A 72,089-nucleotide genomic window follows, 5' to 3' on the forward strand; every position below is an offset into this window, starting at 1 on the left:
CTATACACTAACAATTAGAAAAAAGAAAGAGAAAGTAAGGGATCAGAATCGATCCCCTTTACAATTGCACCAAAACCCATAAGATACCTAGGAATAAACTTAACCAAAGAGGTAAAGGATCTGTACTCTAATAATTACAGAACAGGGATACCTGGGTGGCTCAGTCCATTAAGCGTCTGCCTTCAGCTCAGGTCATGATCCCAGGGTCCTGGAATTGAGTCCTGCATTGGGCTCCTTGCTCACCGGGGAGCCTGCTTCTCTCTCTGCCTGCTGCTCCCCCACTTGTGTGTACACACTCTGTCTCTCTGACAAACAAATAAATTAAAAATAAATAAAAAATAAAATTACAGAAAACTTATGAAAGAAATTGAGGAAGACACAAAGACATGGAAAACATTTCACGCTCACAGACTGGAAGAAAAAATATTGTTAAAATGTCTATCCTACCTAGAGCAATCCACACATTTAAGGCAATCCCTATCAAAATACCATGAACATTCTTCACAGAGATGCAGTAAATAATCCTAAAATTTGTACAGAACCAGAACAGACCCCAAATAGCCAGAGTAATGTTGGAAAAGAAAACCAAAGGTGGTGGCATCACAATGTTGGACTTCAAGCTATATTACAAAGCTGTAATCATCAAGACATTATGGTACTGGCACAAAAGAGACAGTTCAATGGAACAAAATAGAAAACTCAGAAATGGATTTCAACTCTATGGTCAACTAATTTTTTACAAAGCAAGAAAGAATATCCAATGGAAAAAAGTTTCTCCAACAAATGGTATTGGAAAAAACGGGACAGCTACATGCAGAAGAATGAAACTGGATCATTTTCTTACACCATACACAAAGGTAAATTCAAAATGGATGAAATACCTAAATGTGAAACAGGAGTCCATCAAAATCCTACAGAACACAGACAATAACCTTTTCAATCTCAGCCACAGCAACTTCTTGCTAGACATATCTCCAAAGACAAGGAAAGCAAGGGGAAAAATGAACTTTTGGGACTTCATCAAGATAAAAAGCTTTTGCACAGCAAAAGAAACGGTCAACAAAACTAAATGGCAACCCATGGAATTGGAGAAGATATTTACAAATGACTTATCAGATAAAGGGCTAGTACCCAAAATCTATTAAAAAAAAAAACACTTCTCAACACCCCAAAACAAGTAATCTCATCAAGAAATGGGCAGAAGGCATGAACAGACATTTCTCTAAAGAAGACATACAAGTGGTCAACAGACACATGAAAAAATCCTCTACATCACTTGCTATCAGGGAAATACAAATCAAAACCACAGTAAGATACCACCTCACACCAGTCAGAATGGCTAAAATTAACAAGCCAGGACACCAGAAATACTGGTGTGGACACAGAGATAGGAGAATCCTCTTACACTATTGCAAGCTGGTACATCCACTTTGAAAAACATTATGGAGGTTCCTCAAGAAATTAAAAACAGTTACTCTACAACCCAGTAATTGCACTACTAGGTATTTACTCCAAAGATACAAATGTAGTGATCCGACTTGGCACCTGCACCCCCATGTTTTTAGCAGCAATGTCCACAATAGCCAAACTATGGAAAGAGCTGAGATGTCATTGACAGATGAATGCCTAAAGAAGATGTGGTATATCTATACAATGGAATATTACTGAGCCTTCAGAAAGGATGAATACTTACCATTACATTGAGGTGAATGGAACTGAGTGAAATATGTCAATCAGAGAAAGACAATTATCATATGGTTTCATTCATATGTGGAATATAAGAAACAGTGCAGAGGGTCATAGGGGAATGTACAGAAAACAGAATGGAAAGAAATCAGAGAGGGAGACAAACCATGAGAGACTCTTAACTATGGGAAACAAACTAAGGGTTGCTGGAGGGGAGGTGAGTGGGGGGATAGGGTAATTGGGTGATGGGCCTTAAGGAGGGCATGTGATGTGATGAGCACTAGGTTTTATATGCAACTGATAAATTACTGAACTCTACATTTGAAACTAAGGATGTACTATATGTTGGCGAATTAAGTTGAAAATAAAAATGCATCGGATTTTTTGTATATTAATTTTGTATCCTGAAACTTTGCTGAATGTATTTATTAGTTCTTTTTTTTTTTTTTTGGTACAGTCTTCAAGACTTCTTCTATGTAGCATCATATCATCTGCAAATAGTTATAGTTTTACTCTTTCGTTCTGTTTTGGATGTCTTTCATTTCTTTTTCTTGGCTAATTATTGTAACTAAGATCTATGTTGAATAAAAGCAGGGATAGTGAGTATTCTTCTCTCATTCTTTATCTGGCAAGAAAAGCTTTCAACTTTTCACCATTGAGTATAACATTAACTCTTTTTGTCAAATATGGCCTTTATTATGTTGAAGTAGAATCCCTCTACATCCACATTATTGAGTTTTTATAATAAAGAGATGTTGAATTTTGTCAAATACTTTATCTGCATCTACTGAAATGATTATGATTTTTATCTTTCATTTTTAAATGTAGTTTATCATGTTGATTGATTTGCAAGTATTGAACAATTTTTGCATCCCTGGAATAAGTCCTATTTGGACATACTATATGTTTCTTTTAATGTATTGCTGAATTTAGTTTGCTAATATATTGTTGAGGATTTTTATATCAACGTTCATCGGGGATATTGCTTTGTAATTGTGTGTGTGTGTGTGTGTGTGTGTGTGTGTGTGTGTGTGTATGTGTGTGTGTGTGTGTGTGTTGTGCCCTTGTCTAGTTTTGGTATTAGAGAAGTGCAGGGCTCACAAATGAGTTTGGAAACTTTATCTCCTTTCAGTGCTTTTGGAAAAGTTTGAGAACGGTAAGTATTAAATATTTAAAGAGTTTGTATAATTCACTATTGAAGATTTCTGCTCCTGGAGTATTGTTTATTGGGAGCTTTTTGATTATTGTTTCAATCTCCTTATAAGTAATTGGGCTATTAAATTTTTCAATTTGTTCTGAATCAGTCTGGGAAGACTGTAAATTTCATCCATTTCTTCAGAATTGTTCAATATTTTGTACTTCTCTTCATTCATGATTTCTGATTTTGAGTCCTTTCTATCACTTGCTGAAACTGGCTAAAATTTTGTCTATTTTGTTTATCTTTTTGAAGAACCAGCTCTGAGTTTCCTTGATCTTTTCTATTATCTTTTTATTCTCTATTTCATTCGTTTACAATATGATCTTAATTATTTCTTTCCTTCTATTAATTTTGTTCTTTGTTCTTTTTCTAGTTCCTTTAGAAGTGAAATTAAATTGTTTTATTAGAGATTTCTTTATTTCTTTTCATTCTTTGGGTAGGCCTGTATTTCTTAGAAATTCTATTTTTTAAACCATTTTTGCTGTATCCCATATATTTTGGTATGTTGTATTTTTATTTTCAACTGTCCTGAAATATTTAAAAAATTTTCTCCTTTGTTTTCTTCCATGACCCAGTACTTGTTCAATAACATGATGTTTACTCTCCATGTATTTGTAGTTTTTCCACTTTTTCATTATATAATTGATTTCTAGTTTCATGCCATTATTATCAGAAAAGATGCTCAATATGATTTCAATCTTCTTAACTTTATTGTTTGTGGTCTAACGTGATCCGTTTTAGAGAATATTTCTTCTGCACTTGGGAAGAATGTGTATTCTGCTGTTTATGGATGGAATGTTCTGTATATATCTATTAAGTCCAGTAGGTCTAGTGTATTGTCAAAGCTAATGTATCCTTATCGCTTTCCGTTTGGATGATCTATCTATAGATGCAAGTGGGGTGTGAAAACTCCCTACTATTATTGTATTGCTGTTTATTTCTCCCTTTAGGTCTTTATTATTTGCCTTATATATTAATGGTCCTATGTTGTATTGCATATAACATTTATAAATAATATATCTTCTTACTTGGTTGACACTTTTATCATTATTTAGTGCCCTTCCGTGTCTTTTATTACAACGTTTGTTTTAAAATCTATTTTCTCTGGAGGAGTAGGGGACCCCTTTTTCACCTGGTCCCCTGAGTCGAGCTGGATAAGTACCAGACCAGCCTGAACATCCACAGAAACAGCCTGAGACGCAGGAAGATACATCTGGATCTCTACAAATGAACATCTCCAGCACTGAGTATTGAGGTACGAAGCGGGGAGCTGTGAAACCACGCACAGATATCAGAAGATAAACAGAAGGGGGAGGGAGCCGCCACGTTTGGGCGCCGGGAAGTGGTAGCCACCTGCACGGGGGAGCGGGCAGACTCCTGGACCGGCACCCACGAGAAAACAGACTGGGACCGTGAGCGGGGAGCATACGCCACCAGACATCTAACAGAACTCCAGAACTCCAGTGTGCTCACTGGAAGCAGACTGAGACCGGGAGCTCTGGAGCCCGCGGGGGCAGCTGGCGGCTGGCGGCTGGAGGCTGGCGGTGTTAGAAACACAAAGAACAGAGACGCGCTGGCCCTGGAAGTGAGGGCTGGGATGCCGGAGGTGGGGCTCACATCCCAGGACACTGCAGGGTTGAGCAGCACCAACAGTAACCGAGTTAAAGTGGCCAGAACATCAGTGGAGAATGGTCCGCAATCCCTCTGTTCTGAGACAGAAGCTGAGGTTCGGCCGCTGCTGCTCTGACTCTCAGAAGAGGCACAGCAAGCTGCCAGGGAAAGCCGCCAGAGAACAAAAGCCTGGAAATACCAGCTCACAGAGTGCCCATCCCCATCCCCCCTCGCAGGGGACGCGGAGACTCTACCCAAACAGGGTTGCCTGAGTATCGGCGTGACAGCCCCCTCCCCCAGAAGGCATGCTGAAAAATCAAGAAGCCCGCATCCCGGGACACTGGGGTGGCGCAGTCATTGAGTGTGTGTCTTAGGCTCAGGGCGTGATCCCGGCATTCAGGAAAGGAGTCCCTTATTGGGCTACTCCGCTGGGAGCCTGCTTCTTCCTCTCCCACTCAGCTGCTTGTGTTCCATCTCTCGCTGATTGTCTCTCTGCCACATAAATAAATAAAATCTTTGAAGAAGAAGCCATCATCCCTAAGATCCCTATAAAACAAGGGCGCACAGCCTGGGTCCAGGTCAATAATTTGGGCTCTGGACAACCTCCCAACCTCTCCTCATCAGAATGACGAGAAGGAGAAGTCCTCCCCAGCAAAGAAAAGATAATGAGTCTGTGGCCTCTGCCATAGAACTAATGGATATGGATGTAACCAAATTATCAGAAATGGAATTCAGAGTAACAATGGTCAAGATGATGTGTAGACTTGAAAAAAGTATTAACGAACATGTTAATGAGAATATAGAATCTCTAAGGACGGAAATGAGAGTGAATTTGGCAGAAATTAAAAATTCTAGGAGCCAAATGCAGTCAAAACTACAGCTCTGCTGGCCAGGGTCACTGAGGCAGAGGAACGTATTAGCGAATTGGAGGATGGGTTAGTAGAAGAAAAAACGAAAATAGAAGCTGGACTTAAAAAACTCCACACCCACGAATGTAGGTTACGGGAAATTACTGACTCAATGAAACGATCCAATGTCAGAATCATCAGCATGCCCGAGGGGGTGGAGAAAAACAGAGGACTAGAAGAGATATTTGAACAAATTGTAGCTGAAAACGTCCCTAATCTAGCGAGGGAAACAAACATTCATGTCCAAGAGGCAGAGAGGACCCCTCCCAAGCTCAACCATGACAAATCTACGCCAATTCGCAAATATTAGATCCAAGGATACAGTATTGAAAGCGGCGAGGGCAAAGAAATTTCTCACGTACCAAGGCAAAGGTATCAGAATTATTTCAGACCTGTCTACACAGACCTGGAATGAGAGAAAGGGTGGGGGGGGGGGCATTTTTAAAGCCCTTTCAGAGAAAAACATGCAGCCAAGGATCCTTTATCCAGCAAGGCTGTCATTCAGAATTGATGGAGAAATAAAAACCTTCCCAAATCGCCAGTCATTAAACAATTTCATAACCACAAAACCAGCCCTACAGGAGATATTAAGGGGGGTTCTACAAAGGTAAAAAGGCCCCAAGAGTGATACAGAACAGAAAGTCACAACTGATACAAACAAAGACTTTACTGGCAACATGGGATCATTAAAAACATATCTCTCAATAATCACTCTCAATGCAAATGGCTTGAATGCTCCCATAAACGCCATGGGGTTGCAGATTGGATAAAAAGAAATGACCCATCCCTTTGCTGTCTAAAAGAGACTCATTTTGAACCCAAAGATACATTCATACTGACAGTAAAGGGATGGAGTACCATCTTTCACTCAAATGGACCTCAAAAGAAAGGTGGGGTAGCAATTCTCACATCACACAGATTGGATTTTAAACTAAAGACTATAGTTAGAGACCCAGAAGGGCACTATATTATTCTTAAAGGATGTATCCAACAATTGGAGATGACAATTATAAATATATATGCCCCCAACAGGGGAGCAGCAAGATACACAAGCCAATTCTTAACCAGAATAAAGAGACATATAAATAAAAATACATTAATAGTAGGGAACCTCAACACCCCACTATCAGAAATAGACAGAACACCCTGGCAAAAACTAAGCAAAGAATTAAAGGCTTTAAATGCCATACTCAATGAGTTGGACCTCATAGATATATATATATAGAACACCACACCCCAGAACCAAAAATATTCATTCTATTCTAATGCCCATGGAACATTCTCAAGAATAGACCATGTTCTGGGACACAAAACAGGTCTCAGCCAATACCAAAAGATTGAAATTATCCCCTGCATATTCTCAGACCAAAACGCTCTGAAATTGGAATTCAACCACAAGGAAAAATTTGGAAGAAACTCAAACACTTAGAGACTAAGAACCATCCTGCTCAGGAATGATTCGATAAACCAGGAAATAAAAAATCAAATTAAGCAATTTATGGAGACCAATGAGAATGAAAACACAACGTTCCAAAACCTATGGGATCCTGCAAAGGCAGTCCTAAGGGGGAAATACATAGCTATCCAAGACTCACTCAAAAGAATAGAAAAATCTAAAATGCAGTTTTTATATTCTCACCTCAAGAAGCTGGAACAGCAACAGAGGGACAGGCCTAATCCACCTACGAGGAAGCAGTTGACCAAGATTAGAGCAGAAATCAATGAATTAGAAACCAGAAGTACAGTAGAGTAGATCAGCAAGACTAGAAGCTGGTTCTTTGAGAGAATCAATGAAATTGACAGACCACTGGCAAGACTTATCCAAAAGAAAAGAGAAAGGACCCAAATTAATAAAATTATGAATGAAAAAGGGTAGGTCACAACCAACACCAAGGAAATTGGAAGGATTATTAGAAACTTTTATCAACAGCTATATGCCAATAAATTAAGCAATCTGGAGGAGGTGGAGGCCTTCCTGGAAACCTATACACTACCAAGACTGAAACAGGAAGAAATTGATTTCCTAAACAGGCCAATTAATTATGAAGAGACTGAGTCAGTGATAAACTACCTTCCAAATAACAAAACTCCAGGCCCGGACGGTTTTCCTGGGGAATTCTACCAAACATTCAAAGAAGAAATAATACCTATTCTCCTAAAGCTATTTCAAAAAACAGAAACAGAAGGAAAGCTACCAAACTCATTCTATGAGGTCAATATTACCTTGATCCCCAAATGAGGCAAGGACCCCATCAAAAGGGAGAATTACAGACCAGTTTCCCTAATGAATATGGATGCCAAAATCCTCAACAAGATCCTGGCTAATAGAATCCAACAGTATATTAAAAGGATTATCCATCATGACCAAGTGGGATTCATCCCTATGATGCAAGGGTGGTTCAACATTCGCAAATCAATCAGCGTGATACATCATATCAACAAGAAAAGTCTCAGGAACCATATGATCCTCTCAAATGATGCAGAAAAAGCATTTGACAAAATACAGCATCCTTTCCTGATTAAAACCCTTCAGAGTGTAGCAATAGCGGGTACATTTCTCAATCTCATAAAAGCCATCTATGAAAAGCCTACAGCAAATATTATTCTCAATGGGGAAAAGCTAGAAGCCTTTCCCTTAAGATCAGGAACGCACAAGTATGACCATCCCACCACTATTATTCAACATAGTACTAGAAGTCCTTGCAAGAGCAATCAGACAACAAAAAGGGATAAAAGGTATCCAAATCGGCAAGGAAGAAGTCAAAATGTCTCTCTTCGCAGATGACATAATACTCTATATGGAAAACCCAAAAGAATCCACTCCCAAACTATTAGACGTTATAGAGCAATTCAGTAATGTGCCGAGATACAAAATCAATGCTCAGAAATCAGTTGCATTTCTATACACGAATAATGAGACTGAAGAAAGAGAAATTAGGGAATCCATCCCATTTACAATAGCACCAAACCATATGTTACCTTGGAATTAACTTAACCAGAGACGTAAAGGATGTATATTCTAGAAACTAGAAATCACTCTTGAAAGACATTGAGGTAGACATAAAAAGATGGAAAAATATTCCATGCTAATGGATCGGAAGAATTAACATAGTTAAAATATCCATGCTACCCAGAGCAATCTACACTTTCAATGCTATCCTGATCAAAATACCAAGGACATTTTTCAAAGAACTGGAACAAATAGTCCTTAAATTTGTATGGAACCAGAAAAGGCCCCGAATCTCCAAGGAACTGTTGAAAAGGAAAAACAAAGCTGGGGGCATCACAATGCCGGATTTCGAGCTGTACTACAAATGTGATCACAAAGACAGCATGGTACTGGCACAAAAACAGACACACAGACCAATGGAACAGAATAGAGAACCCAGAAATGGACCCTCGGCTCTTTGGGCAACTAATATTTGATAAGGCAGGAAAAAACATACAGTGGAAAAAAAGACAGTCTCTTCAATAAATGGTGCTGGGAAAATTGGACAGGTACATGCAAAAGAATGAAACGTGACCAATCTCACACCATACACAAAAATAAACTCCAAATGGTTGAAAGACCTCGATGTGAGACAGGAATCCATCAAAATTCTAGAGGAGAACATAGGCAGCAACCTCTACGACATCGGCCAAAGCAACCTTTTTCATGACACATCTCCAAAGGCAAGAGAAACAAAAGATAAAATGAACTGATGGGACTTCATCAAGATAAAAAGCTTCTGCACAGTCAAGGAAACAGTCACAAAAACTAAGAGGCAGCCCACGGAATGGGAGAATATATTTGCAAATGACACTACAGATAAAATACTGGTATCCAAGATCTACAAAGAGCTTCTCAAACTCAATACACAAGAAACAAATAAACTAATCAAAAAATGGGCAAAAGATATGAACAGACACTTTTCCAATGAAGACATACAAATGGCTAACAGACACATGAAAAATGTTCAAAATCATTAGCCATCAGGGAAATTCAAATCAAAGCACACTGAGATACCACCTTATGCCAGTTAGAATGGCAAAAATAGACAAGGCTAGAAACAACAAATGTTGGAGAGGATGTGGAGAAAGGGGATCCCTCCTCCATTGTTGGTGGGAGTGCAAGTTGGTACAACCGGTCTGGAAAACAGTGTGGAGGTCCCTTAAAATTTAAAAATTGAGCTACCCTATGACCCAGCCATTGCACTACTGGGTATTTACCCCAAAGATACAGACGTAGTGAAGAGAAGGGCCATATGCACCCCAGTGTTCATAGCAGCATTGTCCACAATAGCTAAATTGTGGAAGGAGCCGAGATGCCTTTCAACAGATGACTGGATTAAGAAGTTGTTGTCCATATATACAATGGAATATTACTCAGCTACCAGTAAGAACGAATTCTCAACATTTGCAGCAACATGGATGGCACTGGAGGAGATAATGCTAAGTGAAATAAGGTAAGCAGAGAAAGACAAATATCATATGATTTCTCTCATCTATGGAACATAAGAAATAGGATGATCGGTAGGGGAAGAAAGGGATAAATAAAGGGGGGTAATCAGAAGGGGGAATGAAACATGAGAGACTATGGACTATGAGAAACAAACTGAGGGCCTCAGAGGGGAGGGGATGGGGGAATGGGATAGACTGGTGATGGGTAGTAAGGAGGGCACGTATTGCATAGTGCACTGGGTGTTATACGCAACTAATGAATCATTGAACTTTATATCGGAAACCGGGGATGTACTGTATGGTGACTAACATAATATAATAAAAAATCATTTAAAAAAATAAAATAAAATCTATTTTCTCTGCTATGAATTTAAGTACACTAAATTTATTTTGTTTCCATTTACATAAAATACATTTTCCCTCCCTTTACTTTCAGTCTGCATGTGCCTTTACTTCTGAAGTGAATGTCTTACAGGTAGTATTTAGATGTGTCTTATTCTTTTTACCCATTTATCCATTTTATATCTTTTTGTTAAAGAATTTATTTCACTTACATTTAAAGTAATTATTGAGAGGTGTGCACTTACTACCATTTTGTTGACTATTTACTGGCTGATTTTGTATTTCCATCCTGTTTCTTTATTCTTCTCTTTTGCTCTTCCCTTGTGGCTTGGTGTCTTTATTTAGTGTTATGTTTAGATTTCTTTCTCATCCTCTTTTGTGTATTTATTGTAAGTTTTTGCCTTGTGGTTACAGTGGGGTTCAATTATATCATCTTGTGTATATAACAGTACATTTTCAGTTGATAGCAACATAAGTTTGAACACATTCCTGATCTGTACATTTATACTTCTCACCTCCATGTTTTATATTTTTGATTGCTTTAATATCACTTTTCACATCTTTTCATTTTATGTACCCCTTAAATAATTACTGTAGATTTAGTTTTCATTTTATGCATCCTTTAAATAATTATTGTAGATTTAGTTAATTTTACTACTTTTGCCTTTTTACTTTCTCAGTAGTTTTATAAGTAATTAATCTATCATCTATCATCTATATATTTATCTATGCTGTCTCTCTCTATATATATACATTTCCTTGTGAGATTTTACTTCCATGTTTTCTTGATGTTAATTAGTGCCATTTATTTTCAGCTTAAAGATGTCCCTTTAATATTTCTTGTAAGGCTAGTTTAGTGGTGATAAACTCCTTTAGTTTTATTTGTCTGGAAAACTATTAATCTCTCTTTCAATTCTGAGTAGTAACTGCTGGGTACAGTATTCGTGATGGGAAGTTTTTTCCTTTCAGCATCTTGAATATATCATTCCACTCCCTTCTAGGCTGCAAAGTTTTTGCTGAGAAATCTGATAGCCTTATGGGGTTTCTCTTGCAAGGTACAATTGCAAGAAATCTCTGGATTTCTTGGACCTGGATGTCTGTTTCCTTCTGTAGGTTAGGAAAGTTTTTGACCATTATTTCTTTAAATGTTTTCTGTTCTTCTTTCTCTTTTCTTTTCCTGTGACCCTAATAATGCAAATAATGTCCCACAGGTCCCATAAATTATCATCATTTTTAAAAAGTTTTTTTTTTAATTTCTGCTGCTTTGTCTGGGTGAGTCCCATTGTTTTATCTTCCTGTTCACTGATCTGTTGTACTCCTTCCAGTCTGCTGTTGAATCCTATTAGTGTATTTTTCAGTTCAGTTATTGTATCCTTCAACTCTATGACTTCTGTTTGGTATTTTCTCATATTTGCTACTTCTTTATTGAATTTCTCATTGTGTTCATCCATTCTTCTCCCAAGTCTGGTGAACATCTGTAAGACCATTACTTTGAATTCTTTATCAGATAGATCACTTATCTCTATATTATTAAGGTTTTTTTCCCCTGAGGTTTAGTCTTATTCTTTTGTTTGGAACATGTATCTCTGTTTCCTAATTTTTCTTAACTCTCTGAATTTGTTTCTGTGTAATAGGCAAAACAGCTACTTCTCTCAGTCTTGAAGGTGTCATTTTGTGTAGGTGATACTTCTTGTTCAACCTTGTTCTAGCTCTCAGTTTTCTCATGAATCTTTGTGATTTAAAACCACTTGATTTATTCTTGATATGTCCCTGTTGTTAAGGGTATGCCAAAAACTGTCATTGATCCAAGGAGAGGATTTTTCACTTAGCACCTAGTTTTGGGCTGATTGGAAGCCAGATCAAGAGCAGCTTTTGAACCATGTAAATATGTAGAGTTCTGTGGTGCTGCAATCCTATTCACTGCTGGCCTGCAGACCAGATCTGTAGGTGTCCCTGGGTGATAGCTGCAAAAATTAGGGCTCCAGATGAATGTATAAGTTACTTTCTGGGAAGTCTTATCAAGCTATAGTGAGGCTAATGGTGAATAATGATGTTGTCTCCCTGTTATGTTCTTTGGGAGCACCTCCTTAGTCTCTAGATGTGTCTAGAAGCCTGTCCTTAGACTGAAGCTCCAGTCTAAGTAGATAAGTCTTTTTCACAGGAATACTGGTGTGTGTTTCAGTCTGCAATCTAGAGGTGACCACTGTGTGAATTGCATGTATCTATTGACTTTGGCACGACAGTTGGAGAATGGGAAGTGGGAGGGTACACTCACCAGCTTCAGAAAAAGAAAGTGTAAAAATGTCTTGATTACAATTGCAAGCTGGCTTACACAATGCAGAATAAGAGTGCCTTGTTTGTGCACATGCCAGCTTTATGCTGGTAGTGGGAGAAAGCTGTATCTTTCCTCAGCTGCCAGCTCCCCCCAGTAGGGTAAGTAGGTTACAACTGCCTGAGTTCACGGATTTTAGCTAGGGGGCAGAAGAACTTTGTCATTGTTTGCACGCACTCACTCCATATAGGGAGTAGGGGAGTGCTCAACTGCCTAGGCTCTCTAACCTCAGGAAGTTCCACAACTGTTTCCCCCTATCTATCCCAGCTATGGAGTTGGAGGGTACCATGTCTGAAATTGCTCACTTATGCTAGCAGGCTAGATGGAAGGTACAATGATGGCATTTGCCAGTGCTTCTCTTTCTGGAGGCATCTCAATCGCCCCTTGCCCCTCCAGCTGATGCCAACATATCAGCAAAAGTATCTCCCTCACATTTAGTTTAGGTGCTTTTCAAACTGCTTTTGTTTTTACTGGGCCTCAGAGTAAGCAAGACCAAAAGAAAGCCTCCAAGAGGGGTATTTCAGTTTCCTAAAGCCCTTTGGAACCCCCAGATGTGAGTCCTCTTGGTTTTCAAAGCCAGATGTCTTGGGAGCTCATCTCCCTGATACAGATCTCAGGGGCTGGGATACCTGATGTGGAGTATCAACCCTTTACTCCTCCAGGAGAAAGACATGTCTGGTGAGATCTTTCTGTATGATGTTTCACCATACTGAGGCTGTTTTGTTTTATTTTTGTGAGCTTGTGTCTGCTTCTCATACTCATCTGAATGTGGTTCTTTTATACATTGCTGTGAAGGGAAGGTCATATAATTTTTATATCTTTTTGATAGAGAAATGATCCTTATGTAGCAGTAGAGTTCGTGTGTCTATGAAAGAATGTAAGTTCAGGATATTCCTAGACCATCCCCTCCTATTATGTATTTATTTTTAAAGTAGATTTTTCAAATTATATTATGTTAGTCACCATACAGTACATCCCTAGTTTTTGATATAAAGTTCCATGATTCATTACTTGCATATAACACCCAGTGCACCATGCAATATGTGCCCTTCTTAATACCCATCACTGGCCTATCCCATTTCCCCACCCCCTGCCCTCTGAAGCCCTCAGTTTGTTTCTCAAAGTCCATAGTCTCTCATGGTTCATTCCCCCTTCTGTTTACCACCCCTTTCTTTTTCCCTTTCTTCTCCTACCAATCTTCCTACTTCTTATGTTCCATAAATGAGTGAAACCATATGATAATTGTCCTTCTCTGCTTGACTTATTTTGCTTAGCATTATATCCTTCAATCTCGTCCATGTTGCAGCAAATTTTGAGAAATCGTTCTTTTTGATGGCTGAGTAATATTCCATTGTATATATGGACCACAACTTCTTAATAGAGTCATCTGTTGAAGGGCATCTCAGCTCCTTCCAAAATTTACCTATTGTGGACAATCCTACTATGAATATTGGGGTGCATATGGCCCTTCTCTTCACTATGTCTGTATCTTTGGGGTAAATACCCAGTAGTGCAATGGCTGGGTCATAGGGTAGCTAAATTTTTAAATTTTAAGGGACATCCACACTGTTTTCCAGAGTGGCTGTACCAACTTGCATTCCCACCAACAGTGTAAGAGGGATCCCCTTTCTCCACATCCTCTCCAACAATTGTTGCTTCATGTCTTGTCAATTTTTGCCATTCTAATGTCATAAGGTGGTATCTCAATGTGGTTTTGATTTGAATTTCCCTGATGGCTAATGATATTGAACATTTTTTCATGTGTCTGTTAGCCATTTGTATGTCTTCATTGGAAAAGTGTTTGTTCATATCTTCTGCCCATTTTATGATTTGATTATTTGTTTCTTGTGTATTGAGTTTGAGAAGCTCTTTGTAGATCTTGGATACCAGTCTTTTATCTGTAGTATCATTCACAAATATCTTCTCCCATTCCGTGGGCTGCCTCTTAGTTTTTTGGACTGCTTCCTTGTCTGTGCAGAAGCTTTTTATCTTGATGAAGTCCAACAAGTTCATTTTTTCTTTTGTTTCTCTTGCCTTTGGAGATGTGTCATGAAAAAAGTTGATGTGGCCGATATCAAAGATTGCTGCCTATGTTCTCCTCTAGGATTTTCATGGATACCTGTCACATTGAGGTCTTTCATCCATTTGGAGTTTATTTTGTGTATGGTGTGAGAGAGTGGTCAAGTTTCATTCTTTTGCATGTAGCTGTCCAATTTTCCCAAAACCATTTATTGAAGAGACAGTCTTTTTTCCACTGGATATTTTTTCCTGTTTTGTCAAAGATTAGTTGCCCAAAGAGCCAAGGGTCCATTTCTGGGTTCTGTATTCTGTTCCATTGGTCTATGTGTCTGTTGTGCCAATACCATGCTGTCTTGGTGATCACAGCTTTGTAGTATAGCTCGAAATGTGGCATTGTGATGCCCCCAGCTTTGTTTTTCCTTTTCAACAATTCCTTGGTGATTAGGGGCCTTTTCACCTTCCACACAAATTTAAGGGCTGTTTGTTCCAGTTCTTTGAAAAATGTCATTGGTATTTTGATTGGGATGGCATTGAAAGTGTAGATTGCTCTGGGTAGCATAGACATTTTAACTATGTTAATTCTTCCAATCCATGAGCATGGAATATTTTTCCATCTGTTTGTGTCTTCTTCAATGTCTTTCAAGAGTGATTTGTAGTTTCTAGAATATAGGTCCTTTACGTCTCTGGTTAAGTTAATTCTAAGGTAACGTACGGTTTTTGGTGCTATTGTAAATGGGATGGATTCCCTAATTTCTCTTTCTTCAGTCTCATTGTTCGTGTATAGAAATGCAACCGATTTCTGAGCATTGATTTTGTATCCTGCCACATTACTTAATTGCTCTGTAACTTCTAATAGTTTGGGGGTGTATTCTTTTGGGTTTTCCATATAGAGTATCATGTCATCTGTGAAGAAAGAAAATTTAACTTCTTCTCTGCTGATTTGGAAACCTTTTATCCCTTTTTGTTGTCTGATTGCTGTTGCAAGAACTTCTAGTACTATGTTGAATAATAATGGAAAGAGCGGACATCCCCATCATGTTCCCGATCTTAAGGGAAAGGCTTCAGCTTTTCCTTGTTGAGTATGATATTTGCTGTAGGCTTTTCATAGATGGTTTTTATGAAATTGAGGAATGCACTCTCTATCCCTACATTCTGAAGGGTTTTAATCAGGAAAGGATGCTGTATTTTGTCAAATGCTTTTTCTGCATCTGTTGAGAGGATCAGATGTTTTTTGACTCTTTTCTTGTTGATATGATGTATCACAGTAATAGATTTGCAAATGTTGAACCACTCTTGCATCCAAGGGATGAATCCCACTTGGTCATGATGGATAATCCTTTTAATGTACTGTTGGATCCTATTAGCTAGGATCTTGTTGAGAAATCTTGGCGTCCATATTCATCACGGATATCAGTCTGTAATTCTCCTTTTTGTTGGAGTCTTTGCCTGGTTTGGGGATCAAGGTAATACCGGCCTCATAGAATGAGTTTGGTAGTTTTCCTTCTGTTTCTATTTGTTGAAACAGCTTCAAGAGAATAGGTATTATTTCTTCTTTGAATGTTTGGCAGAATACCCCAGGTAATCGTCAGGCCCTGGACTCTTGTTTTGGGGGAAGTTTCAATCTCTTCATAATTAATTGGTCTGTTTAAAAAATCAATTTCTTCCTGTTTCAGTCTTGGTAGTTTATACGTTTCCAGGAAGACATCCATTTCTTCCAGATTATTTAATTTATTGGCATAAAGCTTTTGATAGAAGTTTCTAATGACCCTTCCTATTTCATTGGTGTTGGTTGTGACCTCTACTTTTTCATTCATAATTTTATTAATTTGGGTCCTTTCTCTATTCTTTTGGATAAGTCTTGCCAGTGGCTTATTTATTTTATTGAATCTTTCAATGAACCAGCTTCTAGTTCTGTTGATCTGCTCTACTGTGCTCTTGGTTTCTAATTCATTGATCTCTGCTCTAATTTTGATCATCTGCTTTCTCGTGCATGGATTGGGTGTATTCATCTGTTCCTGTTCCAGCTTCTTCAGGTGAGAATATAAAACTGCTTTTTAGATTTTTCTATTCTTTTGCATGAGCCTAGGATTGCTATGTATTTTCCCCTTAGGACTGCCTTTGCAGTGTCCCATAGGTTTTGGACCATTGTGTTTTCATTCTTGTTGGTCTCCATAAATTGTTTAAATTGATTTTTGATTTCCTGGTTTATCCAATCATTCTTGAGCAGGATGGTTCTTAGTCTCCAGGTGTTTGAGTTTCTTCCAAATTTTTCCTTGTGATTGAGTTCCAATTTCAAAGCACTGTGGTCTCAGAATATGCAGGGAACCATCTCAGACTTTTGGTATCAGTTGAGATCTGTTTTGTGACCCAGCATATGGTCTATTCTGGAGAACGTTCCATGTGCATTCGAATAGAATGAGAATTCTTTTGTTCTGACGTGTAGTGTTCTATATATACCTATGAGGTCCATCTGGTCTAGTATGGCACTCAAAGCTCTTGTTTCTTTGTTGATTTTCTGCTTAGGTGATCTATTGCTGATAGTGGAGTGTTGAGGTCCCCTACTATTAATGTATTTTTATGTATATATATCTTTATTCTGTTAAAGAGTTGGCTTGTGTATCTTGCTGCTCCCCTGTTGGGGGCGTAGATATTTATAATTGTCATATCCACTTGTTGGATACATCCTTTAGGAATAATACAGTGTCCTTCTGTATCTCTAACTACAGTCTTTAGTTTAAAATTTAATCTGTCTGATATGAGAATTGCTACCCCAGCTTTCTTTTGAGGTCCACTGGCATGAAAAATGGTTTTCCATCCCTTCACTTTCAGTCTGGATGTATCTTTAGGTTCAAAATGAGTCTCTTATAGACAGCAAATGGATGAGTCATGTCTTTTTATCCATTCTGAAACCCTATGGCGTTTTATGGGAGCATTTAGGCCATTCACATTGAGACTGATTATTGAGAAATAAGATTTTAATGATGTCATGTTACCTGTAAAGTCTTTGTTTCTATAGATTGTAAATTTCTGTTCTGTATCACTCTTGGGACCTTTTTACTTTTATAGAATCCCCCTTAATATCTCCTGTAGGGCTGGTTTCGGTGTAATGAAATTGGTCAGTGACTGGCAATTCTGGAAGGTCCTTATCTCTCCATCAATTCTGAATGACAGCCTTGCTGGATGAAGGATCCTTGGCTGCATGTTTTTCTCCAATAGAGCTTTAAAAATGCCTTGCCAACCCTTTCTCTCATTCCAGGTCTGTGTAGACAGGTCTGACATAATCCTAATATTTTTGCCTTTATACATGAGAACTCTCTTTGCCTTGGCCTCTTTCACTACTGTATCTTTGGATCTAATATTTGTGAATTGCCTATGATGTGATGTGGCATAGGATTGTTGAGGCTGACCTTGGGAGGGGTCCTCTCTGCTTCTTGGACACGAATGCTTGTTTCCTTTGCTAGATTGGGGAAGTTTTCAGCTACAATTTGTTCAAATATCTCTTCTAAATCTCTCTCGTTCTCCACCCCCTCAGGGATGCCAATGATTCTGACACTGGAGCATTTCATTGAGTCAGTAATCTCCAGTAACCTACATTCTTGAGATTGGATTTTTTTGAGCCATGTTTCTGTTTTAGCTTTCTCTTCTACCATCCTATCCTCCAATTCACTAATTCGTTCTTCTGCCTCGTTTACCCTGGCCATCAGAGCATCTAGCTTTGACTGCATTTGATTCATAGCATTTTTAATTTCTGCCAGATTCACTCTCATTTCCGCCCTTAGAGATTCTATATTCTCATTAACATTTTCATTAATTTTTTTTCAAGTCTACACATCATCTTGACCATTGTTACTCCTAATTCCATTTCTGATAATTTGGTCATATCCATATCCATCAGTTCTGTGGCAGAGGTCACAGACTCATTGTCTTTTCTTTGCTGGGGGGGATTTCTCCTTCTCTTCATTCTGATGAGGAGAGGTTGCAGGGTTGCCCAGAGCCCAAATTATTGACCAGGACCCAGGCAGTGTGCTCTTGTTTTATAGGGACCTTAGGGATGTGGGCTTCTTGATTTTTCAGCCTGCCTTCTGGGGGAGGGGCCTGCCACATTGATATTCAGGCAACCCTGTTTGGGTGATGTTGCCTGTTCCATGCGAAGGGGGATGGAGTTGGGCACACTGTAAGCCAGTATTTCCAGGGTTTTGTTCTATGGCAGCTTTCCCTGGCAGTTTTCTGTGGCTCTTCTGAGAGTCAGAGCAGCAGTGGCCATATTCTAGCCTCTGTCTCAGAACAGAGAGATTGCAGTCCATTCTCCACTGAGCTCTTCTGGCCTCTTTAAGTCTGTTTGTGTTGGTGCTGCTAAAATCCTGCAGCATCCTCGGTTGTGCACCCCACAGCCGGCATCCCAGCCCTCAGTTCTAGGGCCGGCACATCTCTGTCCTTTGTGTTTCTAACACCGGCAGCCACCAGCCACCCCCACACACGCTCCCAAGCTCCCTGTTTCAGTGAGGTTTGCATGCACTCCAGAGCGCAGGTGTTCAGTTTGGTTGTGCGCACACTCCTGAGCTCTAGGTCTTAGTCCTGCTCAAGTGAGTGCACTGGAGCACCAGTTTTCAGTTTCCATGCACACACGTTCCCAGGCTCATGGTCTCAGTCTGTTCTCTTGCAGTTGCCCTTCTGTAAGTCTGGCCACTCCCCAGTGCAGGTGGCTACCGCTTCCTGGCACCCGAGCATGGAGGCTCCCTGCCCCTTCCGTTTCTCTTCCAATATCTGTGCAAGGATTCATGGCTCCCCATTTCATACCTCAATACTCAGTGCTGGAGATGTTCATTTGTAGAGATCCAGATGTATCTTCCTGCATCTCAGGCTGATTCCATGGGTGTTCAGGATGGTCTGTTACCTATCCATCTCGGCTTAGGGGACCAGCTCAAAAAGGGGACCCCTACTCCTCTGCCATCTTAACTCCTCCTTCCTTAAAGTAGATTTATTGTATACAGTGCATCTATGGGTCTTGTTTTTTCATCTATTATTGGCATATTTAAACCATTGATGTTTAAAGTAATTATTGATATAGTTATTTTCTATTCATTGCCCATCTATTTTTCGTCTTCTGTGGCTTTAATTTAGCATAATATATGGTTCCATTTTCTGTCCTTTCTTAGCATTTCAATTATGATCCTTATTTTGCCTATTTTAGTGATTGCCCTAGAGGTTGCAATATACATATACAACTGATCCAGTGCACTTTTATAATACACTATACCAATTTATGGCCAGTGTGAAAATCTTATAAGAAAGTATTCTAATTTATTTTTCCTGTCCCTTACATTCATATACTATCTTCATCAAGTACATTATTGTTATTTTTAACACATTCTTATGTTAAATCAATTAAGAATAAGAAAAGTAAAAAGTTTCACTTTATCTTGATGTATTTCTTCTCTAATATTCTTTCTTTCTTATGTGGTTTCAAATTTCTGATCTATATTCTATATGCCTTTGATCCAAAGAACTCCCTTTAACATCTCTTGCAAGGTGCATCTATTGGTGACAAGCTCCCTCAATTTTTTATTGAAAGTCATTTCACCAGATACATAATTCTAGATTCATGTTTTTTTTTCTTTCAAGACTTAAATATTCATTTCCACTCTCTTCTTTATATCACTTCCAAAGAGAGTTGAGTGTAATTCTTATCCATGCTCCTTTATAGCTAAGGTAATTTTCTTCTCTGCCTGAAAAATTTTCTGTATGTATTTGATTTTCTGCCGTATGATTATGATATGCTGAAGTGCGGAATTTGGGGCATTTATCATACATGGTATTCTTGGGGTTTCCTGAATCTTGGCTTGGGGTCTGACATTAATTTTGGGAAATTCACAGTCATTATTGCCTCAATATTTCTCCCATGTCTTTCTTTTCAATCTGGTATTCACCACAAGTGTATGGTGTACCTTGTGTAATTGCCCAATAGTCTTAGATACTTTGCTCTAGGCTCCCCTCCCCCAATTTTTGCCAACATGGTACTGGCACAAAAACAGACACATAGATCAATGGAACAGAACACAAACTCCAGAAATGGACCCTCAACTCTATGGTCAACTAATTTTTGACAAAGCAGGAAAAAACATCCAGTGGAAAAAAGACGGTCTCTTCAGTAAATGGTGTTGGGGATATTGGACAGCTATATACAGAAGAATGAAACTGGGGCTCCTGGGTGGCTTAGGTGTTAGGCGTTTGCCTTCAGCTCAGGGTGTGATCCCGGCATTGTGGGATCAAGCCCCGCATTGGGCTTCTCCACTGGGAGCCTGCTTCTTCCTCTCCCACTCCCCCTGCTTGTGTTCCCTGTCTCACTGACTGTCTCTCTGCCAAATAAGTAAATAAAATCTTAAAAAAAAAGAAGAAGAAGAAGAATGAAACTGACTATTCTCTCACACCATACACAAATATAAACTCAAAATGGTTGAAAGACCTCGATGTGAGACAGGAATCCATCAAAATCCTAGAGGAGAACATAAGCTGTAACCTCTTTGACATCAGCCACAGCAACTTTTTTCATGACATGTCTCCAAAGGCAAGGGAAACAAATCAAAAATGAACTTGTGGGACTTCATCAAGATAAAAGGTTCTGCACAGCAAAGGAAACAGTCAACAAAACACTGAGGCAACCTACGGAATGGGAGAAGATATTTGCAAATGACACTACAGTTAAAAGGCTGGTATCCAAGATCTATAAAGAACTTCTCAAACTCAAAACCCAAAAAAACAAACAATCAAGTCAAAAAATGGGCTGAAAACACTTTTCCAATACAAATGTCTAACAGACACATGAAAAAATGTTCAACATCATTAGCCATCAGGGAAATTCAAATCAAAACCACATTGAGATACCACCTTACACCAGTTAGAATGGCAAAAATTGACAGGGCAAGAAACAACAAATGTTAGAGAGGATGTGGAGAAAGGGGAACCCTCCTACACTGTTGGTGGCAATGCAAGTTCATATAGCCACTTTGGAAAATAGTGTGGAAGTTCCTCAAGAAAATTAAAAATAGAGCTACCCTATGACCCACCAATTGCACTACTGGGTATTTATCCCAAAGATATAGATGTAGTGAAAAGAAAGGCCATATGCACCCCAATTGTCATAGCAGCAATGTCCACAATAGCCAAACTGTGGAAGGGGCCAAGATATCCTTCAACAGATGAATGGAGAAAGAAGGTGTGGTCCATATATACAATGGAATATTACTCAGCCATCAGAAAGGATGATTACGCAACATGGACAGGACTGGAGGAGATTATGCTAAGTGAAATAAGTGAAGCAGAGAAAGACAATTATCATATGGTTTCACTTGTTTGTGGAACATAAGGAATATCAGGGAGGACATTAGGAGAAGGAAGGGAGAAATGAAGCAGGGGGAAACAGAAGGGAGATGAGCCACGAGAGACTCTGGGAAACAAACTGAGGCTTTTAGAGGGGAAGGTGGTGGGGGGATGGGCTAGCCCAGTGGTGGGTATTATGGAGAGCACATATTGCGTGGAGCCCTGGGTTTTATATGCAAATGATGAATCATGGAACACTACATCAAAAATAATGATGTACTGTATGGTGACTAATATAACATAATAAAAAATAAAAACTAAAATAAATTTAAAAAATAAAAAATAAATTAAGAAAAATAAAATAAATAAATAAATAAATAAAATAACAAGGAATGCAGTCAAAGAGATGAAAATTCTGAGTCAAAAGGCAGTGCTAAAAGGCAAAACACTTTCTGTAAAAAGAACTAATGGTGGCTCCAGTGGTGGTTTTTGGTCATTTCTGTTCCTAGTAAACTGTCTCTGTATCTGCCTGTATCTCTAATTTTCAGTGTGGTGACTTGTTCTATGATATCAATTCTTTAATGAATCTAAAGAAATGTTGAAGTTCAGTTTTTTAGTTTTTCTCTTATTGTGATCACTTTCAAGTTACATATAGAGCTAGAAACCAGAAAACTAGCAGTGTTTTTTATCTGTAGCACTTTTTAAGAATTGAAGCATAGTTGACAATGTTATATTAGTGTCAGATGTACAACGTAGTAATTTGACAACCCTATACGTCATGCTACACTCACCAAAGTGTAGTTACCATCTATCGTCATACAACACTATTACAGTACAATTGACTATATTTCCTATATAGTACCTTTCATTCCCATGACTTATCCATTTCATAACTGGAAGCCTGTACCTCTCATTCCCCTTTACCCATTTTGCCCATTCCCCCTCTGGCAAGCATAAGCTTACTTTCTACACTCATGGGTCTGTTTCTGCTTTTTGTTTATTATGTTTTGTTTTTAGATTACACATAGAAGTTAAATTATATGGTATTTGTCTTTTTCTGTTTAACTTATTTCACTTAGCATAATACTCTCTAGGTCCATCCAGCTTGTTGAAAATGGCAATATCTCACTCTTTTTTAGGGCTGAGTAATATTGCACAGCAAAGGAAACCATCTATAAAATAAAAAGGCAACATACTGAAGGGGAGAAGATATTTGCAAGGAGCATATCAAATAAGAGGTTAATATCCAAAAAATATAAAGAACTTATATGCACTGCTGGAGTGTAAGCTGGAACATCCACTAAAAAAAGTGGAAGTTCCTTAAAAAATTAAAAATAGAAATACCAGGAGCTTTGGTAGATGGCAGAGTAGGAGGACCATAAGCTTGCCCCATCCCATGTTTACAATTAGGTATTACTCGCATCTGAGTAACTAAACCAGTGAGTAATCTAAAGACTGGCAGAACAAATTCCACAGCTAGATGATGACAAGAAGCCACATTGAAGAGGTTAGGAAGGGCAGAAACAGTGGTCAGGAGATGCCTGCAGGAGAGAGGGAGCTGTGGGTTCAGAGAAAGGAAAGCACCAGGGAGTCCACATGGGGAAACAAATTCCCATAATATCTGACCTTGAAAACCAGAGAGGCTGAATTTCATGAGTTTGTATAACCAGTGGGACTTGGATCCTGTAGCTTTAAAAGTCAGCTGACTCAGCATTGGGAAAGCTGGGGGGTGTGGGGAGATTGATAGCTGGGTTCCCACCCTTAAAGAGATAGCAGACCCTGGGGAAGCAACATAGAAGGAACAGTTTGGAAAACTACTGGGGCAAATGTCAGGAAGATATGTCTATACTGATTTTGAAGTGTGTTAGCAGACTTCTCTGTGAACAAAGGACCTGGCAGGGGCCATTTTCCTCCCCCATCCCCCAGTATAAATACAGAACCACTTGTGGAAAGCAGCTCTGTACAGACACTTGCTACCTGAACTACTAGCAGTGTGCCCTGATCATGACTTCTCCTGAGGACTCACCCACTCCAAGTCTGTTGGCCTCTACTCTGGGATCAGCACAAATTTTAACTGCATATGCACCTACCCACATGCTGCATCCTTGCACAATGCCCCCAGTGGCCACCTTGCTTCAGGAGATCAGGCCTAGGACTAACAACTCAGCACAAATTTTGCTAACACCACACACATGACCTGTCCTGCCACCACACTCACAGATGCCACCCACCCTCTGCCACTGACAGCACCTTCACCCACCATGCCCCCAGCTGCCACTGCCACTTTTTTCCACACCCTGCAGCCACAACACTGTGGGGGATCTAGCCTAGTGCTTGAGGTTCAGAGCAAATTTTGCCAACACTGCCACCCCTCTCATGAGCCTTCCTGTGGTCATGCCCCCTCAGAGTCAGCCTGCCTGGGTCTCACTAACATCACAAAGAGCAAGCACAGCCCACAATAGCTAAAAGTCAGTGCAAACATCTGGGCTGAAAAGAAAAGTGACTTGGATGCAAGTAACACACATAGGAAACTCTGTTGAAATGCCAGGTTCTGGTGAAAAAAGGACACTACCCTGCAGGGCACTACAGGGCCTCTTCTTCATAAAGCCACTACTTTCAAGAGCACTATTTTCAAGCACAAAAACAAAGCTGGCTTTCTTAACACACAGGAACAGAAACAGAGAGATAGAAAAAATTAGGAGAAAGAGAAATGAGTCCCAAATGAAAGAACAGGACAAATTCACAGCAGGAGATCTAAGTGAAACAGAAATAAGTACTATGCCTGATAGAAAATTCAAAGTAATGATCATAAAGTTACCCACTGGACTTCAGAAAAGAATGGAAGACAGCAGTGAAGCCCTTGACAAAGACATTAAAAATACCTTATCAGAGATGAAGATCTCAATAAACAAAATTAAAAATACAATAGATGGAATACATAATAGGCTACAGGAAGCAGAGGAAGGTACCAGTGACCTGGAGGATAGTGTAATGGAAAGCAATCAATATGAAAGTTGAGAGGCAAAACAAAATAAAAACAAACAAAAAACAAAACAATAAAAGAAACCAAAACAAAACCAAAACTCCACATAATAAGAATAGACTCAGAGAACTCAATGACTCCATCAAGCATAAAAACAGTCACATTATAGGGATCTAGAAAGAGGAGAGAGAGAAGGGGGACACAGAAAATGTATTCGAAGAAATAACCGAAAACTTTCTGATTCTGGGGAGGGAAACAGAGATCCAGATTTAGAAGGAACAGAGGTATCCTAACAAATTCAACCTAAGGGATCCACACCAAGACACAATAATTAAAATGGCAAAAAAAAAAAAAGTGGTAAAAAAAAAAAGAAGAAAAGAAGACAATTAGATACAAAGGTAACACCATATCTCAATGGCAAAAAAATTGTGATTAAAAAAAAAGAAGAATTTTAAAGGTTGCAAGAGAAAAGAAGACAATTACATACAAAGGTAACAACATAAGGCTATCAGTAGATTTCTCAATGGCAAAAAAATTGTGATTAAAAAAAAAAGAAGAAGAATTTTAAAGGTTGCAAGAGAAAAGAAGACAATTACATACAAAGGTAACACCATAAGACTATCAGTAGATATCTCAGCAGAAACTTTGCAGGCCAGAAGTGAGTGGCATGATGTTATAAAAGTTTGGAAAAGGAAAAATCTGCAGCCAGGAATACTTTATCCGGCAAGGTTATCATTCAGAATAGAAGGAGAGATAAAGAGTTTCCCTGACAAACAAATATTAAAAGAATTCATGACCACTAAACCAGCCCTACAAGAAAATATGCAGGGAAACTCTGTGCATTGGAAACAAAAACCATAAGTAAGAATGAGAAAAATAAGAAGCACAAAAACAAAACATATATATATATGTGTATATGTATATATGTGTATATGTATATATGTGTATATATTTATATATATATACACAGTTGAGAGAAATACAAAATAAAATGATGCAAAATATGATCCCAAATATCTGAATTGTAGAGGGGAGAGGAGTAAAGAGTGACTTCAAATTAAGTGATCATCAGGTTAATATAGACTGCTTTATGCAGAATATGTTATATATAAACTGAGTGGTAATAACAAATCAAAAAACAGTAATAGATAAACAAAAGAGTAAGAAACCCAAGTATATCACTAAAGAAAACAAGCAAACCATGAAACAGAGAAAGATTAGAAAGGATCAGAGAAAAATAAAGCAAAGCAAAACAAAGCAAAACAAAACCACAAAAGAAGTAACTAAATGGCAATAAATACATATCTATCTTTACTTTGAATGGAAATGGACTAAGTGCTCTAATCCAAAGACATAGGGTGACAGAATGGATTTAAAAACAAGACCTGTCTATACTCTGACTATTAGATACTCATTTCAGAGCTGAAGACACCTGCAGATTGAAAGTGAGGGGTTGGAGAAATACTTATAATGCAAAGGAATTAAAAAGAAAACTAGAGTACAAATACTTACATTAGCCAAAATAGACTTTAAAACAAATTCTGTAACAGGAGACAAGGGCACTGATATCATAAAAAGGACAATCCAACAAACAGATCTAACAATTATAAATATTTATGCACCCAACATGTTATTGTTAATAACAAATGTAAAGGAATTAATCAATAGTAATACAATGATAGCAGGGTACTTTAATACCTCACTTATGATGGACAGATCATCTAAACAGAAAATCAATAAGGATAAAATGGCTTTGAGGGACCAAAACATGGACTTAAAACATATATTCAGAATATTCAATGCTAAAATAGCAGAATACACATTCTTTCAAATGCACATGAGACATTCTCCAGAGTAGATAACATATTTGGCCACAAAACCAGCCTCAAAAAATAAAAAAAAAAATTGAAGTTATACCGTGCATCTTTTCTGAACACAGTGCTATGAAACTAGAAGTAAATTTTTCCACAAGAAAATATCTGTAAAGACCAGAAATATGGAGGTTAAATAACATGCTACTAAACAATGAATGGATCAACTAGGAAATCAAGAAGGCAAAAAGTAAATGTAAAGAAATGGAAAATGAACACATGGTCCAAATCCTTCAGGATGCAGCAGAAGCAGTCCTTGTTCCTTGAAAAGATCAACAAAATTGATAAACCTTTAGCCAGACTAATTAAAACAAAGGGGGTATGGGCTAAAACAAACAAAATAACAAATGAAAGAGAAGAAATAGCAACTAATAACACAGAATTACAATTATAAGAGAATATAAGGGAAACAACATGCCAACAAAATAGACAACCTAGATGAAATGGATGAATTCCTAGAAATATATAACTTACCTACAATGAAGCAGAAATAAAAAATTTGAACAGACCAGTTACCAGCAAAGAGATTGAACCAGCAATCTAAAAACTTCCAACAAGCTAAAGTCCAGGACTAGATGGCTTCACAGGAGAGTTCTACCTAATACTTCAAGAGGAGATAATACTTATTATTGTCAAACTATTCCACAAAATGTAAGAGGAAGGGAAACTTCCAAATTCATTCTACAAGACCAACATTATGCTGATAACAAAACCAGATAAAGACGTCTCAAAAAAAGAGAACTACAGGTCAAAATTTCTGATGAATATTGATGCAAAAATCCTCAACAAACTACTGGCAATCCAAACCCAACAATACATTAAAAAATTCGCTACGATCAAGTGGGATTTATTCCTGAGCTGTAGAGTAGCTCAATATTTGCAAATCAATCAATGTGATACATCACATCAATAAGGAAAGGGATACAAAACATACGATCATTTCAATAGACACAGAAAAAGCATTTGACAAAGACACAACATCCATTCATGCTGAAAGCCCTCAACAAAGTACTTTCAGAGGAAACATACCTCAACATAATAATGGCCTTATATGAAAAACTCACAGCAAACATCATCCTCAATGGGGAAAAACTGAAAACTTTCCCCCTAAGGTCAGACATAAGACAAGGATGTCCACTCTCACACTTTTATTCAGTGTAGTACCAGAAGTCCTAACCACAGTAATTAGAAACAAAAATAAATAAAGGGTGTCCAAATTGGAAAGGAAGTAAAACTTTCACTATTTGCAGATGGCAGGATACTATACAGAAAATCCTGAAGACTCCACCAAAAAGCTATTTAAATTGATAAATTAATTCAGTAAAGTCACAGGATACAAAACCATTGGGCAGAAATCTGTTGCATTTCTATATGCTAATAATGAGGCAGAAGAAATAGAAATTAAGAAAAAAAATCCCATTTACAACTGCACAAAAAATAATAAGATCGCTAGGAATAAACATAACCAAAGAGCTGAAAGACCTATACTCTGAAAACTATAAAACACTGATGAAAGAAATTGAAGACGGCACAAAGAAATGGAAAGACATTCCATGCTCATGGATTGAGAGAACAAATTTTATTAAAAGGTCTATACTACCTAATGCAATCTACAGATTTAATGCAATCCCTATCAAAATACCAACAGTATTTTTCACAGAACTTGAAAAAAAACAAACCCTAAAATTTATATGGAAGCATTAAAGACCCCAAATAACCAAAACAATTTTGAAAAAGAAAAGCAAAGCTGAAGGTATTCCAGACCTCAAATTATATTAAAAGATATAGTAATCAAAGAAGTATGGAAGTGTCACAAAAATAAACACATAATTCAGTGGAACAGAACAGAAAATCCAGAAATAAACCCATAATTATGTGGTCAATTTTCAACAAAGCAGGAAAGAATATCCAGTGGGAAAAAGACAGTCTCTCCAACAAACTGTGTTGGAAAAACTGGACAGCCACATGCAAAAGCATGAAACTGGACCACTTTCTTACACCATACACAAAAATAAATTCAAAATGGGTTAAAGACCTAAATGTGAGACCTGAAACCATAAAAATCCTAAAGGAGAGCACAGGCATTAATTTCTCTGACATTGGCCATAGTAACGTGTTTCTAGATAAACTCCCTGAGGCAAGGGAAAGAAAAGCAAAAATCAACTATTGGGACTACATCAAAATTAAAAGTTTCTGTACAGTGAAGGAAACAATCAACAAAACTAAAAGGCAACCTACCGAATGGGAGAAATTATTTTCAAATGACATGTTCAATTAATGGCTAGTATCCAAAATATATAAGGAACTTCTACAACTCAACACCAAAAAACTAAATAATCCAATTTAAAAATGGGCAGAAAACATGAATAGACATTTTTCCAAAGACATACAGATGGCCAGTAGACCCACGAAAAGATGCGCAATATCACTCATCATCAGGGAAATGTAAATCAAAACTACAATGCAATATCACCTCACACCTATCAGAATGGCTAAAATCAACACAAGAAACAACAGGTGTTGGCAAGGATGTGGAGAAAAGGGACACCTTTGTAAATCCTTGGTAGGAATCCAAACCGGTATATCCACTGTGGAAAACAGTATGGGAGTCCCTCAGAACTACCCAATGATACATAATCATATTACTGGGTATTTGCCCCCAAAATATAAAAACACTAATTCAAAGGGATACATGCACCCCTATGTTCATTACATCATTATTTATAATAGCCTAATTATGGAAGTGGACCAAGTGTGTGTGTGTGTGTGTGTGTGTGTGTGTGTGTGTGTGTATGGGGTGTGTGTGCATGTGTGTGTGTGTAATATTATTCAACCATAAAGAAGAATGAAATCTTGCCATTTGCAATGACATGGATGGAACTAGAGAGTATAATGCTAAGTGAAATATATCAGCCAGAGAAAGACAAATACTGTATGATTTCACTCATATGTGGAATTTAGGAAACAAAACAAATGAACAAATGAGAAAAAGAGAGAGAGATAAACCAAGAAGCAGACTCTTATCTACAGAGAACAGGCTGATGGTTGCCAGGGGGAAGGTGAGTGGGGGGATGGGTGGAATAGGTGATGGGTATTAAGGTGTGTACGTGTGATGAGCACCGGGTGATGTATGGAATTATTGAATCACTGTATTGTACTCCTGATACTAATATAACACTGTATATAACTATATTGGAATTAAAATTAAATTAAGTTAAATAATTAAATTAAATAAAATTAAATAAATTAAAAATAAAGAAGTACCTTATGATCCAGTAATTCCACTACTATTTACCCAAAGAAAATGTAAACAGTAATTCAAAGAGACATATGTCTCATTATGTTTATTGCAACATTTTTGACAATAGCCAGGATATGGAGGCAACCTGAGTGCCCGATGGATAAAGATGTGATATATGTATACAATGATCCGTAGCACTAAAAAAAAAAAAAAAAAAAAAAAAAAAAAATCTTTCCAGAGCACCTGGGTGATTCAGTCAGTTAAGTGTCTGCCTTTAGCTGGGGTCATGATCCCAGGGTCCTGGGATAGAGTCCTGAATCAGGTTCCCTGCTCAGCATGCTGTCTGCTTCTCCCTCTCCCTTTGCCAGTCTCCTCCACTTGCGTTCTCTCTTGTGCACTCTTTCTCCCTCTCAAATAAATAAATAAAATCTTAAAAAAAAAATTTTCCTAATGTTTCAATATCTTTCCTTACATTACCCATATGTTATTGCATGTCATCTACCTTTTCCATTAAAGCCCTTAACATGTTTATCATAGTTATTTTAATTCTCTCTTAATTTCTGATACTTGCTTTATCTCTTAAGACTGCTTTTCCTTTCCTTTTAGCATGCCTTGAAATATTTCTCTTATGGAAATCCAGAAATGATTTATTGGGTAATAGGAACTGAGATAAATAGGTATTTAGTATTAGGTTTTATGTTAATCTGGTTAGGAGTTGCTTGCCAGTTTTTAATGTTTGCTATAGCTTTAAGTGCCAAAGACTTCAAATTTCTTTAATTTTCCTGTTTTTGTCTCCCCTATTGTCTTTGAGTTTCCCTAAGAGTTCATCCAGAGATAGAGCATAAATTTTACAGTGCTGTCATCTGTAATCCATTGTTTCTACACTATAGCCCTGTCAGTATGTGGTAAACATTATATAATATTGCAATTAAAATTCAATCACCTGGGGGCGCCTGGGTAGCGCAGTCATTAAGCGTCTGCCTTCGGCGCAGGGCGTGATCCCGGCATTGCGGGATCGAGTCCCACATCGGGCTCCTCAGCTGGGAGCCTGCTTCTTCCTCTCCCTCTCCCCTGCTGTGTTCCCTCTCTCACTGGCTGTCTCTCTCTGTCAAATAAATAAATGAAATCTTAAAAAAAAATTCAATAACCTGGTGGCATTTTTCTCAGGGCTGTGATCTCCAAAAGTGTTTCTTAATTCTCCTTTCAGCCCCCTAGGTAACCTAGGAAGCTTAAGTGGGCCTAGAGTCAGCAATGCCTTTCCCCCACGTCTGATGGAACTATGAAAAGTCTTCCCTGGAAAATGTTCTGGGAAATTTTCAAGAGGATTCCTCTCCCCTCTCTGTCAGAACCATGATGGCATTTTAGTTGGCTCTTTCCCATGACAGTCTGGTGAGGTTTCGGGAAACAAAACCTTTGAAGGTTGGAGAATTCCTTAGAATCTGTCCATCTTCCTTCAAGCTAGTCCACTCTCAACTTTCATTAATCCATAAAAGTTACCATTTAAGGTTTCCTATCACTTTCTGGCACCAACAACTTCTTCTTTAGGTAAGTATGTTTTGGTTGTAACTATGAATTCAACTGTCTTTCCAGATTTGGAGTTGGTAGTTCTCATCATGACCTCAATTCTCTGATGGGTAGTAGAAAATCCATTAATTCTGTTTGTTCAGTTTTGTGTGTGTGTCTGTGTGTGTGTGTGGTTAGGATGAGATTGATCAATTTCCAAGCTCTTTACATGTTGTGGCTCTAATGACATCTTTATATCAGAAAGTATAATCTTCAATAATTATGGGTATTTTAGGGGTGCACTTCTTTATAACTTTAAATATCACACTGGCAATGGAATCAATTGAACCTTCACACTGGGCAGGCTCTATCAAGCATTATTTAAAAACGCCCTTTTTATAGTAAGGAGGGCACATATTGCATGGTGCACTGGGTGTTATACACAACTAATGAATCATCGAGCCTTACATCGAAAACCGGGGATGTACTGTATGGTGACTAACATAATATAATAAAAAATCGTTATTAAAAAAAAAATGCCCTTTTTATAACATTTCAATAAATAGCACCTAATTTTACTTACTCATATTTTTGAAGCTAGTTATAAATTTTGGGATGCTTAACTGGTTTGTCAGGACTGCTCTTCTGTGGGAATGACAAAATGAGCTCTCAGTGAGCATGGCTCTCATTGGTAATTCCCCTTCCCAGGTATGGCTGCTCAATCCCAAAGGAGATATTTTATTTAAACTGGGCCAATCAGGGTGGATGTTTTTTTAAAGATTTTATTTATTTATTCGACAGAGAGAGACAGCCAGCGAGAGAGGGAACACAAGCAGGGGGAGTGGGAGAGGAAGAAGCAGGCTCATAGCGGAAGAGCCTGATGTGGGGCTCGATCCCGCAATGCCAGGATCACGCCCTGAGCCGAAGGCAGACGCCCAACCGCTGTGCCACCCAGGCGCCCCCAGGGTGGATTTTTAATTTAGAATAGGATAGTCCATATTTCTTATTGACAGACACTTCAATTGACATTTGTCCTGCCTGAGACTTACTTATCTGTTCTTTGAATTATATGAAACTCCATCAACTTTTAAATGTATTTCTTTTTGGGTGAACAGTAATAATAACCCTTTCCATGTGGCAGTCACTCAGTTTTTGATGTCTTCTAACATATCGAGTCATTTAATACTCATAACCACCTTGGAAGCTGATTACTTACCCCCCCAATTTTAGTGATGAGGAAATTAAAGCAGAGGAACATCAAATAATTTTCCCAAGTTCTCAAAGATAGTAATTTTTGAAGGAAGGTTTCAAATGCTAGAGTCAATTGAAGATCTAGTCAACTATGGGATAGATTAGTATCAAGTAAAAAATATTTGGAGACAGTTGATATCTCTGGTGAGAAAAAAATGAAGGCTTTGATTCAAGTCATAAGAGAAGTGGTGGTAGAAGGGATAGGCCAAAAGTAAGCAGTAAATAGTTGAGTGACTTTTCTGGGTGTTGGTAGGAGTAGAACTAGATGATAACTCAATTTTTTTATTCTGGAAACCTGGGTGGATGGTGACATCAATTTCTGACATAAAAAGAACAACTTTAGTAATATTCCATTGTATATATGCGATTGGGATAGGCTGGTGAGGGGTATTAAGGAGGGCACGTATTGCATGGTACACTGGGTGTTATACTCATGTAATGAATCATGGAACTTTGCATCAAAAACTAGGGATGTACTGTATGGTGACTAACATAACATAATAAAAAATTATTATATATTAAAAAAGAACAACTTTGAAGAGGTAGAGAGAGAAATTGAAAGAGATTCAAATGAGTTCAACTTAGGGCTTGATGACTTTAGGATCTTATGAAATATCCATGTGGAGACATCTACAACTTTAGAAGTATATTCATTTCAGAAGATAATTTTAATCTGGAGATATAGGTTTGGAAGTCACTAATTAAACTAGTTAAATTAGAATCTTATTTTTTTTTAATTTTATTTATTTGAGAGAGAAAAAGAGGGATGGAGAGGGAGAGAGAATCTGAAGCAGACTCCATGCTGAGCTCAGAGATGAATGTGGTGCTCTATCCCACAACTGCCATGAGATCATGACCTGAGCCAAAACCAAGAGTTGGATGCTTAACCAACTGAGCCACCCAAGCACACCAAGTTAGATTCTTATTAAATCAGACAAGTGGATATAGATTTTTTTTAAAGATTTTATTTATTTATTTGACAGAAAGAGAGAGAGCACAAGTGGGGGGAACTGCAGAGGGAGAGGGAGAAGCAGGCTCCTCACTGAGCAGGTAGCCCAATGTGGGCTCCATCCCAGGACCCTGGGATCATGACCTAAGCCAAAGGCAAATGCTTAACTGACTGAGCCACCCAGGCACCACTGGATATAGTTTTGTAGACATTAAATATTTTAAAAAGACAGGAAACTTTAGGGTAAAATTTATAGTAATTCACTTTGTTTAGAAAACATATTGATGAAGTCTTCTAAATTTCATTAGCTGATAACAGTGATAGAACACACAGTGCATGTTTACCATGTTCTAAACATTACTTATTCTAAACATTTCACAAGTATTATTTTTATTTTTACAATAACCTAAGGGTGTTATTAGTTTTTGTTCTTTTTTTAAAGACCTCTCATAGAATATTGTTTCAATGCATTCTTCTAAGCATCAGATAAAAATAGATCAGTGTTGACTCCTGGGCTTAAAACATTTTGTCAATCCAGGTCACGGAATTATTAATGATGGTCAACCAGCTGTGACCTGTTAGGCAAAGGAAGTATTTGGATTATTTATGTAAACTTTTAAGGTGGAAATTATTGAAGATGTATATTACATACCAAATTAAATAAGTTAGTGCTACTTTCAGAGGTAATATCCTAGAAAAACTTTTAAAGAGCCTGGCAATGTTTTTCTCATTTTGTTACATTGAGCAAAGAAAACTTTTATTTTCTAATCTCAACTTGGGTCTTGTTCTTTCTACTTATTCCCCATGAATTTTATCCAGCACATCAGCCATGCCCACAATAAAGTCTCTTTGGTCTACTGTAGGTAGAGAATTGGGGAATTCAGTAAACTTGTTCTCTGAGTTGCAAGGATGAAGGATTGTTTCCACCTCTGAAACTAAAATACAAAGTAAAGTAGACCAACTTCTAGTCAAGGAGATTAAAGATAACCTGTATTGGGGGAAGCGTTTAGAAAATAGATATTGGAAAAAATTAGACTTATTTAGATTTTTGTTTTTGTTAGAGCTGTTTTTAAAGACAGATGCTTTCTTAAAGTCACAATATATTGTAAGATTAATACAAAAGTTCAGGGGAAGTACTAGGGGAAGCTAAGTTCATCTGGTCCCTGAAATTCAGCTAGATATCAAATCATTCTGAACACCAGCAAAATCAATCGGAGATCTGAGAAAAGAAATGCTGCAATTCTACAAATAGAAAAGTGACCATTTTTTGCAAGGTAGAAGGTGCAAAGCTTGAATCCAGGGTGATATATAATTAAATAAATAATAAAATAAAATAAATAAAATAAAATAAAGCACAGAGGGTAGGAAGCTCCCTGAAGCTGGCTACTGGAAAGTATTATAATCAGAGGAGTGCAAAATCAGAACTTTTAGAAGTCTGCTCCAGTTGGGGGGCGCCTGGGTGGCACAGCGGTTAAGCGTCTGCCTTCAGCTCAGGGTGTGATCCCGGCTTTGTGGGATCGAGCCCCACATCAGGCTCCTCTGCTATGAGCCTGCTTCTTTCTCTCCCACTCCCCCTGCTTGTGTTCCCTCTCTCACTGGCTGTCTCTATCTCTGTCGAATAAATAAAAAAATAAAAATCTTAAAAAAAAAAAAAAAGAAGAAGAAGTCTGCTCCAGTTGGGAACATCCCTGTCTTAAAGGTTAAATCACAGGTAGGAAAGCATGGTCCCAGGATCCCTGGGGTCACAAAAGAGCAGGGGTGCCTGAGGGAAGCCATCTGTAAACAGAAAGTCTAGGCCCTGGCTTTTTGCTCACTGTTGCTATAAATCATTAAGTGCTGCATGGTCCACTGACTTCTCTCCCTGCAGGGACTATGCAAAAAGTGGAAGGTTGGGGACACCCCTACACCAAGGAGGAACAGGGTGGATCCTCACCGCAGGAGTCCGTAAAGTTTGGAGACTGAAAACAGGGTCACATGCCTGAGATAAAAAGCTTGGTCACAAGCTGGTGAACACAGAATTCAGACAGAAACCAGCAAGACAAGAGTGACTGATTGACTGCTTTTCTCTGAGGACTTACTGAAGAGTGGGGGTGCAAACTTACAGCTCCAGGGATAGAGATTGTGTTGCAACCATTTTTATCACCTCCAATGGTGCTGAAATCCTTCAGGGAGCAAAACTGCACCACGTAGTGGAATCTGGAGCTACTCACACTGAACCTGCCCCCAGCAAGGGAGGTGCAATTCCACCAGGGCAAGGGTACCTGAGAATCAACACAACAGGCCCCACCCCCAGAAAACCAGCAGGAATAACTGGCAAGCACCAAATTTACTGATCATAGAGAATTGCAAGACTTCAGCTCTCAGGGAAAACAGTGTATAATATTTGAGTTTTTCTTTTTTTTAATTCTTTAGCCTCTCAGTTTTATTTTTTTTTCAGGTATTTTCTTTTTTCAATTCCTTTTTTATTTTTATATTTATATATGTATATATATATGTATATACTTTTTATTTTTTTGTTCCTTTTCATTGTATTTTGTTTTATTTTATTTTTCTGTATGTGTAAGTTTTTCTTTCTTTCCTATTTTGAGATATAGTTTCCTGGTTTGTTTTGTTTCTTTTCTGTGTTCATTGCTATTATTTTGACTTCTTTCTCTCTTTCTTCTATTCTTTTCTGGACATAATGATGAGATGGAGGAACTCACCACAAAAGAAAGAACAGAAGGTACTACTCACCCCCAGAAACTTAATCAGTATGGATATAAGTAAAATGTCAAAACTAGAATTCAAAACAATGATTATAAAGATACTAACTAGGCTTGAAAAAAGCATAGAAGACACTAGAAAATCCACTACAGTAGAAATAAAAGAACTAAAATCTAGTAAAGCCAAAATTAAAAATGCTATTACTAAGATTCAGTGAAAAATGGAGTCTCTAATAGTGAGGATAAATAAGGCAGAAAAGAGTCAGTGATATAGAAGACAAAATGATGGGAAACGAGGAAGCTGAGAAGAAGAGAGAAAAAAAACAATTTTTTCCTTCAATATGTTCTTTGATATTTTGAATCTTCACAAAAGGATCTTTAAAAATACATCCTATTCTCATATATAATTTCCCTTAAATATTCTAGCTCAATCACAACTATTTATTAAGTTACTTAAAAAGAAGATTTTATTTATTTATTTAGATAGAGAGGGAGGAAGAGAGTAGGGGAGAGGGCAGAGGGAGAGAGAGAATAGCAAGCAGACTCCACACTGAGCACAGAGCCCAATGTGAAGGTCGATCTCATGACCCCAAGAACATGACCGTGCGCCAAATTCAAGAGTCAGATGCTCAACTGACTGAGATACTCAGGCACCCCCTTATAATTGTAATTTTTAACCAAAATATCTTTCCTTTATGGGGAGAATAAAGTATAAAATTAAGAAGCTTATGTAACACTTAAAACAGACCAGAATGTAAAGTAATCCTCTAAAAACATATACAGCCCTTTTATACCTTTATAAATGGTATAATTGTGTCACTCTGCAAAGTTATGGTGTTACATCTGAACTTGAAATTATTGATGTTAATTAACTTTGGTATTAGTCCTAATCTTAAATTAACTAAGAATCTTGAAAATTATGTTTAAGCTAATATACTTTAAAGCATAATGACTGTTGTTATATAAATTGTCAGAATAATAATCCAATTCAATTAAACAAAGTTTTATATTTTGCCATGTTTCATCTTAAACATATTAAATTATCTAAGCAGTAAATAATTAAAGAGGTTAAGAAATGTCAGATTAATTATTATCTTAATAAAGAAATAAGCTCAAATATTTTCTACTTAAAAAGTCTTATTACATGGTCATCTGAGCTCTTTCCTTATTTTGGCTATTGTGGACATTGCTGCTCAAAAATTTTCTTTCTTTTTTTTAATTCTTTTTTTAAATAATAATTTTTTATTATATTATGTTAGTCATCATACAGTACATCCCTAGTTTTTGATGCAAAGTTCCATGATTCATTACTTGCGTATAACACCCAGTGCACCATGCAATACCCATCACCGGCCTATCCCATTCCCCCAACCCCCTCCCCGCTGAAGCCCTCAGTTTCATTCCCAGAGTCCATAGTCTTTCATGGTTCATTCCCCCTTCTATTTAACCCCCCTTTCTTCTTCCCTTTCTTCTCCTACTGATCTTTCTACTTCTTATGTTCCATAAATGAGTGAAACCATATGATAATTGTCTTCCTCTGCTTGATTTATTTTGCTTAGCATTATCTTCTCCCATCCCATCCATGTTGCTGCAACTGTTGTGAAATCGTTCTTTTTGATGTAATATTCCATTGTATATATGGACCACATCTTCTTAATCCAGTCATCTGTTGAAGGGCATCTTGGCTTCTTCCACAATTTAGCTATTGTGGACAATGTTGCTATGAACATTGGGGTGCATATGGCCCTTCTCTTTGCTATGTCTGTATCTTTGGGGTAAATATCCAGTAGTGCAATTGCTGGATCATAGGGTAGCTCAATTTTTAACCTTTTAAGGGACCTCCACACTGTTTTCCAGAGTGGCTGTACAAACTTGCATTCCCACCAACAGTGTAAGAAGGATCCCCTTTCTCCACATCTTCTCCAATATTTGTTGTTTCCTGCCTTGTCAATTTTTGCCATTCTAACTGGTGTAAGGTGGTATCTCAGTGTGGTTTTGATTTAAAATTCCCTGATGGCTTATGATTTTGAACATTTTTTCATGTGTCTGTTAGCCATTTGTATGTCTTCATTGGAAAAGTGTCTGTTCATATCTTCTTCCCATTTTATGATTTGATTATTTGTTTCTTGTGTATTGCTTTGAGAAGTTCTTTGTAGAACTTTGATGCTAATCTTTTATCTGTAGTGTCATTTGCACATATCTTCTCCCATTCCGTGGGCTGCCTCTTAGATTTTTTGACTCTTTCCTTGGCTGTGCAGAAGCTTTTTATCTTGATGCATTCCCACAAGTTCATTTTTTCTTTTGTTTCTCTTGCCTTTGGAGATGTGTCATGAAAAAAGTTGCTGTGGCCAATGTCAAAGAGGTTGCAGCCTATGTTCTCCTCCAGGATTTTGATGGATTCCTGTCTCACATCGAGGTCTTTCATCCATTTGGAGTTTATCTTTGTGTATGGTGTGAGAGAGTGGTCAAGTTTCATTCTTTTGCATGCAGCTGTCCGATTTTCCCAGCACCATTTATTGAAGAGACTGTCTTTTTTCCACTGGATATTTTTTCTTGCTTGCCAAAGATTAGTTGCCCAAAGAGCTGAGGGTCCATTTCTGGATTCTCTATTCTGTTCCATTGGTCTGTGTGTCTGTTTTTGTGCCAGTACCATGCTGTCTTGGTGATCACAGCTTTGTAGTATAGCTTGAAATCTGGCATTGTGATGCCCCCAGCTTTGTTTTTCCTTTTCAACAATTCCTTGGAGATTCGGGGCCTTTTCTGGTTCCACACAAATTTATGGGCTGTTTGTTCTAGTTCTTTGAAAATGTCATTGGTATTTTGATCGGGATGGCATTGGAAGTGTAGCATAAACATTTTAACTATGTTTATTCTTCTGATCCATGAGCATGGAATATTTTTCCATCTTTTTTGTCTTCTTCAATGTCTTTCAAGAGTGATTTGTAGTTTCTAGAATATAGATGTAAATGGAATAGTTTCCCCAATTTCTCTTTCTTCAGTCTCATTGTTCGTGTATAGAAATGCAACTGACAAAATCAATGCTCAGAAATCAATGCTCAAATATTTTCTATTTAATAAGTCATATTACATGGACATCTGGGCTCTTTCCATATTTGGGCTATTGTGGACATTGCTGCTATAAACACTGGGGTGCATGTGCCCCTTCGAATCACTATTTCCTTTGGATAATTATCTAGTAGTGCAATTGCTGGGTCATAGCGTAGTTCTATTTTTAACTTTTTGAGGAAAGTTAAGTTCCAGAGTGGCTGCACAAGTTTGCATTCCCACCAACAGTGTAAGAGTGTTGCTCTTCCTCTGCATCCTTGCCAATGTCTGTTGTTTCCTGATTGTTCCATTTAGCCATTCTGACTGGTGTGAGGTGGTATCTCGTGGTTTTGATTTGTATGTCCCTGATGCCAAGTGATGTTGAGCATTTTTTCATGTGTCTGTTGGTCATTTGTATGTCTCCCTTGGAGAAATGTCTGCTCATGTCTTCCGCCCATTTCTTGACTGGATTATTTTTTTTGGGTGTTGAGTTTGAAAAGTTCTTCATAGGTAGATATTAACCTTTTATCTGTTATCTAATTTGCAAATATCTTCTCCCATTCTGTAGGTTGCTTCCTTCACTGTGCAGAAACTTTTTATCTCAAGTTCCAATAGTTTGTTTTTGCTTCTGGAGAAGGGTCTAGTAAGAAGTTGCTACACCAAGGTCCAAGAGGTTGTTGCCTGTGTTCTGCTCTAAGATTTTGATGGATTCCTGTCTCACATCCATTTTGAGTTCATTTTTGTGTATGGTGTAAAAAACTGGTCCACTTTCATTGTTCTGCATGTGGCTGTTCAGTTTTCCAACACCATTTGTTGGAGAGACTTTTTTTCCATTGGATATTCTTTCCTGTTATTCAAAGATTAGTTGACCATAGAGTTGAGAGTCCATTTCTGAGTTCTCTATTCTGTTCCATTGATCTATGTGTCTCTTTTTGTGCCAGTACCATACTGTCTTGATGATACAGCTTTGAAATACAGCTTGAAGTCCAGAATTGTGATTTCACCAGTTTTGGTTTTATTTTTCAACATTCTTTTTGCTATTCTGGGTCTTTTCAGGTTCCATACAAATTTTGGGATTATTTGTTCCAGCTATGTGAAAAATGGTGGTGGTATTTTGATAAGGATTACATTGAATGTGTAGATTGCTCTGGGTAGCTTAGACATTTTAAAAATGTTTTTTCTTCCAATCTATGATAAAATAATGTTTTCCATTTCTTTTTGTCTTCCTCAATTTCCTTTTCTACAGTTTATAGAGTACAGATTCTTTACCTTCTCAGTTAGGTTTATTCCTAGGTATCTTATGGTTTTTGGTACAATCGTAAATGGATTGATTTCTTGATTTCCCTTTCTGCTGCTTCATTACTGGTGTACAGGAATGCAACAGACTTTTATGTTGTGGATTGTATACTCTGCAACTTTGCCAAATTCCTGTATTAGTTCTAACAATTTTTTGGTGGAGTCCTTTGGGTTTTCTACATAGAGGATAATGTTGACTGTGAAGTGTGAAAGTTTGACTTTTCCTTGCCAGTCTGGATGCCTTTATTTTTGTTGTTGTTGTTTTTGTTGCCTGATTGCTGAGGCCAGGACTTCCAGTACTATGTTGAACAACAGTGGTGAGAATGGATATCCCTGTCGTGTCCTGTGTTAGGGGAAATGTTTTCAGTTTTTCCCCAATAAGGATGATATTAGCTGTGGGTCTTTCATATATAGGATTTATGATGCTGAGTTATGTTCCATCTATCCCTACTTTGTTGAGAGTTTTTATCAAGAGAGTATACTGAATTTTGCAAATGCTTTTTCTGCATCTATTAAGAGGATCATATGGTTCTTATCCTATCTTTTATTAATGGGCTGTATCACTTTGATTGATTTGTGGATGTTGAACCTCCCCTGCAACCCAGGAATAAATCACATTTGGTCATGGTGAATAATCCTATTAATGTACTGTTGGATCTGGTTAGCTAGTATCTTGTGGAGAATTTTTGCATCCATTTCATCAGGGATATTGGTCTATAATTCTCCTTTTTAGTGAAGTCTTTCTCTGGTTTTGGGATCAGGGTAATGCTGGCCTCATAGAATGAGTTTGGAAGATTTCTTTCCATTTCAATTTTTCGGAACAGTTTCAGAAGAATAGATATTAATTCTTTAGATATTTGGTAGAATTCCCTGTGAACCATTTGGTCCAGGACTCTTGTTGGTTGGGAGATTCTTGATTACTGCTTCAATTTCTTGCTGGTGATGTGTCTGTTCAGGCTTTCTGTTTCTCCCGGTTTCAGTTCTAACAGTTTATATGTTTCTAGGAATGCGTCCTTTTCTTCCAGATTGCCTAATTTGTTGTCCTATAGTTACTCATAATGTTCTAATTGTTTGTATTTCTTCAGTGTTGGTTGTGATCTCTCCTCTTTCATTTATGATTTTATTTATTTGGGTCCTTTCTTTTTTCTTTTTGATAAGTCTTGCTAGGGATTTATTGATCTTATTAATTATTTCAAAGAACCAGATCCTAGTTTTGCTGATTTGTTTTTCCAGTTTTTTTTTAAATTTCTATATCATTGATATCTGTTCTAATCTTTATTATTTCCCTTCTCTTGCTGAATTTAGGCTTTATTTACTGTTCTTTTTCCAGCTCCTTTATATGTATGAGGTTGTGCTTTTGAGAATTTTCTTCCTGGATTAGGATTTGTTTGCTGTTCTTTTCCAGCTCGTTTAGTTTTATGAGGTTGTGTATTTAAGATTTTTGTTGCTTCTTGAGGAAGACCTTTTACTGTATACTTCCACTTAGGACTACCTTTGCTGCATCCCAAACGTTTTGGGCTGTCATGTTTTCATGTCCATTTGCTTCAACATTTATTTTTTTTATTCTCCTTTAATTTCCTGATTGACCCATTCATTCTAAAAGTAGGATGTTCTTTGACCTTCATGTATTTGTGGTTCATCCTAATTTTTTTCTTGTGGTTGATTTCAAGTTTCATAACATTGCAGTCTGAAAATATGCATGGTATGATGTCTATCTGTTTTTATTTGTTAAGGTCTGATTTGTGATCTATTTTGAGGAATGCTCGATATGCACTAAAAAAAGAATGTGTATTCTGCTGCTTTAGGATGAAATGCCCTGAATATATCTGTTAAGTTCATCTGGTCCAGTAAGTCATTTAAAGCCCTTGTTTCCTTATTGATCTTCTGCTTAGATGATCTGCCCATTGCTATGAGTGGGGTGTTTATGTTCTTTACTATTATTCTAGTATTATCAATGAGTTTCTTTACGTTTGTTATTAATTGATTTATATATTTGGCTGCTGCCAAGTTTGGGGCATAAATAGTTAACATTGTTAGATCTTCTTCTTGTATAGACCCATTATTGTGAAACACTGTCCTTCTTCAACTCTTATTGCAGTCTTTTGTTTAAAATCTAATTTGCCTGATGTAAGGATGACTACTCCAGCTTCCTTTTGGTATGCATTATAATATAAATTGTTCTTCACCCCCTCACTTTCAGTCTGGAGGTGTCTTTGGGTCTAAAATGAGTCTTTTGTAAGCAGCATATCAATGGATTTTTTAAAATCCATTCTAATACCCTATGTTTTTTTATTGGAACATTTAGTCCATTTACATTCATAGTAATTGTTGAAAGATATTCATTTCGTGCAATCGTATTACCTGTAATATCATTGTTTCTGTAGATTGTCTCTGTTCCTTTCTAGTCTTTGTTAGTCTTGGTCTTTCTTTCCTGCTCATAATGTCCCCTTTAGTATTTCTTGCAGAACTGGTTTAGTGTTCAGGAATTCCTTTAGTTTTTGCTTATCTTGGAAACTCTTCATCTCTCCTTCTATTCTGAATGACAGCCTTGCTGGTTAAAGTATTCTTGGCTGCATATTTTTCTCATTTAGCACATTTAATATATCATGCCTGTCCTTTCTGACCCACCAGGTCTCTGTGGACAGGTCTCCTGCAAGTCTTATGTATCTGCCTTGTAGGTTATGGACCTTTTTTCCCTAGCTCCTTTTAGAATTTTCTCTTTATATTTGTATTTGCAAGTTTCACTATGATAGATCTTGGTGTTGACCTGGTTTTGTTGACTTTGAGGGGAATTCTCTGTGTCTATTGGACTTGAATATCTCTTTCCTTTCCCAGATGAAGGAAGTTCTCAGGTATAATTTGTTCAAATAAACTTCAGCCCCTTTTTCCTTTTCTTCTTCTGGGACTCCTGTGATACAGATATTATTTCAATTTATGCAATCACTGAGTTCCCTAAGTTGACCTTCATGATCTAATAGTTTTCTTTTCAGCTAACTTATTTTCCATAATTTTATCTTCTTTATCACCTATCCTTTCTCTACTTCTTCAATCCTCATTGTGATTATATCCAGTCTGTCTTGCATCTCAGTTATAGCATTTTTAAAATTTCAACCTGAATAGTATTTAGGTCTTTAATTTCTGTAGCAAGGGCTTCTCTTTGCTCTTTTCAAGTCCAGCTAATAGTCTTTTGACTGTGGATCTAAATTCTTGTTCAGATATATTGATTATATCTTTCTTCATCAAGTCCCTGGCTGTGATATCTTTCTGTCCTTTCTTTTCTGGAGAATTTCTCGGTATTGTCATCTTGGCTAAGTTTCTGTCTTTTGTGTGTTATGAAAGTTTATTCTGTTTCCTGTACCTCAGGATAATGTGATATTAAAAAGAGGTCATACACTCTCCAGATCCTGGCACTTCAGAAAGTATTTCTGGAGTGTGCTGCGTGCACTTTCCTGATGCATTTTGGCTATTCTTTCTCATTGGTCAGTTCTCTGCAGAGTTCCTCTTTGCTTGCAGTGGGAAGTGTTGGACTTTATCTATCTGGGTGTGCTTTGATTTTTTTGTTGAAAAAACCTTGGGGAAAAAGGAGAGAGGGAAAAAGAAAAAAGAAAAAGAGAGAAAAAAGTTTGATCCAAAAAAAAAATAATAATAATAATAAAGCAAAAGAAGGGAAAAAAAGCAAACAGACAATGAAAAACACTGTACCTGGGGGAACTTCTCCTTCTTGTCATTCTGATGAGAAGAGGTTGCGGGGTTGTCCAGAGCCCAAATTATTGACCGGGACCCAGGCTGTGCACCCTTGTTTTATAGGGATTTTAGGGATGTGGGCTGGGGGAAGGGTCTGCCGCTCTGATACTGAGGCAACCCTGTTTGGGTAGAGTCTCCATTTCCCTTCGAGGGGGGATGGGGATGGGCACATGGATATAACCAAATTATCAGAAAAGGAATTCAGAGTAACAATGGTCAAGATGATGTGTAGACTTGAAAAAAGTATTAACGAAAATGTTAATGAGAATATAGAATCTCTAAAGGTGGAAATGAGAGCGAATTTGGCAGAAATTAAAAATTCTATAAGCCAAATGCAGTCAAAACTAGAGGCTCTGACGGCCAGGGTGAATGAGGCAGAAGAACGAATCAGTGAATCAGACGATGGGTTAGTAGAAGAAAAAACTAAAATAGAATCTGGACTCAGAAAAATCCATGCACAGGAATGTAGGTTATGGGAGATTACTTACTCAATGAAACATTCCAATATCAGAATCATTGGCATCCCTGAAGGGGTGGAGAAAAACAGAGGTCTAGAAGAGATATTTGAACAAATAGTAGCTTAAAACTTCCCTAATCTAGCAAGGGAAACAAGTATTTGTGTCCAAGAGGCAGAAAGGACCCCTCCCAAGCTCAACCATGACAAACCTACGCCACATCACGTCATAGTGCAATTCACAAATATTAGATCCAAGGATACAGTATGGAAAGCGGCCAGGGCAAAGAAATTTCTCATGTACCAAGGCAAAGGTATCAGAATTATGTCAGACCTGTCTACAAAGATCTGGAATGAGAGGAAGGGTTGGGGGTCATTTTTAAAGTTCTTTCAGAGAAAAACATGCAGCCAAGTATCCTCTATCCAGCAAGGCTGTCATTCAAATGGATGGAGAAATAAAGACTTTCCAGAATTGCCAGTCATTGACCAATTTCATAACCATGAAACCAGCCCTACAGGAGATATTAAAGGGGGTTCTATAAAAGTAAAAAGGCCCCAAGAGTGATACAGAACAGAAAGTCACAATCTATAGAAACAAAGACTTTACTGGCAACATGACATCATTAAAATCATATCTCTCAATAATCAGTCTCAATGTAAATGGCCTAAATGCTCCCATAAAACACCACAGGGTTGCAGATTGGATAAAAAGACATGACCCATGCATTTGCTGTCTACAAGAGACTCATTTTGAACCTAAAGATACATTCAGACTGCAAGTAAAGGGATGGAATACCATGTTCCATGCCAATGGACCTCAAAAGAAAGCTGGGGTAGCACTTCTCATATCAGACAGATTGGATTTTAAAGTAAAGACTATAGTTATAGATACAGAAGGGCATTATATTATTCTTAAAGTATGTATCCAACAAGTGGATATGACAATTATAAATATCTATACCCCCAACAGGGGAGCAGCAAGATACACAAGCCAACTCTTTAACAGAATAAAGATATATATATATACATAAAAATACATTAATAGTAGGGGACCTCAACACTCCACTATCAGCAATAGACAGAGCACTGGAGCAGAAAATCAACATAGAAACAAAAGCTTTGAATGCCATACTCAACGAGATGGACCTCATATATATAGAACACTACACCCCAGAACCAAAGAATACTCCTTCTATTCTAATGCCCATGGAACATTCTCAAGAATATACCATGTTCTGGGACACAAAACAGGTCTCAACTGATACCAAAAGACTGAAATTATCCCCTGCATATTCTCAGACCACAACGCTCTGAAATTGGAGCTCTACCCCAAGGAAAACTTTGGAAGAAACTCAAACACTTGGGGACTAAGGACCATCCTGCTCAGGAATGATTGGATAAACCAGGAAATCAAAAATCAATTTAAACAATTTATGGAGACCAACGAGAATGAAAACACAGCAGTCCAAAACCTATGGGATACTGCAAAGGCAGTCCTAAGGGGGAAATATATAGCCATCCAAACCCCACTCAAAAGAAAAGAAAAATCTAAAATGCAGTTTTTATATTCTCACCTCAAGAAGCTGTAACAGCAACACAGGGGCAGGCCTAATCCATGCACGAGGAAGCAGTTGACCAAGATTAGAGCAGAAATCAATGAATTAGAAACCAGAAGTACAGTGGAGCAGATCAACAGGACTAGAAGCTGGTTCTTTGAGAGAATCAATAAAATGACAAACCGCTGGCCAGACTTATTCAAAAGAACAGAGAAAGGACCCAAATTAATAAAATTATGAATGAAAAAGGAGAGGTCATGACCAACACCAATGAAATTGGAAGGATTATTAGAAACTTTTATCAACAGCTATATGCCAATAAATTAAGCAATCTGGAAGAGATGGAGGCCTTCCTGGAAACCTATAAACAGCCAAGACTGAAACAGGAAGAAATTGATTTTTTAAACAGGCCAATTAATTATGAAGAGATGAGTCAGTGATAAACACCCTTCCAAACAACAAAACTCCAGGCCCGGACGGTTTTCCTGGGGAATTCTACCAAACATCCGAAGAAGAAATAATACCTATTCTCCTAAAGCTATTTCAAAAAATAGAGACAGAAGGAAAGCTACCAAACTCATTTATGAGGCCAATATTACCTTGATCCCCAAACCAGGCAAAGACCCCATCAAAAAGGAGAATTACAGACTGATTTCCCTAATGAATATGGAGGCCAAAATTCTCAAGAAGATCCTGGCTAATAGAATCCAACAGTACATTAAAAGGATTATCCATCATGACCAGTGGGATTCATCCCTGGGATGCAAGCATGGTTCAACATTTGCAAATCGATCAGCATGATATATCATATCAACAAGAAAAGACGCAGGAACCATATGATCCTCTCAATTGATGCAGAAAAAGCATTTGACAAAATACAGCATCCTTTTCTGATTAAAACACTTCAGAGTGTAGGAATAGAGGGTACATTTCTCAATCTCATAAAAGCCATCTATGAAAAGCCTACAGCAAGTATTATTCTCAATGGGGAAAAGTAGAGCCTTTCCGTTAAGATCAGGAACACGACAAGGGTGCCCACTCTCACCACTATTATTCAACATACTAGTAAAAGTCCATGCAACAGCAATCAGACAACAAAAAGGGATCAAAGGTATCCACATCGGCAAAGAAGAAGTCAAAATGTCTCTCTTTGCAGATGACATGATACTCTATATGGAAAACCCAAAAGAATCCACTCCCAAACTATTAGAAGTTATAGAACAATTCAGTAATGTGGCGGGATACAAAATGAATGCTCAGAAATCAGTTGCCTTTTTATACACGAATAATGAGACTGAAGAAAGAGAAATTAGGGAATCCATCCCATTTACAATAGCACCAAAAACCATACGTTACCTTGGAATTAACATAACCAGAGACATAAAGGATCTATATTCTAGAAACTATAAATAACTCTTGAAAGACATTGAGGAAGACACAAAAAGATGGAAAAATATTCCATGCTCATGCATCGGAAGAATTAACATAGTTAAAAGGTCCATGCTACCCAGAGCAATCTACACTTTCAACGCTATCCTGATCAAAATACCAAGGACATTTTTCAAAGAACTGGAACAAATAGTCCTTAATTTGTATGGAACCAGAAAAGGCCCCGAATCTCCAAGGAACTGTTGAAAAGGAAAAACAAAGCTGGGGGCATCACAATGCCGGATGTTGAGCTGTACTACAAAGCTGTGATCGCAAAGACAGCATGGTACTGGCACAAAAACAGACACATAGACCAATGGAACAGAATAGAGAACCCAGAAATGGACCCCAGCTCTTTGGGCAACTAATCTTTGATAAAGCAGAAAAAAACATCCGGTGGGAAAAAGACAGTCTCTTCAATAAATGGTGCTGGGAAAATTGGACAGCTACATGGAAAAGAATGAAACTTGACCACTCTCTCACACCATACACAAAAATAAACTCCAAATGGATGAAAGACCTTAATGTGGGTAGGAATCCATCAAAATCCTAGAGGAGAACATAGGCAGCAACCTATACAACATGGGCCAAAGCAAAGTTTTTCATGACACATCTCCAAAGGCAAGAGAAACAAAAGATAAAATGAACTTGTGGGACTACATCAAGATAAAAAGCTTCTGCACAGCCACGGAAACAGTAAAAAAAAAAACCTAAGAGGCCGCCCACATAATGGGAGAATATATTTGCAAATGACACTCCAGATAAAAGACTGGTATCCAAGATCTACAAAGAACTTCTCAAACTCAATACACGAGAAACAAATAAACAAATAAAAAAATGGGCAGAAGATATGAACAGACACTTTTCCAATGAAGATATACAAATGGCTAACAGACACATGAAAAAATGTTCAAAATCTTAGCCATCAGGGAAATTCAAATCAAAACCACACTAAGATACCACCTTACACCAGTTAGAATGGTAAAAATAGACAAGGCAAGAAACAACAAATGTTGGAGAGGATGTGGAGAAAGGGGATCCTTCTTACACTGTTGGTGGGAATGCAAGTTGGTACAGCCACTTTGGAAAACAGTGTGGACGTCCCTTAAAAAGTTAAAAATTGAGCTACCCTATGACCCAGCCATTGCACTATTGGGTATTTACCCCACAATTACAGACATAGTGAAGAGAAGGGCCATATGCACCCCAATGTTCATAGCAGTATTGTCCACAATAGCCTAAGCATGGAAGGAACACAGATGCCCTTCAATAGATGACTGGATTAAGAGGATGTGGTCCATATATACAATGGAATAATACTCAGCTATCAGAAAGAATGGATTCTCAACATTTGCTGCAACATGGAATGCACTGGAGGAGATAATGCTAAGTGAAATAAGTCAAGCAGAGAAAGACAATGGTCATATGATTTCTCTCATCTATGGAACATAAGAAATAGGATGATCAGTAGGGGAAGAAAAGGATAAAGAAAGGGGGGGTAATCAGAAGGGGAATGAAGCATGAGAGACTATGGACTATGAGAAACAAACTGAGGGCCTCAGAGGAGAGGGGGTGGGGGAATGGCATAGACTGGTGATGGGTAGTAAGGAGGGCATGTATTGCATGGTGCACTGGGTGTTATATGCAAGTAATGAATCATCGAACTTTACATCAGAAACCGGGGATGTACTGTATGGTGACTAACATAATATAATAAAAAAAAATTAAAATAAAAAAAAAAGAAAAACACTATAAGTCTGACTCCGAAGAAAAAGAAAGAAAAAAGAGAAAGGGAAAAGAAGACAACAACAACAACAGAAGGTCATATCCAAAAGAGAGAGAGAGGGGGAGGGAAATGAAAAAAAAAAAAAACCAGCAAGTAATAAATAAACAAAATAACTATATGCCTGATTGCAAAGGGAAAAGAAAAGAAAAGAAAAGAAAAGAAAAGAAAAGAAAAGAAAAGAAGAATAAGAATAAGGAAAAAAAAAAAAAAAAACAATACACCTAGTTCTATTTCCTCCAGAACCGAAGGGGATGCTTTGTAGCACTTGTGTGATTAGTAGACTTGGTGCATGCAATGTGTTTCCTGTGTTACTCTTCTGTGGAAGAGGCCCTCAGCACTGGCTCAGATTTCTTCCTGTCCCGGTAAAAGAAGCACTTGCCAAGGGCGGTGGGGCAGGGTTTGATGTAAGCAGCTTTCACCTCTACTGGGGATCACTCTGTTGCTCTTTGCAGTCAAACCCTGGTGGTAGCAGGGGTAATATGGCACCACCTCCAGTCTCTCATCCCCAGGCAGGGAAAAGTCCCTCCTCCACCCCTCCACCCCACCCAGCTGCTCAGAAAGCTGTTACAGAAAACGGAAGGTCCAGGCACCCAGGGCCCAGCTCGCCTGCATTTACCTTTAGCATGGCTGTAATTCAAAACTCCAAATCTTAAAGGAACTTGCACCACTTGGATCCACTCTCTCCTCCCAATTAAAGCCTAGCTGTGTTCTGACTTGTGCCCTCTATCCCAGAAAAACAGAAAAACAGTCCCCTCCTGTGAGGAATGCAGAACCTGTGGGGTGTCACCTGGAAAAGCAGCAACCACATCATCCACCCTTTGTGCATGCCTTTGTCCTCTGCAGATGAAAGGCCTTTTGCTGTTGCCTGCTGAGTCTTTTGACCTTGGAGAGGCAATGTAACCTCTTCCAAATGTACTCCAGGAAGGGGAACAATCTTTCACAGTGTGACCCAAGAGATTGCTACACCACTTTATGTACCGTTCCAGGACAGAGCCCTCCTTCTCTCCAGGAGCACATGCTACAGTTCTGCTCCAGTGAAAGTTGTGCATTTCCAAACCTCAGAGCTTGAGTTCCACTCACTGCAAATAATCCTGCACCACTCAGTTTCCCTGGCTCTCCAGTCTGTGGTCTGAGAGATTTTCTTCTTGTGTGAGTCCAAGGATGTACTCTTTTAACCCTTCTCTCCCTGTCTCTGTTTTCTCTCCCCACAGGAAGTATTCCCTTTCCTTAGGCACAGAAGCTTTTCTCTCCCCCAGTTCACTTCCACACACCTGCCACGCTGTCTCCCTCCAACTGTGGAGATCCTTCTTCCAATCCTCAGATCAATTTCCTGGATGTTCCAAGTAATCTGACCTCAATACAGCTGTGTTCAAGGGACTAGGAAAGTCCATGGTCTCCCTACTTTTCCACCATCTTAACTCCTCCTCCTCAGTAGCAATATTGTTTTACTGTATTATTTTCTAATGGTTATATGAGAATACTTTCCTTCTTTTTCTAACTTATTCCCATAATTGACCTATGTCATTTAAACAAGATCTGATTTTCATTTTACTTTGAAAATTAAGAACAGGGGCGCCTGGGTGGCACAGCAGTTAAGCGTCTGCCTTGGGCTCAGGGCGTGATCCCGGTGTTGTGGGATCGAGCCCCACATCGGGCTCCTCCACTATAAGCCTGCTTCTTTCTCTCCCACTCCCCCTGCTTGTGTTCCCTCTCTCGCTGGCTGTCTCTATCTCTGTCGAATAAATAAATAAAAAATCTTAAAAAAAAAAGAAAATTAAGAACAATATACTTTATTTATTTTTCAGAACAATATACATTAACTGGCAACATATTATTTGCATAATTTCATTAAGGATCTGTTCTTTTATCTGGGATTGAATGGACATCCAAGGCTATGCATCTTTATTATTAAAACTCCACCATTAAAAACAAAACAAAACAAAACAAAACAAAACAAAACAAAACAAAACAAAACAAAACAAGGATTGCACTTTAAATGTTGATCTAATGCCTACTAAATTCTCCCAGGAAAAGGCTGATACTTGCTTTTGGTTCAGCCTCACAAGTAATAAGGAAGTCATTTCTATACGGCCACAGATTTTTAACATACTTCAGAACTTTGAGGAGGAATCTCCACCCAGAAGTTTTACCACGTTTTTCTACATCTACATAAATACTCAGGGCCAAACATAGTACCAGTAATTTTGGGAGGGATCAAGGATAACATTTGGATATTATTGATGATCTTTGTATATTATGTAAAGTAAGGGTCCAACTTCATTCATTTGAAGGTGAATATCCAGTTTTCCCAGAAGCATTTGTTGAAAAATATTAAACAGTTTTACTCTAAACTACTATCTTATTCTAACATTCTTTTTTTTTTAAGTCCACATTTTTTTTCTTTCTCACATGTTTTTGGAACATTTCACTGGTTACCTCATGAAACATAAAATAAATGTTGATACAGGTTCATTTTACTTGTGTGAAAGTTTTAATAGCTTAATAGCTTTTAGAAAAGTATACTTTGCCTTTGTAAATATCAACATTCTATTAATTGTAGAATGCTCTAATTTATTCTCACACTGCAAAGAGGATTTATGGGATTTGAAATACCACACAGGGCTCTTAGGGTCAGGTGACCATTGTCTATTGGTAGGTTGGGGCAGTAGAGAGATTTTAAAAGACAAAATACAACCAAAAATACCTTACCAACAAAGAATGTGTATCCATTCTTCTTTCTCTCTTCTCCCAAGGCACATAACTATGTCTATTTTCTTTTTATTATGAAACTTCTCTTACCTAAAAAGTTCTTTCTATCTGTACTATAAAAGATAACTTGATTGATCTTAAGAGGGTTTAAAACTAAGCTAGTGAAATGTGAAATACCCAGTTATGTCTCTGTAAGTGTTTTCTGGTGGTGTTTGCAGTAGAGTTTCATGAAATCATTTAAAGCTTTCGGATCATGGGACAGGCTTAGAACCACTCTCTGTGAACAGTGGACACAAATAAGTACTAAACAGACAGATATTGAAATAATGTGTTGATTTCTGAGATATATTTGTGCCAGCAAAGCAACTGCAAGTTAGTCTCTGCTCTCAAGGAAAAGGTTTAATGCAACATCTATAAAATTCCCAGTTGCAATAACTTGCCGGCATCCCCCAAAAAGAACAATATCACAACCAGTAGAACAATATTTATTTTCTTTGGGGCAGATCAGTGATTGAAAAAACAAAACACAAAATAAAACAAAACAAACAAATAAAACACAGGCCCAGGCTTGAGGAATCTTCTCTCTTAACAATATGTTTACCATTTAGAAAACATACTTTTTAAGGAAGAGATGTGCAAAGAATAGAACTACTAATATAAGGAGAATAGTAAACATAATAAAAAGACAAATAAAGAGACTAGATTAAACATCAAATTTGCAAGTGGTGAGTTATACTGATTATTAGAAAAGACAGATCCATGATAAAATAAGTAAATTCTATCTGTTTGGAGGAGTGAATTAATGCTACATTGATTGCCAATAATTTTAAAGATGATATTAGTGTAGTATAAATGTTTAAATATTGTAAGATGCTTGTTCTTTTAAAAATTGTTATCTTATTTGGTATGCGTTTTTTAAATAAGAAAGGACCATCTTTTTGAGTGTATGTGTGTACACACACACACACACACACACACACGTTTCTTCAATATTATTGGCAGTCAATGTATTATCAATTCACTTTTCCAAACAAATAGAAGTTACATTGTATGTGTGCATATATATAGTATAAAAACCAGATTGTGAATTGATTTGCTCTCCTTTCCTTCAACTGAAGCTCTAGCCCCAAATAGAAATACAAAAGGGACATTTGGGACTAAAAGAAAATTAAGTGAAAATATAAACAATTGTTAGTAAAGAAAGAAAATAAGAAAAAAAAAAGAATACTACATTACCTGTTTGTTTAAAGCAAAATATTAAGTTTATGCTTAAGATACAGACTGAGCTATTATTTAAACTGCCTTTGATTCTATTATTTTGCTTTTCTTTCCTAAGATTCTACATAGTATTGCATGCAGACATCCAAACTAAAAACAATACCATTTACTGACATTACTGAAGTCTTTAAAAATGTAAATAGCTTTAGGTATTTACCTCAACCCAAACTAAGCGACCAGGAACCTACATACTCCATAGGAAATGAACTGAAGTCATATTTACCTCAAACACTTGTCAAACTTAAACCCATTTTACAACAGAAGTAGTAGTTAACATTACTATGTGCAGTTTTTTTTTTTGCCTTTTCTAGCTACTTCCTTCACCAGACATGCCTGTGTTTTAAAAAGATCAAAGACTTAGCCAAAATAAAGAAAAACTGTACATTTTTATCCTGAGATTCAGTCAAGACAAGGTAAGACATAGTTTAGAACAAGCTTTGATCTTATCACTGTTTATCTGAACTGGAAGGAACATTGGCACACTTAGAATCTTTCTTAGTGATTAAAAAACGGTGCCAGTGCAATTTAAAACTCACTTTAAGGAATTGTTACCAAAAAATGCTACATTTTTAATATATCATTTTGTTATTTTGTTGTTTTAATTGTAAAGTATGCTATGTGTAAGATCAACATGAGGAGAAAAAAGAAGCAAAAATTTATAAATGTGGTCATTTTGTCCTCAACCAAGAAAAAAATGACAATGTTGGGATTAAAATTGTGCATAGTGTATAATTCCCTCTGTTTTTAGTTATAACATTATCTAAGATTTTTCTTCTCTTTATGTACCATTCTAAATGTTACCCATAACCAGCATTAGAATTTCATGGTAGTTTCCATTGTTTTGAAAATGTGACGCATAAAAATCAAATTAATTTTCTTTGAGAAATTAGAATTTATTAAGACAAAGATTTCTGAAGGAGAATACTTGAAAAGGACAATTGATAGGTGAATTCACCAATAAAATTGATTCAATTCAAAATTAATCTAGCAAATTATATGTGCACAGAGCTCTGTGAAACAGCAGGGAATATAAATAATAAAAATACATTACTATTTCTTAACAAAAGAGAAGTCATTAACTAACTGAAAAATAAGACAGAATAAGGTGAGTACTAAATTGCTACATTACATATACACAATAGGCTGGGGGGAATCATGGAAGGTGCCAATTAGTTTCAGAAGGCCTTAAAGCCATGTTTATGGAAGATATAATACTGAATTTTCTAAACTAAGCTTCAGGGAGAAGACAGGAAATTCCAGGTGATCAGATGGTTTAAATACATGCATGATAGTTAAAAAGTATTGGCTATGCTGGGGCACCTGGATGGCTCAGTCAGTTGAGCATGGGCCTTCGGCTCAGGTCATGATCTTAGGGTCCTGGGATCAAATCCCCCATCAGGCTCTCTGCTCAGCTGAGAGTCTGCCTCCCCCTCTGTCCCTCCCCCTCCCTGTGCTTGCTTGCTTTCTGGTTCTCTCCAAATAAATAAATAAATAAAATTTCAGAAAATAAAGGAAAAGTTAATTATAGCAAAATATAGGAAGTATTGGAACAAAGAAGAAATAAAACTTTTAGTAAAGTTAGAAATATTTTAAAAATAGACTAAACTAAGAGCCTAATCTAGAAAATGATTTTTTCAGTGAAAGAATGAGACACAATTAATATGTATTGTAGAGGGAAAATTGATGGGAGTTGGTGACCAGTTAAAAGTAAGAAGTAAGGAAATAAAATAATTTCATAGAATTCTGAGGTTTTGAGTCTGGATTATTGATGAGTTTTACAGAGATAGGAAATAAATATAAGATTTCGAGAGTGAGTAATTTTATATTTAATTTGAAATTATATATTTTCCTTTGTATTTTTATTGAAGGTATAATTCATACATAATAAAATGCACGAATAGTGCTTAATTTTTACTTGCATTTATGTATGTGTTTCAGGTGTCTGTGTAATCATATTTCTAACCCTCTTTCAGAAAATTATCTCCTATCCCTTATATTACTAATGTCCCTTAAGTATTACTCTAATTTCACTTATCATACATTAGTTTTGCCTATATTTAAAATTTATAAATATGGAATTATACAATATATACTACTTTATGCCAAGTTTTTTTTTTCACTCAACATGTTACACTGAAATTAATCTATGTTGGTTCATGTAATAATAGTTTCTTTTTTATATTACTGTGTGATGTGTCATTGTATGAGTATATCACAATTTGTTTATTATCTTTTGTTGATGGACATCCAGATTTTTTCTAGTATTGGACTATTGTGAATAGCTGTTATGAACCACTTACGTATAATTTTTATTTATTTATGTAGAGCATATGCACTATTTTGTCTTAAGAATGGAATTTCTAAGAATATGTTTGATTATAATAATATCTGTCAGGCTTTTTTGAATAGTAATGTACCACTTTACACTCCCACAACCAGTGTATGAGAGTTTTGGTTGCTTCATATCTTTTACAACAAATAGTTTTGTCCATCTTTTTTGATTTTAACCATTCTAATAGGTAGGTAATCATGTATCATTGTGGTTTTAATTTAATTTAATTTAGTTAAGTCACACCAATTTTATTATGGTTTGCATGTTATTCTCCATCTTTAAACTTGCAATCTATCTGTGCTCTTATTTTTTAAGTGAGACCCTTATAAGCAATATAAAATTAGGTCCTTCTCTTTTTAATTAAAAAAACCCCTCTATTTTAGATGGAAAATTTAGTTCAGTTGATTTAATATATTAATTGATTTCTCCAGAATTAAGTCTGCTGTTTATTATTTGTTTACCCCATCTATTCTTTGTTTATCTTTTTCTACTGTTTCTAGATTAATCAAGTTTTTATTATTTCATTTCACCACTTTTGATGTTTTTAAAAAAACATGGAAAATTGGTTAATTTTGATACTATGTTTCTAGTGGTTAGCAAATTACAACTTCATTAATAATGTAGAAATATTATAATTTTACATACCTCTTGATCTTTTTTTTTAAGATTTTATTTATTTATTTGACAGAGATAGAGACAGCCAGCGAGAGAGGGAACACAAGCAGGGGGAGTGGGAGAGAAAGAAGCAGGCTCATAGTGGAGGAGCCTGATGTGGGGCTTGATCCCATAACGCCGGGATCATGCCCTGAGCTGAAGGCAGACGCTTAACTGCTGTGCCACCCAGGCGCCCCCTCTTGATCTTTTTATTAATATTGCCATGTATCTTATTTTTACATACATTATAAGTCTTTCAATATATTGCTATTGCCAATTGCTTTAAACAGATAATAACATTTTTATTTTTTTAACTTGCATTTCTATTTTTTGTGGAGAACCATGTAAGTTGAGGTAAGGTAAGTTGACCTAAGTCTGTGTGTAGGGATTCTACAAATTCCAAGCCCATGAACAATCCCTCTAAACAGAAATAAATTTTGTCTACCTATGGAAGGCCTTTCTTTCAGCACAGGCTCAGACTTGGCAACACTCCCAGTTACCCCAAATTTTTGACCTCTTGGAAGCACTTTTTTTCTTCTTAGAACCTATTTCCTTCAGATTTTTTCATTCCAATGTCTTCAATCCATTAAAAAATATATGCAATGCTTTTACTGTATTTTTAAAATTCTGTTTTGTATAGTTAGAACAATATAAAAAGATGCAGATACTGTTAGTGTTTTAACATAAAATATATGTTTTTGTGACTTTCATGCAAAATATTTAAATCATATTGAATTCTGTCAAAATATAATTGTTATTAGTTACCATTAAGATACAGGTTAACTTTATTTAAAAACTCTAGATTTAGAGATATAGTCAAGATATACAAAGTGTAGTCACTTAACAGAATGTTTATGTGATTACCATAAAGAATAAACACCATATATCCACCAATTTCTCAATTTTTCTTCATCATATAGAAAGTGATAGGATAGGGGCGCCTGGGTGGCACAGCGGTTAAGCGTCTGCCTTCGGCTCAGGGCGTGATCCCGGCATTCTGGGATCGAGCCCCACATCAGGCTCCTCTGCTATGAGCCTGCTTCTTCCTCTCCCACTCCCCCTGCTTGTGTTCCCTCTCTCGCTGGCTGTCTCTCTCTCTGTCGAATGAATAAATAAAATCTTAAAAAAAAAAAAAAGATCAGTTGCTATTTAAAAAAAAAAAAAAAGAAAGTGATAGGATATGTAAAATGTTTTGCAAATTATACAAACTTTATATAAGCAAATGATTATTATAAATAATAAATATTATTAATAAAATAATAAAATAAAATAATAGTAAAATATTAATTAGTGTTAGAAATGAAGATGGGTATGATATATAAATTCTTCATATGACTGAAGATTATATATATATATGGATAGAGAGACAGAAAGAGACAGAGAAAGACAGAGACAGAGAGAGAAAACTGTGCTCCAAACATTGATTTATGGTTATTACACAAATTAATTTATTTATCCTTACCAAAATCCAATGTCAGAGATAGTCATCATTATTTTCCCCATTTTATAAATGAGAAAGATAAACACATATAATTTATATAACTGCATAAGATCATATAACTAGAAAGTGAGAAAATAGATTTAAGCTGACTATAGTCATTAATTATTATTATTATTAGTTATTATGCTGTATTTACTGAAGTTCCTTCTAAGATACTATGATACTAGATGAAAAAAATTAACATAAAATCCAAAAGAATCTTTTATTGAGTATAGAAGATGAGACATAAATGGAGAGAAAGAAACAATAGTAGGGAGTCCACTTAACTTCTAGCACTTAATACACACACACATAAACACACGCATCCCAAGACATGTTCAAAATGAAATGCTCCTTTAATCTGAATTCTTCCAATTACAGCTAAAACTATCCTTGGAGACTACATCTGAGAACAACAACAACAAAAGTGGTGCATGCACAAATATATACTTTGTGCATATACAGGTATATGACTCTTTATTAAAATAGAGATATAGGGGCACCTGGGTGGCTCAGCTGTTAAGCATCTGCCTTTGGCTCAGGTCTTGATCCCGGGGTCCTGGGATCCAGCCCTGCATCAGGCTCCCTACTCAGCGGGAAGTCTGCTTCTCCCTCTCACACTCCCCTTGCTTATGTTCCCTCTCTCTCTGTCAAATAAATAAATAAAATCTTTAAATAAAATAAAATAAAAGATATAAAATTAAAACAAAAACACAATAGGAATTTCATGAGGGTCTTGGACTGATATTTAGGACTCAAATAATGAACAGCCATGAGAAATTTGAAATGAGTAATTAAAGAAACAAAAGAAATGAATCATTAAACCTTCTAAAAGAGACAGTTTAAGAAATCAGGGCTAGTTTGTTTAAGGAACCATGTTAAGTATAGAATCTGTTACTGACATCAATGCAACTACATTGAGAAAATCTAGTTTTTCTTTATCTCTCATGAGGAATATGACATGGTAAATTGTTTAGATCAAATACCAGTAAGATTTATTCAATATCTTTACAAGAAAATTTTGAGTTTATATGAATTTGACCTGTCTGACCTATAAATAAACATGAATGAATAAATGGAAGATGAGTTTTTTCATGAGTAATCAGAGACTATAGATGAAATAGTTAGGGATGGATAGATACTGAAAATTAGGATAAATTCATTCTAAATTATTATCTTTGAACTATAAGTCTAAAAATATCTTAACTCACAACACCTAATGATCAAAAAAATAAAGTAACTTAGGGGAGGATGAGGGAGTAGAAGCATCCTGAGCTCACCCTGTCCCATGTTTTCAATCAGCTATCAACCCATATCCAAGTCAATAAACTGGAGAGTGATCCAAAGTCTGACAGAACAAACTTCACAACTAAATATCAGAGAAGAAGCTGCTCTGAAAGGTTAGGAAGGTCAGAAAGGCAGAGGGGAGGTTGCCTGCAGAAGGGAGGGAACTGTGCACACAAAGAGGACAGAGAAATGGGCCCTCACACCAGGGAGCTCACACAAGGATATTAATCCCCATAACATTTGGCTTTAAAAATCAAAAGGGCTGATTCCATAAGATTGTAAAACCAGTGGGACTTGGAAACTGAAGTTTTAAAAGTCAGTTGATTCAGCACTCTACAAGGGTGAATGATAGCTGGGACTCTACCCTTAAAGAGACAGTAGCCTGCCTAGAGAGGTAACATAAAAATGGCAGTTTACACAACAGCACAGGGCAAATAGGAAACAGATCAGGCAGGTGCCATTTCTCTCCCTAACTCCATCATAAACACAGACACACTTGCAAGAGGTGGGGGTGCACAGACACTGGATGCCTCACCTGCTATCAGTGCAACATGTTCAAGAGTCCTCTTGCATACTTGCCCACTTAAAGCTTGCTAGCCTTGGCCCCAGGCTCAGGGCAAATTTTATTAAAGCTTTGTATATTCATCATTCAGCCCTCAGGTGCGCTACTGCCACTACACTATGCCATCCACCCTGCCACATACAGGCATGTTTCCCCAGCCATTACATGCCTGCCCAGCTGCAAGCCTCTACAGCCATGCACCCTTAGGTGACATCATGCACCACATCCAGCTGCCAGTGTACAGCTTTTGCCACACACTGTGCCCATATGCCACCTCAGGCCCAAATATGCACTGTGCCCAGCTCTGAGCATGGGCCACCCTAGCATGAAGGCCCCAGGTGCTACAGTGCTTTAGGGGATCTGGCATAGGACTGGTAGGCCAGCAGAAATTTTGTTAACACCACCACCCTGCTCCCAAGTTCCTCCATGGGCATGCCACTAAGAGCTGACCTGCCTGGGTTCCATTAATATCTCAGAGAGTAAGCATAGCCCACAACAGGCAGAGAGAATGCAGACAACTGCACTGAAAGATAAAGTGACTCAGACACAACAGTAGGATATAAGCAACACATATAGGATACTCTCCTGAAGTGCCAGGTTCTGGTGAACAGGGGACACTGCACTGCAGGGCACTCCAGGACCTCCTCTTCATGCAGTCACTATTTTCAAGAGCAGTAGACATAGCTGACTTTCTTAAGACACAGAAACAGTCACAGAGAGACAGAAAAAAGTGAGAAGACAGAAAAATTTACCTCAAATGAAAGAACAGGACAAGGCCACAGCCAGAGATCCAAGTGAAAAAGATATAAGTTACATACCTTATAGAGAATTTAAAGCAATGATCATAAGGATACTCACTGGACTTGAGAAAAAAATGGGAGATATGAGTGAGACCCCCAACACAGAAATAGGAATAACATAGCAGAGATAAAGGGCATAATAAACAAAATGAGAAACATGCTTGATGGGATGAACAGCAGGATAGAAGAAGCAGAGGAATGTATTAGTGATCTACAAGACAAAGTAATGGAAAGTAATCAAGCTGAAAAAAGAGAAAAAAATGTGCAAAATGAGAATAAACTCAGGGAACTCAGTGACTACATCAAATGTAATAACAATCCTATTGTAGGAGTCCCAGAAGAAGAGAGAGAGAAGGGGGCAGAATATTTATTTGAAGAGATAATAGCTTGAGACTTCCAACCATCCTATTCTTTCTATATCCCACTCTTACCTCCATCTCTTATCTATCCCTAATTTTATCTCCCCCCTTTCCTCCTCTGCCATTTCTGTTCCATTCCCATCTCCAGTCCTGGATGATAAGATGGTGGAAGAGGATGCCCAGTTGTTTGGTTTCTTAAAACTTAAAAACTTGTATCTGTTTCACTTAGATCTCTGGTGATGGCCCAGTACTCTTTCATTTGGAATAAACTTCTATGTTCTCATTTTGTTTGAGTCTCTGTGCCAGCTTCTGTATGTACAGAAGTCAACTACATTTGTGTTCTTGAGGGTAATGGCCTTATGAAGAAGAAGTCCTGTAGTACCTTTCAGTGTAGGGTCTCCTGTTTCCCAGGGTCTGGTGCTTCAGGGAGTGTCTCCAATTTGTGCTTGGTGCACTCTGATGTTGTGTCCTGGTCACTTGCTTTACCCTTCAGGCCAGTTGTCTGTAGACTCTCTTTGCTTATTGTGGGCAGTGTTTGGTCCCTGGCCTGAATGTGTGCCATCTAAGTAGGTGTTCTCTGGTCTGCTTACTAAATGAAACCTGTTGCTACTGCTGCAGGAATTGAGGCTCTGCAAAACTCCTGAGTCAGGAGATGCAATGTGGTCAGAGGTTTGGCCTGGTCTTCCTGGGGAGGGGGCCCACTATCCTGAGACTGAAGCAAGCATGAGTGGGAAGGGTGGTTCCACAGGAGTACAGGGTGTGGGCAGGGCTTGGTTTAATCAAGACAGGTAGCAAGTGTTACCACTGAGCTGGTTCCTGCAGGTGGTCTATGTCTCTGCTGATAGGAGGGGCAAGAAAATTGCACCTGCCAGTTTCTTTGTTCCCGGAGAGATCTTTCCATGAACTCTGCCTCTCTGGGACACACTCTAAAATAAGCAAATAACCTCCCCATTGTGTGTCCAGGCACTCTTCAGGTAGCTATTTCCACAGTGTATGTCCAAAGGCTGCTTATCTTACCTTTGTTCCAAGAGTAGCCCCAACACCTCCAGGCTCTCCCCAAGCCAAGCCTACTGACCTTTACAACTTCAGGTTTTAACCCCACTGGTTGCAAGAACTCATGAAATTCAGTCCTTGCCACTTTCCAAGCTGATTGCTATGGGGATCTGTTTTCCCAGTATGCTCCCCTGTGTAGTCTATCTCTTGCCCTTCTCCATGACCACACCTCCTTTCCCACTGCATCAACCACAATCAGTTTCTCTCCCAGACTTCTTTTTTATACTTCTTACCTTCTTCAACGTGGCCTCTACTCTATCTTTAGTTGTGTAGTTTGTTCTGCCAGTCTTCAGGTTGATTTCTGAGGTGTTTAAGATGATATGATAGTTATCTAGTTGAATCTGTGAGAGGAGTTGAGCCTAGGGTCCTCCTATTCTGCTGCCATCTTCCCCTCAAAGAAATTCCTAAGGGAGAAGTTTTTGTTGTTTAGAAATACAAATTTGAGGATCTTTTTTGATGAGGAGCTAAGTCCACTTGCATAGCCGGGATTACAATGGCAAAACAAAGAATGAGCTGTAGTGCTGGGTAATAAACTAAGAGGAATATAATGTTAACATTAGTGGCTTGGGGAAAGGAGCATAGTAGACACAGATACGGAGATAAAAATACAAGGTCTAGAAAAGAAATTCTAAGAATATGTTAAAATAAGGCTGGAGAACTTTATTCTAAGGGAAATAACTGAGGAAATTCAAAATAGTGGTGTCTAAATATGTGTGTATGGGGCGCCTGGGTGGCTCAGTCATTAAGCGTCAACCTTTGGTCTAGGGCATGATCCCAGAGGCCTGGGATTGAGCCCCACATCGGGCTCCCTACTCCACTGGGAGCCTGCTTCTTCCTCTCCTACTCCCCCTGCTTGTGTTTCCTCTCTCGGTGGCTGTCTCTCTCTCTCTGTCAAATAAATAAATAAAATCTTTAAAAAAATATGTGTGTATGTATGTGTGTAGTGTATTCTGCTGCCCTGGTATGATAATTCTCCATTATCTCCTTCACATAACAGCCTTGAATTGATGGTGTTTGTGTTTGAAGGAGATGGAAGTGTGGTGGCTTTCCCTGTCAGAGAGAACTAAGATGGAAAAATTCTGAGTTGCTTTGGAGCAGAGATGCCATTGGAGTGATAAGAGGCTTAGACTGACTGACGCAATATCAACAAACTGTCAGAGAATATCAGTGAAGACTCTGAAAACCACAAAGTACATGGGATAGGGAAATCAAGATTAAAAAAAATATATTAACAGAATAAACTAAAAGCCTGAAGAAAGTAAAGGATGCCTGTCTGTGTTTGTTTGTTTTTTTTTTTTTGATTGTTTGTTCTGTTAGAGTTTTCCCCAAATATACAAATATGATTGTTTTAGGAAGAACATTCTTTCTTCTACACCCCAATCCATTACAAATATATTTATATTCTGAAATCAAATGCATTTAGGCAGGTAGAATCCATGATACTTGGTTGGGTTTTGTAGAGAGCATTCCTGTTCTCCAAAGGAATTAAAAGTCAGTGTACTCATCTCATTGTGTACTTGGATCATTAGGTGTATAGAAGGTAGAAGTTATTGTTTGAATAAAAGGAAAACATAAAGATAAGAGGATTATGGTTTTGTCAGTTTATAATTCAAATTATAAACACACATTTTGATAGGGCTACTATATCCTTGTCTGTAGGATAAGAATATCAAACTTGCTTAGAATTTAGGACTTTACATGCATATTCACCGTCACAATAACCTTGGGAGACACGTAAAATCACACAGAGAATTGCTTCTAGCAAGTTAACTCAATTAAACAGGCTTTGTAATTCTATTGAGAAGTTCTAACATTAATTGGAGATTTTACATTTCCATTGAAGCTTTCATTCTGTAAAAATAATTATTTTAAAAACATATCGAAAACATACCAGGTCTTAAAAAAAAATCTTAATCTTTTTGTTTCTTATCATTTGCCACTTAGCTACCATGACTTGACTATTTCAAAAATCCACATTATGCCTTATGTGAGTATTCCCTTGCACATTCTATGTTTTCCACCATAAAAAGTCTTCTCTCTTGAATCAGGTGAATTTTTACTCATCACTCAAAACAGATCTCAATATCAAACCCTCCAGAACCCTTTCAAATCTCAATGATTCTTGTTAAAGCCAACTATTTTCTCATCCTTATTGTCATTTTATCTTTAGCAAATTTCAATTATTTTATTTTTTAATCTTTTTTTCTTCAAGTATAATTAACATATGGTGTTATATTAGTTTCAGTTGTACAATATAATTATTCAACAATTTTATAAATTACTCACTGATATCACAGTAAGTATTCTCTTAATCCCCTTCACTTATTTCACCCATTAAGGGTGTAGGTACATATATCTTTTTAAATTACTGTTTTCATTTTTTTGGGGGGGGGGGAGATAAATACCCAATAGTGGAATTATTGGATCATATGGTAATTCTATCTTTAATTTTTTTAAAGTACATTCATAATGTTGTTCACAGTGGTAGCACCAGCTTACATTTGTACCAGCAGTGCACAAAGTTTCTTTTTTCTTCACATCCTTGTCAACACTGTTGTTTCTTGTGTTTTTTATTGAAGCCACTCTGACATATAAGGTGATATGGTATAAGGTGATATCTCATTGTCGTTTCAATTTTCATTTCCCTGGTGATGAGTAATATTGAGCATTTTTACATGTGTCTCTTGGCCACATATATGTCTTCTTTGGAAAAATGTCTATTCATGTCATCTGCCCATTTTTAATTGGATTATTTGTGGGTGTTTTCAATGTTGACTCATATAAGATTTTCATTTATTTTGGATATTAAACCTTATCAGATACATTATTTGCAAATATCTTCTTTCATTTGGTAGGTTGTATTTTTGTTTTGCTGACTATTTCCTTCACTTATCCAATAGCTTATTTTTGCTTTTGTTTCCTCTACCTAAGGAAGAATATCTAGAAAATATTTCTACTGCTGATGCCAATGCTTTCTTCTAGGGATGTATGGTTTCATGTCTCACATTTAGCTCTTTAATTCATTTTTAGTTTATTTTTGTGTATCGTATAAGAAAGTGGTCCACTTTCATTCTTTTGCATGTAGCTGCCCAGTTTTCCCGACACTATTTATTGAAGAGACTTATCTTTTTCCTCTTGTATATTTCTGTCTCCTTTGTCATAGATTAATCAACTATAAAAGAGTGAGCTTACTGCTGGATTTTCTATTCTGTTCCATTGATCTATGTGTCTAATTTTGTGCCAGCACCATACTGTTTTGGTTACTATGGATTTGTAGTAGATCTTGAAATGTGGGTTTGTGATACTTCCAGTTTTGTTCTTCCTTGTCAAGATTTCTTTGGCTATTTGGGGTCTTTTGTGGTTCCACACAAAATTTAAAATTATTCTGGTTTTATGGAAAATGATATTTTGATAGAGATTGAATTAAATCTGCTGATTACTTTGTAATATGAACATTTTAAAATATTAGTTTTCTGAATCCATGAGCATGGAATAGTTTTCCATTTGTTTGTGTCACCTTGCAATTTTTTTTCATCAATGTTATATTGTTTCCATAGTACACAGTATACTTTCCAAAGCACCTCTGATGTTTCAGGGGTATCTGCTATGTGTGTTGCATGCACCCTAATATTGTGGTTGAGCCACATTTGTCTTCAGTCCAGTTGACTATAGTGGCCCCCTCTACCTCTTCTGAGGAGGATTTTGTCCCTATGTCAAGGAGAAAGTCTGGAGCCATGTTTGGCTTATAGTTGGTTCAGACCAGATGCTGGCCCTCAGCCCATTTGTCACACTGAACCACAGGGTTCTCTCCCTGAATTGTCTCCCAAGAGGCTTTTGTTGGTGGGTGGCTCCTGTAGGCAAACCAAATGTCTACCCCTAGTCCAACTTTTGGGGTTTCAGTGACCTCTGATGCAGGGCTCTTTCCTTGTGTTATTCCCTATGAATTTTTGTTTTTTTGTGGACAAGACCAGCTGTCAGATCAGATGTCTGTCCCCAGCCCATTTCTGAGGCTACAGTCAAACTCATGGATGTGGTTATCTTCTTCTCTCCTCAGGGCAGGAGTCACCTTGGAGTGGCACTGGTCACTATCAGGGTTGCTTGCAGAATGAATCATTAGGCAGTACTCTGGAGGGACTCCTGCTGACTTGGGTTGGTTGAATGGAAAGAGTCTGTAGGAGAATATGGGGGCATTTTCTGGGTTAGTTGAATGCCTGTTATCTAAGTATATCTGTGGGAGTATATCTGTGGGAGGGGGTAAGCTTAGGATACTCTTACTCTGTCATCTTCCCAGGCTCTTCAGCAAAATTCTATTCTTACCTTTAATACATGGTACCTTATTTGTCTATATGTCTGGTTTTGTGAGCAAAGACAAGATTGTATCCTTAAAACCTACATCAGTGCATTAATAAAGATATCTTATTAGGTTCAATAAATGTTTGTTAAGTTCAATTGAATTGAAATGATGCAGACTGGCATGGAACCTAAAATTTTCCCATTTTTGTAGTATATAAATAATAACCTTTATTGCATCAGTAGCATTTAATGTCACCAAGAAAACAAAACAATGTCATAAATTAAAATTGAATTAAAAATTTATCTCTAAACAGTATTTATAAGTTGTCCACAATCTAGAGGTCAATCTGAAATTGATCCTAGTTATAGATGTATAAGATGAAATATATATTCATATGCAAAGTGAAATGTGCCATCTTACATGTTAATGAGGATATATGCAACTTTTCTGATTTTATGATTCAAAGTTGTTTTACCCAAATTCGGAGATTCTACTCTAGTCTCAATAAGTAGAGTGTTTTAGATTAATGGTTTGGGAGAAGCTATACAATACTTTAAACTAGTCAACTTGCCACAGGGCTAGAAGGTGTTTCTCAACTCTGCTATTCAGAACACAAGGCTATATGGTCTTAATGCTGAAGATGATAAATTTATGCAGAGAAGATAGGGTGAAGCTGGACTGCACTCTGGCTCTGTAACTTCCATGTACCTACCTCTTAGCAGTTGTCACCACCAGACAGAAGAAAACAGGTCTCAGGACAGCATCACTCTGCCTGGCTTCCATTAGCTATCTAAACAGTTCATTGCAGGACTCCTTACCATTTTCTGCCATGTCATTTCCTTTTTTTTTTTCTTTTCGAAAGCTTAACTTTTCTAACTAGAATCACTGAGAACAAATATAAGACTTTTACGGAATAGAAGTAAAAGTCTTAGAGGTGTGATAAAATAGAACTGAAATTACATAGGTCTTAATGAGGTCTTATTGCTATAAAGATATTTATAGTGTCAAGTCTTGATTTTAAGGAAATTATTCATACAGAGACTGGGATAAGAGATTATGTGTTGATTGTGAGATTATTACCATGGATCTGTCCAGGCCTCCCTCATGTGTAATGCAGCCAAGATGGGATACTATTCATGGGAAAAACTTTTCACTCCATGGTATATATTAATAAATAAACATAGGCACACACGCACATACTATATAGAAAGAATCCAAACATATCTATGTCTATTACATATAAAAACTAAAATATCCTTTTAAACATGATTTTAAAAAAGTCTTTCATGTCAAGTAAATCATTTATTTATGTGACATTTATACATCTCAAAAGATGTGATAATTTTCCCCAGTCTTATTGAGAAATAATTGACACACAACACCATATATATTAAAGTTCTACAGTATAATGATTTGGTTTACACATATTGTGAAATGATTACTACAGTAGATTCAGCTAATATCCATCTTTTCATATAAATGAAATAAAAATGAGAGAAAAAATTTTAAAAATTCTCCTATTGATGAGAATTTTTAGGATTTACTCTTAACTTCTCTATGTATTATACAGTATATTCTTTGTATATTTATTTATTACACACACCCACACACACCTCACAACATCTTTATCCATTTATCCATTGATAAAACCTAGGTTGTTTCTATGTCTATGTTTATGGCTGTTATAAATCATACTGCTGTAAACATGGGGGTGCAGATATCTTTTCAAGTTAGTATTTTTATTTCCTTTGGTTATATTCCCAAAAGTGGAATTGCTGGATCATATAGTACTTTTATTTTTATTTTATTTATTTATTTTTTTAAAAAATTCTCCATACCTTTTTCCATGGTGGCTATACCACTTTGCCACCAATAGGGCACAAGGATTCCCTTTTCTTGAAATCCAGCCAGGATTTGTTGCTACTTACATTTTTGATGATGGCTGTTCTTACAGGCATGACATAATATCTCATTGCGGTTTTAATTTGCATTTCCCCAATGACTAGTGATGTCGAACATATTTTCATGTACCTGTTGGCCTTTCGTATATCTTCATTAATGTAATGTTTACTCAGATATTCTGCATTTCTTATTTGGGTTATTTTGTGGTAATAAGTTGATATGAGTTCTTTTTATATTTTTTATATCAATCCCTTATCAGATATATGTTTTGCAATATTTTTTCCCATTCTGCAGGTTGTCTTTTTTCTTTGTTGACGGTTTATTTTTTGTGCAGAAGCTTTTTTTCTTTCTTTTTTTTTTTTCTTTTTGGAGTTCAACAGTGGCTCTACAATTCTGCAGGATTATTTTTTTTATTTTAATTTTTTTTATTATGTTATGTTAGTCACCATACAGTACATCCCTGGTTTCTGATGTAAAGTTCGATGATTCATTAGTTGCGTATAACACCCAGTGCACCATGCAATATGTGCCCTCCTTACTACCCATCACCAGTCTATCCCATTCCCCCACTCCACTCCCCTCTGAAGTCCTCGGTTTGTTTCTCATAGTCCATAGTCTCTCATGCTTCATTCCCCCTTCTGATTACCCCCCCTACAGAAGCTTTTTATTTGATGTAGTCCTACCTCTTCCTTTTTGATAAATTTTTTCCCTTGTGCTTTAGGTGTCATATCAAAAAAATCAATACCAAGACCCATGTCAAGGAGCTTGGTTATTATTATTTTTTTTCTAGGTGTTTCATGGATTCAGCTCTTACATTTAAGTCTTTGATCCACTTTGAGTTAGTTCTTTTCTTTTTTTTTAATGATTTTTTATTATATTATGTTAGTCACCATACAGTACATCCCCAGTTTCTGATGTAAGGCTCGATGATTCATTAGTTCTGTATAACACCCAGTGCACCATGCAATACGTGCCCTCCTTACTACCCATCACTGGTCTATCCCATTCCCCCATCCTCCTCCCCTCTGAGGTCCTCAGTTTGTTTCTCATAGTCCATAGTCTCTCATGTTTCATTCCCCCTTCTGATTACCCCCCCCCTTTCTTTATCCCTTTCCCCTACCGATCATCCTAGTTCTTATGTTCCATAGATGAGAGAAATCATATGATAGTTGTCTTTCTCTGCTGGACTTATTTCACTTAGCATTATCTCCTCCAGTCCCGTCCATGTTGTAGCAAATGTTGAGAACTTGTTCTTTCTGATAGCTGAGTAATATTCCATTGTATATATGGACCACAACTTCTTAATCCAGTCATCTGTTGAAGGGCATCTCGGCTCCTTCCACGATTTAGCTATTGTGGACATTGCTGCTATGAACATTAGGGTGCATATGGCCCCTCTCTTTACTATGTCTGTATCTTTGGGGTAAACACCCAGTAGTGCAATGGCTGGATCATAGGGTAGCTCAATTTTTAACTTTTTAAGGGACCTCCACACTGTTTTCCAGAGTGGCTGTACCAACTTGCACTCCCACCAACAATGGAGGAGGGATCCCCTTTATCCACATCCTCTCCAACAATTGTTGTCTCTTGCCTTGTCTATTTTTGCCATTCTAACTGGCGTAAGGTGGTATCTCAGTATGGTTTTGATTTGAATTTCCTTGATGGCTAATGATTTTGAACATTTTTTCATGTGTCTGTCAGCCATTTGTATGTCTTCATTGGAAAAGTGTCTGTTCATATCTTCTGCCCATTTTTTGATTTGTTTATTTGTTTCTCGTGTATTGAGTTTGAGAAGTTCTTTGTAGATCTTGGATACCAGTCCTTTATCTGTAGTGTCATTTGCAAATATCTTCTCCCATTCCATGGGCTGCCTCTTAGTTTTTCTGACTGTTTCCTTGGCTGTGCAGAAATTTTAATCTTGATGAAGTCCCATAAATTCATTTTATCTTTTGTTTCTCTTGCCTTTGGGGATGTGTCATGAAAAAGGTTGCTTTGGCCGATGTCGTAGAGGTTGCTGCCTATGTTCTCCTCTAGAATTTTGATGGATTCCTGTCTCACATCGAGGTCTTTCATCCATTTGGAGTTTATTTTTGTGTATGGTGTGAGAAAGTGGTCAAGTTTCATTCTTTTGCATGTAGCTGTCCAATTTTCCCAGCACCATTTATTGAAGAGACTGTCTTTTTCCCACCGGATGTTTTTTCCTGCTTTATCAACTATTAGTTGTCCAAAGAGCCGAGGGTCCATTTCTGGGCTCTCTATTCTGTTCCATTGGTCTATGTGTCTGTTTTTGTGCCAGTACCATGCTGTCTTTGTGATCACAGCTTTGTAGTACAGCTCGAAATCCGGCATTGTGATGCCCCCAGCTTTCTTTTTCCTTTTCAACAGTTCCTTGGAGATTCGGGGACTTTTCTGTTTCCATACAAATTTAAGGACTATTTGCTCCAGTTCTTTGAAAAATATCCTAGGTATTTTGATCGGGATAGCATTGAAAGTGTAGATTGCTCTGGGTAGCATGGACATTTTAACTATGTTAATTCTTCCGATCCATGAGAATGGAATATCTTCCCATCTTTTTATGTCTTCCTCAATGTCTTTCAAGAGTGATTTCTAGTTTCTAGAATATAGGTCCTTTACGTCTCTGGTTAAATTAATTCCAAGGTAACGTATGGTTTTTGGTGCTATTGTAAATGGGATGGATTCCCTAATTTCTATTTCTTCGGTCTTGTTATTCGTGTACAGAAATGCAACTGATTTCTGAGCATTGATTTTGTATCCCGCCACGTTACTGAATTGCTCTATAAATTCTAATAGTTTGGGAGTGCATTCTTTTGGGTTTTCCATATAGAGTATCATGTCATCTGCGAAGAGAGACATTTTGACTTCTTCTTTGCCGATTTGAATACCTTTGATCCCTTTTTGTCATCTGATTGCTGTTGCAAGGACTTCTAGTACTATGTTGAATAATAGTGGCGAGAGTGGGCATCCTTGTCGTGTTCCTGATCTTAAGGGAAAGGCTTCCAGCTTTTCCCCATTGAGAATAATATTTGCAGTAGGCTTTTCATAGATGGCTTTTATGAGATTGAGAAGTGTACCTTCTATTGCTACACTCTGAAGGGTTTTAATCAGGAAAGGATGCTGTATTTTGTCAAATGCTTTTTCGGCATCAATTGAGAGGATCATATGGTTCCTGAGTCTTTTCTTGTTGATATGATGTATCATGCTGATTGATTTGCGAATATTGAACCATGCTTGCATCCCAGGTTGATCGTGATGGATAATCCTTTTAATGTACTGTTAGATTCTATTAGTAAGTATCTTGTTGAGGATTTTGGTGTCCATATTCATTAGGGAAATCGGTCTGTAATTCTCCTTTTTGAGGGGGTCTTTGCCTGGTTTGGGGATCAAGGTAATATTGGCCTCATTGAATGAGTTTGGTAGCTTTCCTTCTGTTTCTGTTTTTTGAAATAGCTTTAGGAGAATAGGTATTATTTCCTCTTTGAATGTTTGGTAGAATTCCCCAGGAATACTGTTCAGGCCTGGAGTTTTGTTATTTGGAAGGGTGTTTATCACTGATTCAATTTCTTCATAATTAATTGGCCTGTTTAAGGAATCAATTTCTTCTGGTTTCAATCTTGGTAGTTTATAGGTTTCCAGGAAGGATTCCATCTCTTCCAGATTGCTTAGTTTATTGGCATATAGCTGTTGATAAAAATTTCT

Source organism: Ursus arctos, unplaced genomic scaffold, assembly GCF_023065955.2.
Source record: "Ursus arctos isolate Adak ecotype North America unplaced genomic scaffold, UrsArc2.0 scaffold_30, whole genome shotgun sequence".
Taxonomy (NCBI): domain Eukaryota; kingdom Metazoa; phylum Chordata; class Mammalia; order Carnivora; family Ursidae; genus Ursus; species Ursus arctos.